The sequence below is a fragment of the Bombina bombina genome, chromosome 4 (assembly GCF_027579735.1).
Source record: "Bombina bombina isolate aBomBom1 chromosome 4, aBomBom1.pri, whole genome shotgun sequence".
Taxonomy (NCBI): Eukaryota; Metazoa; Chordata; class Amphibia; order Anura; family Bombinatoridae; genus Bombina; species Bombina bombina.
The window spans coordinates 325,262,629-325,334,717 of NC_069502.1; the positions used below are offsets into that span (position 1 = coordinate 325,262,629).

General features: G+C 39.2%; 1 long non-coding RNA gene across 1 annotated transcript; it reads left to right on the plus strand.

The window, feature by feature from the left end:
• The first annotated feature begins 20,494 nt into the window (after positions 1 to 20,494).
• On the plus strand, positions 20,495 to 52,139 carry LOC128655367 (uncharacterized). The gene is made up of 3 exons (XR_008401767.1): positions 20,495 to 20,515; positions 20,661 to 20,714; positions 52,049 to 52,139. It is a non-coding gene; the product is annotated as an uncharacterized LOC128655367 (long non-coding RNA).
• The last annotated feature ends 19,950 nt before the right edge of the window (positions 52,140 to 72,089 follow it).

The following is a 72,089-nucleotide window of genomic DNA, read 5'->3' on the forward strand; positions in this document are numbered from 1 at the left end:
ATTTTTGGGTCATTTTAGCCAGAGCTGGAAATCTGTTTATTAACTGCCCAGTACTTCAGGGGTTTGTCTGAACGAGGTACAGTGATCTCTCCTACAATAATACAAATAACAGCAATTTGCATTTTCAGAACAGTAGTAAACCATTTTTAGTTTAGTCTCCACTCCAATTTAAAATGAAATGGGAACATGCAGTTTGAACAAACGCCACAAGATAGCATATGGGTAGGAAGTGGAGGTATCGGTTTAAGTATCGGTGCATTTGCACGAGTACAAGTACTCATGCAAATACTTGGTATCGGTACCGATACCGATACTAGTATCGGTATCGGTGCATCCCTATTACAAAGGGTTTAAAAGGTCTTAGCTGAGACTGGGCCGACACACTACTACAGCAGTAGGGTTGCCATATTGCCGCTTTAAAAGAGGACCCTTATAAAAACACATATGTCAGGGGCCTTTTAAAGAAATTGAGTTTGAACCATGAAAAAATGTACTTTTCATAATGGTCTTGTTTTACATCAGCAATAAGGCAAACTAATACAGGTGGGACAGTGGTGCCTGGGCTCCAGCTAAATCATGCCTGACCCCACCCCCTTCAAGAAACAGGGTGAACAATAACAGCCAGAAAGGGCGCTAATTAAAATGGAGGGCCTATTCCCAGCCTTTGCTCTGAGGCTCAGTGAGATCTAGCTACAACCCTGTATATATCATGCTAGAGTATTAAAGGAGCTTTCATTTTTGCAAGGAGCTTGTAATGAAAGGATGGATTGAAAAGAAAACTGAAAATGTAGTGTTATTTCATACAAAATGCACTAGCGACAGTTCTGGTAACTAGAAGCCTGTAAGTCTAATTTCAGTATTGAAAAATTAATACAAAACAGTTTAACTTTTCTATCAGCCAATCGGAATTAAGGTAGGAAAATTCTGATTGGCTGATGGAATCAGCCAATCAGATTCAAGTTCAATCCAATTGGCTGATCCGATCAGCCAATCAGATTGAGCTTGCATTCTATTGGCTGATCGGAACAGCCAATAGAATGCGAGCTCAATCTGATTGGCTGATTGGATCAGCCAATCGGATTGAACTTGAATCTGATTGGCTGATTCCGTCAGCCAATCAGAATTTTCCTACCTTAATTCCGAATGGCTGATAGAATCCTATCAGCCAATCGGAATTCGAGGGACGCCATCTTGGATGACGTCCCTTAAAGGAACCGTCATTCGTCAGGAAGTCGTCGGTGAAGATGGATGTTCCGCATCGGCGGGATGAACTACATGGATGCGGAAGAAAGAAGATTGAAGATGGCGCTTGATAGAAGACTTCAGTCGGATCATGGACCTCTTCAGCTCCCGCTTGGATGAAGACTTCAGCCGGATCATGGACATCGTCAGCCCCCCGCTTGGGCTTGGATCAAGACATTGGAGGCTCTTCTGGATCGATCGGTGAACCCGGCGTGGTGAAGATAATGTAGGGAGATCTTTAGGGGCTTAGTGTTAGGTTTATTTAAGGGGGGTTTGGGTTAGATTAGGGGTATGTGGGTGGTGGGTTGTAATGTTGGGGGGGGTATTGTATGTTTTTTTTTTACAGGCAAAAGAGTTGAATTCTTTGGGGCATGCCCCGCAAAGGGCCCTTTTCAGGGCTGGTAAGGTAAAAGAGCTTTTCTATTTTAATTTTAGAATAGGGTAGGGCATTTTTTTATTTTGGGGGTCTTTGTTATTTTATTAGGGGGCTTAGAGTAGGTGTAATTAGCTTAAAATTGTTGTAATATTTTTCTAATGTTTGTAAATATTTTTTTTTTTTTGTAACTTAGTTCTTTTTTATTTTTTGTACTTTAGTTAGTTTATTTCATTGTATTTATTTGTAGGTATTTTATTTAATTAATGTATTGATAGTGTAGTGTTAGGTTTAATTGTAGATAATTGTAGGTATTTTATTTAATTAATTTATTGATAGTGTAGTGTTAGGTTTAATTGTAACTAAGGTTAGGATTTATTTTACAGGTAATTTTGTAATTATTTTAACTAGGTAACTATTAAATAGTTATTAACTATTTAATAGCTATTGTACCTGGTTAAAATAATTACAAAGTTGCCTGTAAAATAAATATTAATCCTAAAATAGCTACAATATAATTATAATTTATATTGTAGCTATATTAGGGTTTATTTTACAGGTAAGTATTTAGTTTTAAATAGGAATAATTTATTTAATAAGAGTTAATTTATTTCGTTAGATTTAAATTATATTTAACTTAGGGGGGTGTTAGTGTTAGGGTTAGACTTAGCTTTAGGGGTTAATACATTTATTATAGTAGCAGTGAAGTCCGGTCGGCAGATTAGGGGTTAATAAGTGTAGGTAGGTTGAGGCGACGTTGGGGGCGGCAGATTAGGGGTTAATAAATATTATGTAGGTGTCGGCGGTATTAGGGGCAGCAGATTAGGGGTACATAGGGATAACGTAGGTGGCGGCAGTGTGCGGTCAGCAGGTTAGGGGTTAAAAAGTGTAGGTAGGTAGCGGCGACGTTGGGGGGCAGATTAGGGGTTAATAAATATTATGTAGGTGTCGGCGATGTTAGGGGCAGCAGATTAGGGGTACATAGGGATAACGTAGGTGGCGGTGGTGTGCGGTCAGCAGGTTAGGGGTTAAAAAGTGTAGGTAGGTGGCGGCGACATTGGGGGCGGCAGATTAGGGGTTAATAAATATTATGTAGGTGTCGGCGATGTTAGGGGCAGCAGATTAGGGGTACATAGGGATAATGTAGGTTGCGTCGGTGTGCGGTCTGCAGATTAGGGGTTAAAAAATTTAATAGAGTGGCGGCGATGTGGGGGGACCTCGGTTCAGGGGTACATAGGTAGTTTATGCGTGTTAGTGTACTTTAGAGCACAGTAGTTAAGAGCTTTATAAACCGACGTTAGCCCAGAAAGCTCTTAACTACTGAATTTTTTCTGCGGCTGGAGTTTTGTCGTTAGATTTCTAACGCTCACTTCAGCCACGACTCTAAATACCAGCGTTAGAAAGATCCCATTGAAAAGATAGGATACGCAAATGGCGTAGGGGGATCTGCGATATGGAAAAGTCGCGGCTGCAAAGTGAGCGTTAGACCCTTTCCTGACTGACTCCAAATACCAGCGGTAGCCCAAAACCAGCGTTAGGAGCCTCTAACGCTGGTTTTGACAGCTAACCCCAAACTCTAAATCTAGCCGATAGTGTTTTAAAACTGCATGCTCTTTCTGAAACATAAAACTTTATTTTGACTTGAGTATCCCTTTAACCACCACTTGGTGGCTTAATGCATAGTTAAAGGGACAGTCAACACCAGGATTTTTGTTGTTTAAAAAGATAGATAATCCCTTTATCACCCATTCCCCAATTTTGCATAAATAACACAGTTATAATAATATACATTTTACCTCTGTAATTACCTTGTATCTAAGCCTCTGCAGACTGCCCCCTTATTTCAGTTCCTTTGACATGCATTTTAGTCAATCAGTGCTCACACCTTGGTAAATTCACGTGCGTGAGCTCAATATTATCTATGTGAAACACATTAACTAATGCCCTCTAGTGGTTAAAAACTGTCAAAATGCTTTCAAATTAGAGGCAGCCTTCAAGGAGTCAGCCAGGAAAGGGTCTAACGCTCACTTCCAAGCCACGACTTTTCCATACCGCAGATCCCCTTACGCCAATTGCGTATCCTATCTTTTCAATGGGATCTTCCTAACGTTGGTATTTAGAGTCTTGGCTGAAGTGATCAGTAGACCCTCTACCGACAAGACTACAGCCGCAGAAAAAAGTCAGTAGTTAAGAGCTTTCTGGGCTAACGCTGGTTCATAGAGCTCTTAACTACTGTGCTCTAAAGTACACTAACACCCATAAACAACCTATGTACCCCTAAACCGAGGCCCCCCCACATCGCCGCCACTATAATAAAAATTGTAACCCCTAATCTGCCGACCGCACATCGCCGCCACCTACATTATACCTATGTACCCCTAATATGCTGCCCCCAACATCGCCGACACCTACATAATATTTATTAACCCCTAATCTGCCCCCCCAATGTCGCCTCTACCTTACCTACACTTATTAACCCCTAATCTGCCGACCGGACCTCACCGCCACTCTAATTAATTTATTAACCCCTAAACCGCCGCACTCCCGCCTTGCAAACCCTATAATAAATAGTATTAACCCCTAATCTGCCGACCGAACCTCGCCGATACTATAATAAATGTATTAACCCCTAAAGCTAAGTCTAACCCTAACCCTAACACCCCCCTTAAATTAAATATAAATGAACTCTTATTAAATAAAGTATTCCTATTTAAAGCTAAATACTTACCTGTAAAATAAACCCTAATATAGCTACAATATAACAAATAATTATATTGTAGCTATTTTAGGATTTATTTTTATTTTACAGGCAACTTTGTATTTATTTTAACTAGGTACAATAGCTATTAAATAGTTAATTACTATTTAATAGCTACCTAGTTAAAATAATTACAAAATTACCTGTAACATAAATCCTAATCTAAGTTACAATTAAACCTAACACTACACTATCAATAAATTAATTAAATAAATTAACTACAATTACATACAATTAAATAAACTAAACTAAATTACAAAAACAAACAAACACTAAATTACAAAAAAATAAAAAAAGATTACAAGAATTTTAAGCTAATTACACCTACTCTAAGCCCCCTAATAAAATAACAAAGCCCCCCCAAAATAAAAAAAATTCCCTACCCTAATCTAAATTAAAAAAGTTAACAGCTCTATTACCTTACCAGCCCTTAAAAGGGCTTTTTGCGGGGCATGCCCCAAAGAAATCAGCTCTTTTGCCTGTAAAAAAACACAATACCACCCCCCAACATTACAACCCACCACCCTGCACATACCCCTACTCTAACCCAAGCCCCCCTTAAATAAACCTAACACTACCCCCTTGAAGATCTCCCTACCTTGAGCCGTGTTCACCCAGCGGGGCACCGATGGACCAAAAGAAGTAATCCGGAGCGGCAGAAAGTCTTCATCCTATCCAGGCAGAAGAGGACATCCGGAGCGGCAGACATCTTCATCCAAGCGGCATCTTCTTTCTTCATCCATCCGACGAGGAGCGGCTCCATCTTCAAGACCTCCGGCGCGGAACATCCTTCTTCAACGACAACTACCCTACGAATAAAGGTTCCTTTAAGTGACATCATCCAAGATGGCATCCCTTGAATTCCGATTGGCTAATAGGATTCTATCAGCCAATCAGAATTAAGGTAGGAAAAATCTGATTGGCTGATTGAATCGTCGTTAGTCGTCGGGAAGAAGAGGATGGCTCTTCTGAAGATGGCTCCGCTCCGGTCCGGGTGGATGAAGATTGAAGACGCCGCCTGGATGAAGACTTCTATCGGATTGAAGACTTCTTCAGCCCCGCCTGGATGATGACTTCTGCCGCACCGGATCTCCTCTTCGGTTCCATCGGTGGTCGGCTGGCTGAAGACGACTCAAGGTAGGATGATCTTCAGGGGGGTAGTGTTAGGTTTATTTAAGGGGGGTTTGAGTTAGATTAGGGGTATGAGGGTGGTGGGTTTTAATATTGGGGGGGTTGTATTTTTCTTTTACAGGCAAAAGAGCAGAATTCTTTGGGGCATGCCCCGCAAAAGGCCCTTTTAAGGGCTGGTAAGGTAAAAGAGCTTTGGACTTTTTTAATTTAGAATAGGGTAGGGCATTTTTTATTTTGGGGGGCTTTGTTATTTTATTAGGGGGCTTAGATTAGGTGTAAGTAGCTTAAAATTGTTGCAATATCTTTTAAATGTTTGTAACTTATTTTTTTTATTGTTTGTAACTTAGCTTTTTTTATTTTTTGTACTTTAGTTAGTTTATTTAATTGTATTTAATTGTAGTTATTTGTAGGTAATTTATTTAATTAATTTAATGATAGTGTAGTGTTAGGTTTAATTGTAGAAACATAGAAACATAGATATTGACGGCAGATAAGAGCCATAGGCCCAGCAAGTCTGCCCCACCTTACCTAACAGTATAAACTTATCTAGTTCGTAGGATAGCCTTATGCTTGTCCCATGCATTTTTAAAGTCCCCCACAGTGTTTGTTGCTACTACCTCTTGAGGAAGTTTATTCCATAAATCAATCACTCTTTCTGTAAAGAAGTGCTTCCTCAAATTACTCCTGAATCTACTACCCTTTAGCTTGGGCTCATGACCCCTTGTTCTTGAATTTTCCATTTTATGTAAAATACCCACAGCCTCAGTTTTACTAAACCCTTTAATGTACTTGAAAGTTGCTATCATATCACCTCTTTCCCTTCTCTCCTCTAAGCTGAACATATTTAGGTAATTGAGCCTATCCTGGTAAGTTTTATTTTTTAGACTATGTACCATTTTGGTAGCCCTCCTTTGCACAAATTCAAGTTTGTTAATATCCTTCTGAAGATATGGCCTCCAGAACTGCACACAATACTCAAGATGAGGCCTAACTAATGATCTATAAAGTGGCATAAGAACCTTACTATTTCTGCTGCAAATACCTCTACCAATACATCCAAGCAATCTGCTAGCCTTACTCGCTGCATTACTACATTGTTTACTAAGTTTTAAATAATCTGAAATAATAATTCCCAAGTCCTGTTCCTCATCTGTAACAGTCAGTAAAGTGTCATTGAGTCTGTAATTAACATTTGGATTTTTCTTCCCTAAATGCATTATTTTACACTTTGCTGTGTTAAACTTTAGATCCCAGTCGTTTGTCCAATCCTCCAATTGTTGTATATCACTTCTCATTTTGTCTACCCCCCCTGGAACATCCACTCTGTTACAAATTTTTGTATCATCTGCAAAGAGACATACTTTCCCTGTAGCCCTTTGCTGATATCGCAGATAAATATGTTAAATAAAACAGGCCCCAGAACTGACCCCTGAGGAACACCACTAGTAACAGCCCCCTCTGCTGAATGAACTCCATTTACTAAGACACTTTGTTTTCTGCCCTTAAGCCTGCATTCCACCCAGTTCACAATTTTTGAATCTAGACCAAGGAGATACAGTTTGTGAATTAGTTTATTGTGTGGGACAGTGTCAAATGCTTTGCTGAAATCTAGATATGCTACATCAACTGCTCCACCCTTGTCTAATACTTTTGTTACATAATCAAAGAAGTCAATTAGATTAGTCTGACATGATCTCCCTGAAGTAAAACCATGCTGATTTTGGTCCTCTAAATTGTTTGTCTTTATGTAAGTCATAATTCTTTTTTTTAAGAGGCTTTCCATTAATTTCCCTACTACTGAAGTTAAACTAACTGGCCTGTAGTTGCCAGATTCTTCTCTACTGCCCTTTTTATGAAGAGGTATTACATTTGCTATTCTCCAATCATCTGGGACAGCTCCTTTTAATAGTGACTGATTAAACAGATCAGTTAATGGGACAGTTAGCACTGATCGAAGTTCTTTTAAAACCCTTGGATGAATATTATCAGGACCCACTGCCTTTTTAACATTTATTTTTGATAATGCTAACAAAACCTCATCCTCTGTAAAAAGATTACTGTTAAGCTTGTTTCTATTTTTCATAGCATCCCTTAATGTAGACATTGTATCTTCACAATCTTTTGTGAAAACAGAACAGAAGTAATCATTGAGACAGTCTGCAATCTGCTTATCTCCTTCTATTATTCTACCATCAACTGATTTCAACTTTACTATTCCTACCTTACGCCTAGATTTAGAGTTTGGCGGCCAAAGGGGTGTGTTAGTTACGCATGCTTTTTTTCTCCCGCACCTTTTAAATACCACTGGTATTTAGAGTTCACAGAATGGCTGGGTTTTCAGTGCGTTAGGCTCCAAAAAGGGAGCGTAGAGCATAATTTAACGCCACTGCAGCTCTAGATACCAGCAGTGCTTACGGATGTGGCCAGCTTCAAAAACGTGCTTGTGCACGATATCCCCATAGAAAACAATGGGGCTGTTTGAGCTGAAAAAAAACTAACACCTGCAAAAAAGTAGCGTTCAGCTCCTAACGCAGCCCCATTGTTTTCTATGGGTAAACACTTCCTATGTCTGCACCTAACACTCTAACATGTACCCCGAGTCTAAACATCCCTAACCTTACACTTATTAACCCCTAATCTGCCGCCCCCGCTATCGCTGACACCTGCATATTTTTTTAACCCCTAATCTGCCGCTCCGTAAACCGCCGCTACCTACATTATCCCTGTGTACCCCTAATCTGCTGTCCCTAACACCGCCGACCCCTATATTATATTTATTAAACCCCTAATCTGCCCCCACAACGTCGCCTCCACCTGCCTACACTTATTAACCCCTAATCTGCCGAGCGGACTGCACCGCTACTATAATAAAGTTTATTAACCCCTAATCCGCCTCACTCCCGCCTCAAAAACCCTATAATAAATAGTATTAACCCCTAATCTGCCCTCCCTAACATCGCCGACACCTAACTTCAATTATTAACCCCTAATCTGCCGACCGAATCTCGCCGCTACTGTAATAAATGGATTAACCCCTAAAGCTAAGTCTAACCCTAACACTAACACCCCCTAAGTTAAATATAATTTAAATCTAACGAAATAAATTAACTCTTATTAAATAAATTATTCCTATTTAAAACTAAATACTTACCTGTAAAATAAACCCTAATATAGCTACAATATAAATTATAATTATATTGTAGCTATTTTAGGATTAATATTTATTTTACAAGCAACTTTGTAATTATTTTAACCAGGTACAATAGCTATTAAATAGTTAATAACTATTTAATAGCTAAAATAGTTAAAATAATTACAAAATTACCTGTAAAATAAATCCTAACCTAAGTTACAATTAAACCTAACACTACACTATCAATAAATTAATTAATTAAATAAAATACCTACAATTACCTACAATTAAACCTAACACTACACTATCAATAAATTAATTAAATAAACTACCTACAATTAACTACAATGAAATAAACTAACTAAAGTACAAAAAATAAAAAAGAACTTAGTTACAAAAAATAAAAAAAATATTTACCAACATTAGAAAAATATTACAACAATTTTAAACTAATGACACCTACTCTAAGCCCCCTAATAAAATAACAAAGACCCCCAAAATAAAAAAATGCCCTACCCTATTCTAAATTAAAAAAGTTCAAAGCTCTTTTACATTACCAGCCCTGAAAAGGGCCCTTTGTGGGGCATGCCCCAAAGAATTCAGCTCTTTTGCCTGTAAAAAAAAACATACAATACCCCCCCAACATTACAACCCACCACCCACATACCCCTAATCTAACCCAAACCCCCCTTAAATAAACCTAACACTAAGCCCCTGAAGATCTCCCTACCTTGTCTTCACTATGCCAGGTTCACCGATCGGTCCAGAAGAGGGTCCGAAGTGTTGATCCAAGCCCAAACGGGGGGCTAAAGAGTGACGTCCATCCTCGGGCTGAAGTCTGGATCCAAGCGGCAGCTGAAGAAATCCATCATCGGGCTGAAGTCTGGATCCAAGCGGCGGCTGAAGAAGTCCATCATCGGGATGAAGTCTTCTATGAAGCAGCATCTTCAATCTTCTTTCTTCCGGAGCCATCATCTTCCAGCCGACGCGGAGCCATCCTTCTTCACCGACGGACTAACGACGAATGACGGTTCCTTTAAATGACGTCATCCAAGATGGCGTCCCTCGAATTCCGATTGGCTGATAGGATTCTATCAGCCATTCAGAATTAAGGTAGGAAAATTCTGATTGGCTGATGGAATCAGCCAATCAGAATCAAGTTCAATCCGATTGGCTGATTCAATCAGCCAATCAGATTGAGCTCGCATTCTATTGGCTGTTCCGATCAGCCAATAGAATGCAAGCTCAATCTGATTGGCTGATCGGATCAGCCCATCGGATTGAACTTGATTCTGATTGGCTGATTCCATCAGCCAATCAGAATTTTCCTACCTTAATTCCGATTGGCTGATAGAATCCTATCAGCCAATCGGAATTCGAGGGACGCCATCTTGGATGACGTCCCTTAAAGGAACCGTCATTCGTCAGGAAGTCATCGGAAGAAGAAGATGGGTCTGCGGTGGAGGTCTTCAAGATGGAGCCGGTCGTCATCGGATGAAAATAGAAGATGCCGCTTGGATCAAGATGGTTGCCGGTCCGGATCGCCTCTTCTTCCCGGATAGGATGAAGACTTCGGAGCCTCTTCTGGACCTCTTCAGCCACCGGATTATGGATCGCCAGCCCCCGCTTGGGCTTGAATGAAGATTTTGGATCCTGGAACGATCGGTGATACCTGGCATGGTGAAGACAAGGTAGGAAGATCTTCAGGGGCTTAGTGTTTTGTTTATTTAAGGGGGGTTTGGGTTAGATTAGGGGTATGTGGGTGGTGGGTTGTAATGTTGGGGGGGTATTGTATGTTTTTTTTTACAGGCAAAAGAGCTGAATTCTTTGGGGCATGCCCCGCAAAGGGCCCTTTTAAGGGCTGGTAAGGTAAAAGAGCTTTGAACTTTTGTAATTTAGAATAGGGTAGGGCATTTTTTTATTTTGGGTGTCTTTGTTATTTTATTAGGGGGCTTAGAGTAGGTGTAATTAGTTAAAATTGTTGTAATTTTTTTCTAATGTTTGTAAATATTTTTTTATTTTTTGTAACTTAGTTCTTTTTTATTTTTTGTACTTTAGTTAGTTTATTTAATTGTATTTATTTGTAGGAATTTTATTTAATTTATTTATTGATAGTGTAGTGTTAGGTTTAATTGTAGATAATTGTAGGTAGTTTATTTAATTTATTGATAGTGTAGTGTTAGGTTTAATTGTAACTTAGGCTAGGATTTATTTTACAGGTAATTTTGTAATTATTTTAACTAGGTAACTATTAAATAGTTATTAACTATTTAATAGCTATTGTACCTGGTTAAAATAATTACAAAGTTACCTGTAAAATAAATATTAATCCTAAAATAGCTACAATATAATTATAATTTATATTGTAGCTATATTAGGGTTTATTTTACAGGTAAGTATTTAGCTTTAAATAGGAATAATTTATTTAATAATAGTTAATTTATTTCGTTAGATTTAAATTATATTTAATTTAGGGGGGTGTTAGGGTTAGGGTTAGACTTAGCTTTAGGGGTTAAAAAATTTATTAGAATAGCGGTGAGCTCCGATCGGCAGATTAGGGGTTAATACTTGAAGTTAGGTGTCGGCGATGTTAGGGAGGGCAGATTAGGGGTTAATACTATTTATTATAGGGTTATTGATGCGGGAGTGAGGCGGATTAGGGGTTAATAACTTTATTATAGTAGCGGTGCGGTCCGCTTGGCAGATTAGGGGTTAATAAGTGTAGGCAGGTGGAGGCGACAGTGAGGGGGGCATATTAGGGGTTAATAAATATAATATAGGGGTCGGCGGTGTTAGGGGCAGCAGATTAGGGGTTCATAGGGATAATGTAGGTGGCAGCGGCGTGCGTTTGGAGATTAGGGGTTAAAAATTTTTAATAGAGTGGCTGCGATGTGGGGGGACCTCAGTTTAGGGGTACATAGGTAGTTTATGGGTGTTAGTGTACTTTAGAGCACAGTAGTTAAGAGCTTTATGAACTGGCGTTAGCCCAGAAAGCTCTTAACTACTGACTTTTTTCTGCGGCTAGAGTTTTGTCGTTAGATTTCTAACGCTCACTTCAGCCACGACTCTAAATACCGGCGTTAGAAAGATCCCATTGAAAAGATAGGATACGCAATTGACGTAAGTGGATCTGCGGTATGGAAAAGTCGCGGCTGGAAAGTGAGCGTTAGACCCTTTAATGACTGACTCTAAATACCAGCGGTAGCCCAAAACCAGCGTTAGGAGCCTCTAACGCTGGTTTTGACGGCTACCGCCCAACTCTAAATCTAGGCCTTATTTTTTCTTCTTTCACTGAGATATCTAAAGAATGTTTTGTCCCCATGTTTTACTGACTGTGCTATTTTCTCTTCTGCATGAGCTTTAACCTTCCTAATTAACTGCTTAGTCTTTTTTTGTTGAAGTCTCCATATTTTCATATCATTATCTGCTTGTGTGTGTCTGTAATTTTTATAAGCTATCTTTTATGTCTTTACAGCATGTGCTACTTCTTTGGAAAACCAAATTGGTTTCCGCTTTCTTTTACTTTTACAGCCATGTCTAACATAGTGTGTGGTTGCATCTAAAATGGCATCTTTCACAAATTCCCACTGTTCTTGAATCCCTGTAATAAGAGTTTTCCCTTTTAAATAGTTTTTTAGGTATTCTCCCATTAATAAAAAATCTGCCGTCCTAAAGTCTAAAACTTTTGTTTTAGTCTGGTTGGACAATTCCTGCACATGAACACTAAACCAAACAGATTGACGATCACTGGATCCTAAGTTCTCACCTACAGACACATCTGAAACTGTATCACTGTTTGTAAGTATTAGATCTAATATAGCTTCCTTACGAGTTGGTTCCTTGACTAATTGCTCAAGTGATTCCCCTAGCAGAGATTCAAGAATATACCTGCTTCTAGCTGATCTAGAAGAAGGAATCTTCCAGTCTATATCTGGCAAGTTAAAGTCCCCCAGTATTATAACCTTACCCTTCATGGTCATTTTGGTTAATTCTTCTAATAACAGATTGTCCAGTTTTTCATCCTGCAATGGAGGCCTATATGCAACCCCTATTATAAAAACATTTTTATCTCCAATTTCATCTCCACTTTATCTCCAATTGTAACTTAGGTTAGGATTTATTTTACAGGTAATTTTGTATTTCTTTTAGCTAGGTAGTTATTAAATAGTTAATAACTATTTAATAACTATTCTAACTAGCTAAAATAAATACCAAGTTACCTGTAAAATAAATATAAATCCTAAAATAGCTACAATGTAATTATTAATTATATTATAGCTATCTTAGGGTTTATTTTACAGGTAAGTATTTAGTTTTAAATAGGATTAATTTATTTAAGTATAGTGTAGTGTTAGGTGTAATTGTAACTTAGGTTAGTTTTTATTTTACAGGTTAATTTCTCTTTATTTTAACTAGGTAGCTATTAAATAGTTAATAACTATTTAATAGCTATTGTACCTAGTTAAAATAAATTGAAAGTTGCCTGTAAAATAAAAATAAATCCTAAGATAGCTACAATATAATTATTATTTATATTGTAGCTATATTAGGGTTTATTTTAAAGGTAAGTATTTAGTTTTAAATTGGATTAAGTTAGTTAATAAGAGAAATATTATTTAGATTTATTTAATTAATATTTAAGTTAGGGGGGGTGTTAGGGTTAGTGTTAGACTTAGGTTTAGGGGTTAATAATTTAATTACAGTGGCGGCAGTGTAGGGGGGGCAGGATAGGGGTTAATAAATTTATTATAGGTGGCGATGGTGTAGGGGGGCAGATTAGGGGTTAATAAATTTAATATAGGTTGCGGCGGGGTCCGGGAGCGGCGGTTTAGGGGTTAAACTATTTATTTAGTTGTGGCGAGGTCCGGGATCGGCAGGATAGGGGTTAATAACTTTATTAGGTTGCGACGGTATAGGGGGGGACAGGATAGGGGTTAATAAACTTATTATAGGTGGCGACGGTGTAGGGGGGGCAGATTAGGGGTTAATAAGTTTAATATAGGTTGCGGCAGGGTCCGGGAGCGGCGGTTTAAGGGTTAAACTATTTAGTTGCGGCGAGGTCCGGGATTGGCAGGATAGGGGCAGATTAGGGGTTAATAAGTTTAATATAGGTTGCGGTGTGGTCCGGGAGCGGCAGTTTAGGGGTTAAACTATTTAGTTGCGGCGAGGTCCGGGATCGGCAGGATAGGGGTTAATAACTTTATTATAGGTGGCAACGGTATAGGGGGGCAGGATAGGGGTTAATAGGTATAATGTAGGTGGCGGCAGGGTCTGGGAGCGGCGGTTTAGGGGTTACTACATATATTATAGTTGCGGCGGGGACCGGGAGCGGCGGTTTAGGGGTTAACATATTTAGTATAGCTTGCGGCGGTTTAGGGGGTAAACACTTTATTTAGTTGCAGCGGTGTAGGTGGGGACAGATTAGGGGTGTTTAGACTTGGGGTACATGTTAGGGTGTTAGATGCAGACATCTCCCATAGGAATCAATGGGATGTCTGGCAGCAGCGAACACGAGCTTTTGCTATGGTCAGACTCCCATTGATTCCTATGGGATCCACCGCCTCCAGGGAGGCGGTTTGAAAACCAGATACGCTGGGCCGGAAAAGTGACGAGCGTACCTGCTAGTTATTTGATAACTAGCAAAAGTAGTCAGATTGTGCCGAACTTGTGTGCGGAACATCTGGAGTGACGTAAGAATCGATCTGTGTCGGACTGAGTCCGGCAGATCGAAGTTTACGTCACAAAATTCTACTTTTGCCGGTATCTAGGGCTTGATAACTAAGGCAAATCAGCCTCGCCTCAAATACGCTGCGGAATTCCAACGTATTTGATGTAGACACGTTGATAACAAACAAACAAAAAAAACGTGATTCTACAAATAACCCCCCCCCCAAAAAAAAAGCTATCTAAAAATCATTCTGAAAATGGCATTTGGCTGTGCATTGCTCTAAGAAATGCATTAGCTTATTTGCTGCCAAAAAAATATAAAAATAAATAAAGAACCCTCTAAAAAAAAAACACCCCAAAAAATCCTATCACTAAACCCAAAGATGGTACTCACCAAAATTTAACCCGGGCGTTGGCGCTCAATCTTCATCCCGGCCGTGGTCTTCTATCTTCATCCCAGTGGCGGTTTTATATCCTCATCCATCTTCTTATCTTTGTTCGCCAACGTACTCTTCATGCAGTCACCCGCCACACACTGAATTTTGAATGCAAGTTACCCCCTTTATATATAGATTCCTATTGGCTGATTTTCAAATTAAAATTCAAATCAGCCAATAGAAAAAGCTTTCATTCTATTGGTTGATTTGCATTTGAAAATGGTGGTTTAGGGGTTCGCTTAAGGTTTAGCGTGTAAGAAACATTTACTTTCATTTACTACTCAACTCGCACTACCCGATAAGCAAAGAAAGAGCAGAATTCGAGTGGAGTTAGTGAGCGAGCGAGAGCGGTAATTATTGCTCAACTCTTAATCTAGCCCTGAGTGAAAACAAATACATTACTGCTCCTTTAAGCTTTGAAACTTATACAAATGCAAGTCTTGTGATCTTTAAACCTGAATGCAATTATATTTTCATTGTGACATAAATTAATCACAATGCATGAAAACAGAACTACAGTATATATCTGAACATTATCATTTCTCTTTGTCCACAAACTTGTTAGCTAGCTACAGTATTATTTTGCAATGTTTGTAATAAAAATTCTTGCAGCCTCTGGTTGTAACATGCATCCACCCTTTCTTGGAAGTTATGTTTACACAATCTTTCCATATCTTTCATTTAAGTGACTGGGATCAACAGTTAATAAAATCTGCTGACATTTGTCTCCAGCTCTTCACCAACAGGTTTGGGCTTCAAAAGCAAAACAAAATAGCTTATATTTAACTCTTTCACTACCGGGACTTTAGTGTCTGCCAGTACCTATAAACTGCTTAATCTTTTAAAAAATAATAATAATAATATTTTTTTACATATTTTCTGTAGCGTAGTGTCTTTCTACCTTCCCGCTACCCATTATCTTTAGCTAGGGACCCCCACATCCCCAGATCCCCTTTTCTGGAGTGTAGCTGCCCCATCCCTCCCTGTCCCTTTCTTTTTTTATTTTCTGTAGCATAGGACCCTCCCACTCCCTCCCTTTCCATCCCGCCTCCCCTGCTGGGCCGCCCAACTGCCACCCGCCTCCCGCCCACACCTCCCGCTGGCACCAGCAGACAATCGCTACAGACGATGACACACACAGTGTCGCCTTCTGTAACGATCACACATCTGCCCTCATATAGAGTTGTAGCACCAATTGTGCGCCGGCTCCAAATGTAACTTAACAGTCAAAAGTGCTGGAGCTTCTTGAAGCGAAGATCTATATATACATCTTGCAGTACGATAGGCAAAGTACTGCAAGACGTGTATATATACGTCTTTTTGGGTGAAGGAGTTAAAGGACCATTAAATACTGTAGAATTACTTAATCGACAAATGTATAAAAAGACAATGCAAAAATACTTAGTCTGAAATTCAAATGAGTAGAATTGTTTTCTGATAAAATTAATTTAGTTTCAATTTTTCTTCCCTCTGCATCATGTGACACCCATAAGCCACTCACAAATATACATGCATGTATGCATATACATATATAGGAGCCGATTTATCAAAGCGTCAATCTCTGTGCATTCGCTGGTGACAATACGCTCGCCAGACATTGCTAGACATCGCTGCTGCGAATCTACATTCAACACCTTTATTTATCAAAATATCTGTCAGAAACACGCTTGTCAAGTACGACGCGATGAGCATCGGACTGTTGATAAATAAGAGTCATCGATTTCGCGAATATCCTTATGTTTTAAATTATTTACCCTGAATGTCTATCATGAAACATTTTAGTGTTCTTATTGCAACTTTATCTATACCATTGAACATATATCTTTGAATATACATTATACATATATAAATATATATATATATATATATATATATATATATATATATATATATATATATATATAAATATATATATATATAAACAACAATGGATAGGTATATGCACCACCGTCCTGCAGCTGCCAGGGTGCTCTTGGAAAGTATACAGCAGAGAATCAGGAAGAAGCACTCACTGGACTTTAGACATCAATGTGAAGTTTATTTGTGACATTTCGGGACTTCAAACATCCCTTCTTCTGACAACCAGAGTGTACAAATAATCAAACTTTAAAATTAAATAGGCCTGTAGGCCCCTCTCTAGAACAGGTCACCAATCATTGGAGACCGTGTGCAAAACACAGGGCTGTACCACTTGGGTAGCCCACAAATAGTGATATAGTCTAGCAATATGTGCAACATATTAACATGTATCTGTGTAAAACAATGTAGTGTAAATACAAACTGCAGTGTAATAACAGTAAATATTGGTGATCTACAATCCCACAATTCCCTCAATCCCACACAGGTCTGTGCCCCGGATCCGGTTCTCATGGAATAAACTCTATACAAAATCCGCAATCTGATTGGGTCAAATGCAGCACCACCCACACTGTGGATTGTGTGCTGTTGTCAAGTGTCATCATGTAAACAATAATAACCACTGCGAGAGCACTAAGATGATCAATAGGAGGTATAATCACTGACAGTCCCCCTGCTACGAGCCCACATCAGGGCATCACGGTGCACCACCATACAGGGTGCATAGTATCCAATCTATGAGTCTCTATCCAGTTAAATGTTAGATGGACCATACCTCATCTAACTGCCTCCCGTGTAGACTGACAGCAAACAAACTGTATGCACCCAGCAACAAATGAGTCCATTGGAGCCGAGCACTATACCTAAGCTACCTGTATATCAAAACAACATGATCGAAACCATGCAGCCACTCCCCCTGCTCGGCATAGGTGCACAGTGTTGACACCCCCTCCGCAATAGGCTGGGAACACCCAGTGTCTATCTGAATCAGATGTCAACATCATATCCAACGCAAACCACACATCGTATTGAGACCAAACTTATTGGCAACCAAGTAAAACTTATACTAACTCGCACACCTAATCAACAACCTACAAGGTGGTAGACAAGGGATCCAGAATATCGCTCCACCCGTCTGTCAAGCACACAACACAAAACTGACAGCCAAGCTTGGCACATCAGCTACATTAGCAAATGGGTCAATCGTTGTGAGAGTGCTGTGATACACCGGACCTAAACTGCAACCCCTATACCGGGTGAACACAGCTAAATTCAAGAATGTACTAAACGGGTACATCTCCTAACTCCAAGAGAGGTAAATAGTGACATGCACCAAACCAACCACTGAGCAGGTACACCTCATAATCAGAACCCCACATACAAAGCCGGAGGTGTATCCCTGGCAACTCCATTGTCTATCTTCCAATCACTCTGCACCTCTATCAAAACCACAAGAAACCATCACAATCTTGTGTTTAAAAAACACACAGGCAGTATAGTCATATGTCTATAAACCTCCACTGGTCTGCGCCCTAACTACTGGCTGCTGTCCTGCCAAACAGACTCAGCAGGTATATATATACGTAAAGCAAATCAACCTGCAACACCACACTCCCTATCCACCATGGCATATGTCAAAAGGAAAGAAAAAAAAGGGAGAAAAGAGGGGGGCATACACACAAACTCTGAGTTATACCTCCATTGTCATCGCCCTAAAGCACACATTCTCAACCCCACCTAATTAAGGACACATCTGTGTCAACCTGACCTATATGGAATACCACCGGCCTCCCATAAATAAACAAACAATGACCAGAGAGTGAAATCCCCTCACATGTCCGGTACAGGACCAGAGTCGTGGGATCAAGATCAGCAAGTGACATAAGTGAAAGTGTGGCAATCTATATAACATGTAGGACATACAAACAGATAAGATTAACACAATAAAAAAAAGAGAGATAAATCTCATACTTAAAAAACAGATACCTCTATCCAAACAAGGCAATAAGATACTGGGTCACTCAATCATGGGACCTCTCAGTAATATAACATAGAATGGAAAACGTCCAACAGGCAAATCTCGCTGAAATACAGCCAGATAGGGGCAAAAGCCTGCCCAGGAGGATAAGCCACACATAAGACAATACATAGTATTGTGGACCCTCATAACCGGCTACATAATTTTTATTATTAAATCGATTAACAAATGATGAATAATGTATACTTCACAAAATAGTAAATATTAAGATATATTTTTCTTCAGGTTTGTCACGAATACCAAATTCACAGATACATAATATCAACGTAAAATAATAAACATAATAAATTACACTTACATATCCTAATAAGTGAACAAATTGCTCTGTAGTGCTCCTGCTCTCGCCGCCTCAGGTCACTGAACTGATGAAGACATTGTCGGCGCGTTCGTCTGATACTGGACATGCGCCTCATTCGGCACATCATCTCATAGATGATATGGTCCCTTTCTTCTTGAGCTATTCCTCTGACTCCTCCATTCCTCCTGGGGAAGTAACGTTCATACCGTACACCAGGCACACTAATTCCCCATCAGTAAAAAAAGTTGGATGCACCATCATTGAAAATCAAAATCACTGTAAAATAAGTATTAAGTGCAACACAACTATCCCAAGTATAGAGCAATGTGATTGGTTATTGACAGTAGAAAATTAATTGAATCTTAATATTTAATTGGCAAATTTTATTCATCATGTGTTCATGTCCATATATATAGCATCCATACAGTCAATTTTTTAGCATATAATATTAGAATATAAGAATAAGCTCTGCGTCACCAATGACACAAGTATATAACAATCTGATTGTAGATTAAGTAAAACATTTATATTAAATGAATGTTGGCTAATTGGATTGATCATGTGATTGATTATATATCACTAATAAGTAAATTAAAAAACACAAGATTTTGGTTATTTTTTTTTTACAATTATTTGAACATTTAATATTATATGCGTCACCAATGACGGTCTTATTAATAGGATAACCTTTGAGAATTGAATAACTGCGTAAACAAAGATTAGAGTATAAAACAATTTAATTGTTCATGGTATTTTAAATTGCTAATGGCTAATTGATAACGTCATGAGTAGTTAAATATAAAAGGTGCATGAAAATGGAGTCCAATGTGTGTTATTTACTATGCTTATATTTGTGTGAGCAAAATAGTATTAATTTCTGGATTTGTTGTTGCAACATTTTTGTTTCTTTGATTGTATATGGCGTCTGCGGAGACTGGTAAGACAACATCCGGGCCCAATATACAATTCAATTTTGACAAGGACAGGGTTCTTGTAACCAAGTTTCTGGAGCACTATGATTTTATTTATGGTTCCAGAGTCCAGCAGACCTCTCTCTCCAGAAAAAAAAATCAAATCTGGAGAGGTATAGCTGACAGTGTCGGTGGAGCATTGTAAAAAAAGATTCTCTGCATTAAGAGAATCTTGAAGGCCAAGCAGGCCAGGGAGATAAAGTGTGCACGTACTACAGGTGGTGGTGCGTATGTGGCAGAGCTCTTTTCATACGAGAATCTGCTAATGGAGAAGTTGGGTGCTAATATGGCGCAAGGACTGGATGAGGTCGGGCTTGATACTGACGAGTTGGCAGGTAATTACACTTTTATTACATGTGCCATCCATGTTGCAAATGATGTTGTTTAAAATAGTATTTAGGCCTTTTGTTTTATTTACATTATTATATGCACTAATCTTTTTTTCTATCTATTTTATAATTATATGTTTTCCAGCATCTACTAGTGCTGCTGCTGCTGATGCCACAGTACTATTGGCCGTCAGTATCCAGACACAGCTTCTCCTCTGCTGCAACACTGCCTGACATAATGTGCAACATCCCTGAAGAAGCAGGTCTTGGCCAAACAACAGGTATGTTTTTTAATGTTTTATTTTGTGTAATTCAAATGCTCTTATCTGTATGATTTAAACTTGATTTATAACTATATATATATATATATATATATATATATATATATATATATATATATATATATATATACATTTTTTATTTCAGCTGAGGTACGAAGGGCTCTGGAACAACCTTCGACCTCTTCAATCTCCTCCACAGGTAACAAAAACAAGAAAAAACGTTAACGTTATAAGGGTGCTCACTTAAAAGGGACAGCCAATGCCATAATGTTTAAATAGTCTTACTCCACAATATCACAGTATTAAACATCACTTTTAAATTACATTGATCTGTTAAATAATCTGTGATTAAATAGTAGCTTAAAGAATAGTCTTTTCCAAATAAAACATTCAGGATTTAGATAGACCATGCATTTTTTTTTTAATCAAAATTCAAATTTACTCATATTAAAAAATCATATTCTTTCTCTTGTTTTCTTTATTTGAAAAATCAAAAATGTAAGCTAAGAAGGAAGTACATGTTTGGATCATCACCTGTGTAGTGCTTGATAATTGATTGGCGACATTTAAACAATAATCAGCAAGTTCTACCTATGTGCTTGACAAAAAATAGAAAGTCTCCTAAGCGTACATTTAAAATAATATATCAAGAGAACAAAGCACTATAGAAAATACATGATTTTTCAAAAGTGTATTAAGACATTTTATTTTAATATGCATGATTCAGATAGGTAATGTTATCTTAAAGGGACAGTCAAGTCCAAATAAAATTTCATGTTTCAAATAGGGGATGTAATTTTAAACAACTTTCAAATTTACTTTTATTGCCATTTTTGCTTTGTTCTTTTAGTATTCTTAGTTGAAAGATAAACCTAGGAAGGCTCATATGATAATTTCTAAGCCCTTGAAGGCCGCCCCTTGTCACATGCTTTTTTATTTGCTTTTCACAACAGGGGAGAGCTAGTTCATGTAGGCCATATAGATAACACTGTGATCACGCCCGTGGCTTGTGGAAGACACTACACTAATTGGCTAAAATGAAAGTCAATAGATAATAAATAGAATGTCATGTGATCAGGGGGATGTCAGAAGATGCTTAGATACAAGTTAATCGCAGAGGTAATAAGTGTATTATTATAACTGTGTTGGTTATGCAAAACTGGGGAATGGATAATAAAGGGATTATCTATCTTTTTAAACAACAGATATTCTGGTGTAGACTGTCCATTTGAAATTCAAAATCTATATCAATCATGATATTTGCATTTTGAATTTCAGATGCCATGAATAGTTCAATTTAAATTACGTGTGATTTTAATATAATCATTTTACCTTTTCTTTAAATACCGGTCGGTAACATAATATTGAAGAGGAGCTTTCTGTTTGTCTTCGGGCAATAAGAGCAACTATCGATGATGATGAGGAGGAGTTCCTGGGAGAGATTCTGTCTCAGGAATCACAGGAGCAGGAAATCTCCCAGGGAACATATGATCCAGTTGCTCTTGTCCCTGCTGCCCCTTCTGCCTCAGGTGCCCCAACTGCTCTGGGTCCTGGTGCCCTTGCTGCTTTTGCCCGAGCAGCTCCTGGCTATGCTGATCCGGCCCCAGAACAGCTGCTTCTTAATGAGGATGCTGCCATTAGAGAAATGTTGATTCTGGGGAGGCAGTACAGGGTTGATCACTAGGAGCTGCATGGGGCATTAAGATTATCTATTGAGCAACAGGGGCAGGTACTGGAGAGGGGCATTCATTTAGATAGGGACAGATTAGAGTTAGATAGGACGAGATTGGCAATAGACAAGGAAAGATTAGCTTTAAAAATGGAAAGAGTGGTAATAGATAGGGACAGATTACATTCAGACAGAGAAAGGGATAGGGAGAGGTTAGATTTTGATAGGGAAAGGTTAATAGTAGAGAGGACCCGGGTAGCTATTGAGAAATTTTAATAGAAATGTATTTATGTTGCTCCATGGGAAGTCCTCCGCAAGGAAGAGATCACCTCCACAATCTCCCCCTGCCTCTAAGCAGACCAAACCCTAGCGCATTATTTTCTTTGATTTATTTTTTTATCTTTGTCCCCCCAATCTATATTTGTTTGTTTTTTTGTGTTTTTTTGTTATATTGCATTAAAAATAAGCTTGTATTTATTTATTCTTATTATTTTAAGAATTTCATAGAATAAATTATTTTCTAAATTCATGTATTTGTTTTTATTTGATTTACATAATCCTTTTTTTAAAAAAACAAACAAATTTGTTGATAAAAATCAATGCATGGGCAAGATATACTTGGCTCCGTTTAGTAAAGGGATAGTCTAGTCCAAAATAAAATTTTATGATTCAGATAGGGCCTGTAATTTTTTATTAAGAATCTAAAAACAACCTAAATCAAATTCTAAATTTAAACCGTTGGGTTATAGTGTGTTCAATTAAAAAAAAAAAATAGAATTTGATTTAGGTTGTTTTTTTAGATTCTTAATAAAATATCCTGTCCCTATCTAAAATATAGCTCTTTTTTCAAGTGTATAGACCCCAAAATTATTTCTATATTAACTCTTTAATTATACTAGTATTAGGTAGATAGGTGTAGTATTATAACGAAATTGAATAAACTCAACTTATAAATTTTAAATAGGTATTGTATTCTTACCATTTTATTTCCAAAAGTATATAAAAAATAAAATTTATATACATATATATATATATATATATATATATATATATATATATATATATATATATATATATATATATATATATGATATTTATGATATTATATTATTTTGATATATCTTCCATATAGTCTTCCAGTCCAAGATCAGATTGGCTGTATGTAAATATTTGGAAGAGTTTGTATATGTATCCTCCTATGTAGATGTTATAAGAATAATAAATTAATAGAGTTTTTATAAGTTGTTTTGATATGTTTTAAAAAGTCTAGGCTTTATTCCATTTCACTAAATGTCAGTTTTGATCAAATTCATACATTTACTATCATTAATATCTATATGTTAAAGATGTAATTAACATACGGTAATTATAACATTTAATTATTATGATAGTATAAAGAATAGCTCAAATATATTTAATTAATGCTTAATATGTCCCTTTAATTGAATGGTCTCCCATTAACAGACATTGCTTATAAGGAGTGTAACTGCAACAAACCCTGAGCTTGAAAAAGAAATTTGAAACGTATTACTCAGTGTATTTTCAGCTGCCGTTTGGAAGCACACACCTGCTGTGATCAGTACACCTGCTACGAGCAGTTGGTTGTGTTTGGTGTGGCTCAAATCCTTGTTCTGTTTTTGTTATTAACGGTCAGACCACAGGTAGCGCCCCCCAGCCAACGTATTGGAGTCACAAGCAGAGAGATATATTTGTAGTTTTAAGATTTCATTCTATATCCTATAGAGAAGAAAATAACATCTAAGACTACATCCATATCACGGACCCACGCCGGATAACGTAAACCTGAATGTGAGTATGGATATACTCTTAAGCGTCACTGCTGTAGGTACTGCATTAAGGAGTTCCTCTCTCCTATTAACAGAACCCGGTGGCGGTATTCTGAGGGATTTCACTACATCAAGAGACCCCGGATTTGGCCACTCCATTTACTGGAACTTTCCTTCACCTACGATCAGTTTTGTATACTGAACATTTTTTTTTTCCAAATACATTTTTATTGAGAATATAGCAAATCAAATTGACAACACTATAATTAAAGACTGTTTTGGTGTGTCAGGAACAGTTGTGTAATATAAGTACTTGTCATCTAACCTGTTATATGAGATCTTTTGTGGAATCCCTTTAAAAACAACCACTTTTCTTATAGTGTGATATGGATCTCTCAGGTTAATTCAAAATAAACTACATGCACACATTTGAGGAGACATAAATACTGTGATAAATATGAAAGTCAATTTATACATTGTAACGAAAAGTATGTAAACCTCTAATAATGACCTCAGATTCAAACGGGTTGTCCAGGCGGGATAAGGAGTGACAGGGTGGGGGGGGGAGGCTACATCTTTATATGAAAGATTGAAGGGGGGTTGAAAAGAAGCAGAGTGAGGGTAGACTGAAACCCAAACTAGGTATGAGGTGGAGAAGAAGGGGGTGAGGTATAACCAAGGTTCCCATATAGTCCAATACAGATCCTCTTTGTCCAGTCTCAAATAGAAACTTCTTTCCATTTTAGCAAAAAATTTAATTGTAGTAATTACATCAGAGATGTCTGGGGGTAATGTTTGTTTCCAGGCTCTTGCTATGGTAAGTTTCATAGCAGCAAAAATGAAGATGACCAGTTTACTTCACAAGGTAGGTAGGGTAGTTGGAAAGATATGAAAGAGGGCTGTCTCCATGTATTCCAGCATGATCTCAGTGCTGGGCAACCCCACCAAATATGTAGATCAGTCCCTCTCTCACTGCAGTTGCACCAGTAGAGGTGAAGATGATGGGAACATCTGTAAGAGTCTAACAGGTGTATAGTACCACCTGAGAAGGATTTTCATATGTGACTCAATGGTGTTTGCACAATGTAGAGTTTTCTTAGTCAGTGTTATAGCGTGGTGTAGGTCATTATCAGTAATGGTCCTAGATAAGTCATATTCCCAGGCTTTAAGTTGCCAGATGCTGTCGGAGTTGGTAGATTTCTGAATCAAATTGTAATGGTTTAATAGGGTTTTGGGGATCCTATTTTTCAATTTCCATAATTTTTTCCCATGTGGTCAAGGGTCTGTTGTCAGCTTTTGGAAAACCCCATGACATTAAAAAGTTGTGTAGTCTGGTGTATTCAAACAGGGCCCAAGGTGGTGGATTCTGTATTAAGGAGCCTATTCTCTGTGGTGGGGTAAGTGTTTCAGAAGAGTAAAGCTGAGTGACATGCTGGATGTTCCAGCCTTTCCATTGTGAAGAATGCATGTCTGGAAGCACTGCTAGTAAGCTAGGGATAGAATGTAGTGGAGATGGATGTGGTGCAATATCGGAGAGGTGTCTAATAGCATGCCAAACTTTTAAGCTATCCCTTATGATGGGATTATTGATCTCTAAATAGTCTAAGCGATAGGTTGGGATCCAAAGGAGATCCTCTAATCCCAGTCTGGAAGGTAGATCCGAGGACTCTATGTCTCTCCACCTCTGCGGTTCACCTTTATCCGCCCAAGCGGATATGTGAGTCAATCTGGCAGCCTCATAGTATCCCTGTATACTGGGCATGGCAACACCACCTTGTCCAAACTGTTTCTGTAGTATTTTTGAGGCTATACGGGATCTGGAACGTCCCCATACATATCTTTGGCAGAGAGATTAGAGTTTACAGAGCAGTATCTTAGGGACGTTTAGGGGCAGGCATCTAAAGTAATAGAGGATCTTGGGAAGGATATTCATTTTAAGAGATGCAATGCGTCCCAGCCATGAGACTTCCTTAAAGACCAGGATTTCAGAAGTGTGGAGATCTCATTCAGTGCATGATTATAGTTTTTATGAACTAGTTTGGGGTCAGGGCCTAATTGAACTCCCAGGTGTCGGATAGTTTCTAGTGACCACTGAAAGGAGTAGGCTGATCGCATAACCTCCAATTCAAATGTAGGAATATGGATAGGCAATGCTTCAGTTTTTAGGAGGTTGATTTTATAGTAGCTATATTTTCCGAATTCGGCTACAATGTCAAACAGTATGGGCAGTGAACCCAGTGGGTTAGTTAGAAAGAGAGGGACATTGTCGGTGAAGAGAGCAATCTTCTCTCCCCTCACTCCCAGTGGCACTCCTCGGACCATCAGAGAATTACGCATGGATTGCGCCAGAGGCTCAATTGCCAAAACAAAGATCAGGGGTGACAGAGGACACCACTGCCTAGTGCCATTGGTGATGGGGAATTCCGGGAAGGAAAATACGAGCCCTTTAACCACAGCCAAAGGATCTGCATAAAGCGTCTTGATTGCTGTGACAACCTCACATGGAAAACCAAACTGCGCAAGGACCTGCCACAGATACTCCCATCTGACCCAGTCAAACACCTTCTCTGCATCTAGAGACAGGGCCAGCATGGGACAGCGAAGCCTAATGACCTCTGAAGAAATATTAAGAGCTCTTCGGGTATTGTCAGGTCCTTCCCTACCAAAAGTGAACCCTAGCTGATCATGGTGAACGATTTTTGGAAGCAGTAGCTTAAGGCAGTTTGCCCAGAGTTTAGCATATAATTTGGCGTCAGCATTAATCACTGAGATTGGCCTGTAGCTAGTGCATTTGGATGGATCCTTGTTAGATTTTGGGATAGCTAGGATAGTTGCCTGTAGAAACTCTTTTCTCCATATACCTGTTACGCGTGTCTCGGTGAAAACTTTTAAGAGAATGTTACTTATATATGTCTTAAAGAGTTTATAGAAATTGGATGGAAAGCCATCCGGACCTGGGGCTTTATTGTTCTGGGTGTGTTTTATGGCTAATAAGAGTTCGGCAAACGTGAACGGGGCATTGAGTGTATCTCTGTCTGCGTCAGAGAGTGAAGGCAAGTTTAGTTTATTTAAGAAAAGGGTTATAGATTGGACCGAGGCTTCAGTATGCGCTATAGAGGATTTAAGGTTATAGAGTTCGGAGTAGTATTCTGCGAACATCTCCCCTATTTCTTTAGGGGAGTTAGCTACCTTTTTGTCCCTCCTCAATGTCAGGATTCTGGCTGCAGCAGTTCTGTCATGAAGTTTGTGGGCTAGTAGAGCAGAGGCTTTATTTTCCTGGTAATATATTATTTGTTTAAAACAAGAGTATGCCTCCCTGACTCTTTCCCTCTCTCTGTCAGCTATTTGAGTTCTCAACGTTTTGATTTCATCAGCTAACTGTGGGGAAGGTGAGGATTTATTAATCAATTCTTTAGCTCTCAGGGAGGCTACTAGTAACCCCAGCGGAGAACCCTTCTGGGTCCGAGTGGAGGCTTGTTTCCTAATGCACATACCTCTAATAAATGCCTTGAGCGAGGCCCAGATTATTTGATGTGGCATTTGGGGGTTTCATTTATAGCTAGGAATGCCCTGAATTCTTTACTATGTAGCAGTTGTCTAGGGAATTTCCAGGTTGGTCTGGATGTTTTAGACAAGTCTGTGGAAAGGGTGAATAATAGGATGTCATGGTCTGACCAGAAGCAAATTCGTATGTGTGAGGCTACTACTTTGTTAAGCATCCAAGAGTCAGTAAACAAATAATCCAGTCTAAAGTATGTGTTGTGCGGTCTGGAGAAGTATGTGTAATCTTTATCATTAAGATGTAGGACCCGCCACATGTCATACAGATTATATTGCGTTATAAGCTGTCTAAACTTAGTGGCGGTATTTATGGTGTAAGTATCAATTTATTTGTCTGTCCGGACCTTGTTATCCATCAATGGATCCCATATCATATTACAGTCTCCTTCCAGGACCATAGTTCCTGTCTTGATCGGTTCTACTCTAGTTAGTACTTCCCTCAAGAATTTAGGTTGGGACTGGTTAGGGACATATATGTTAACCAGGGTGAATAATAAACCGTTTAGTTTAAAAATAAGTATTACGTATCTTCCCTGGTCATCTGTTTCCTTGTATATAAGTTCAAGATTTACAGTCTTATAAACAACTATTGCAACTCCCCTCGACTTTTCCGTATAGGATGAAAAAAATACAGTAGGATAGTAAGAGGATCTGTATGGATCTTGATGTGAAGCCAGCCTATGGGTTTCTTGTAGGAATATAACTTGAGCTTTCAGGAATTTCATAGAATTAGTTAGTAGACTTCTCTTAGTGGATGAATTGAGGCCCTTAGTGTTTAGGGTAGCGAAGGTGATAAGGTCAGGGGATTCTTCCATGACTGCTATTCTAATGTGTGTGGGAAAATGGGCAGAGATGGGATAGGAGACAACAGAGAATATTAGACTTAGGTACTAAGGGGGGGGGAGTGGTTCAAAAGCACCTACCTCGCCTGGACCATCTCCAAGTTCTGCTGATTATAGGCGATATGCAGTTTTATGGTCTACTAGCAGGTTATACTGAGAAAAAAGGAAGGAATTTGTTAGGTACTTACAACAGTATAGGGTTGATGACAGTATTGAAAAACCTTTACAATTTGGTTGAACACAATGCAAATATCAATACGTGAAATAAAGAACAGTCAGTTGTCAACGTAGGAGTCTGTTATCTATCTATAACAGATAAGGTGGTCTGATTCAACACCAGTGGAAGAGGTTTGCCTAGGAAGAAAATGGCTGACCTCTTTGGTCCCCGAATTAGAGGATAATACAAACAGTATTTATGTGAAGGGGGGAATGTTACAAACACGTAACTATATAAGTGGATCGACACTTTAAAGGGGGGGAATTAACTGTGTGGTAGAATTTTTGTATCATATGTGTTAATATGAGGTGATGGGTCGTACATTAATTGCAAGCTTCTTCATATATATAACTTAGTGGATGTAAGTTCAGGAAATCAGGTGTGTATATCATATTAGCTATATTTCAATAGGATATGTTGATGTTGTCTAGAGCATATACATTATCCCGTTACTGGGATTAGGGGATGATATGCCTGATCAGGGTCAGGCTTTGTTGTATATAACTCCCAGGTAGAGTGACTATAAGCCAGTATGAGGTCACCAGGGTAACAGTGTTTTAATTATTAGTATAACAGCCAAGACCCTCCAAAAATAGAGCCCAGCAATGAGACATATCTCAGGTCCCCCCAACCCCAGACCAGGAGGGATCATGGACAACAAAGTGTATGTCTTCCAACCTAAGTAGATAGCTACCCCTTGAGTCAGGAACCGAAGGCACCCTCTACCACAGAATAAAGTATACATTCAAAACAATTAAACATTTTACTTGCAGTATTGATAGGTTTTACAACATGATACTGTGTACTTGGTTAGTTCTTAGTATTAAGTAGATGACTCTCTGAGGTGAGGGATTCCATTCAGGGGCCCCAGGTTGGAGTTTAGAGGCTGAGGGATTCTTTGCTGAGAATTCCGTAGAGGGAGTAATCCCCCATTCTTTGAGCAGTCTGAACCCCTCTTGTAGGGCAATGATAGTGTGGGTATCCCTGTTTCTTGTGACTATTAACTTGGTGGGATAACCCCAGCAATATCTAATGTTCTCTGCTCTCAGGGTTTGGGTAATGGATCTGAATGTTCGCTTCTTTGGAGAGTATAGCTGGAGATCTCCGGGAAGATAGCAACTTGTTGAAATTTAGCTGGAAGTTGTTGTTTGTTAGCCAGCTCTCTAAGTATGCGTTCTTTGTGGGTGAAGAAGTGAATCCTAGCCAATACATCTCTGGGCTTATCCTGAGACACAATCCTAGGTCTTGCCACTCAATGTACTCTGTCTAGAATAAGACCAGGAGGATCCAAGGAAGGTAGCAGATGTTTACAAAGTTCCAGTACATAGGCTTCCAGCTCTGCGGGGCTAATGTCTTCTGAGATCCCACAAAATCTCAGATTATTTCACCTGGATCTGTCCTCCATATCTGTCAGTTTCAGTTCCAGGTCTGAAATTTGTGTAGAGAGATTCTGGGAGTAAGATAGAAGGTTTGCATGGTCTATAGCTAAGTCCTCATGTTTACGTTCAAGGGTTTCAGTGCATTCACCCAGAGCAAATATATATCTGCATAATTCAGCCGTAGATCCCTTGATCTCCTTGGTCAGGGTGTCCTGTAATATATTCATGCGTTTTGTCAAAACCTCAACAATATTGGAGGACAGGTTATCTCCCGTGGGCTATTGGGAGTCCATACTTCTTTCTGAGTAACTCAGGTCCAGCGTCTGATTTGACTCTCTGGTTGATTGGCCCTTTGAAGAGGGATGATCCTTGAAATGATCTGCTAATATTTTTTTAAGAGGTTGGGTTAGTTTAGATTTTTGCCTAGTAGATTAAGACATAATATAGGAACAGGACCGTTGAAGCTAATGGCAGAGGATAAAGTAAAGCAAAGACTTATAGTAACCTCTCAGTGTAAGAACATATGTAAACACAAAAATATTGGTAAGGTAGAACAGAGTCCCCCTGGTGTTGATCTTAGACTAGCCACTCATCCTTAGTGGAATATTGGCACAGGCAGGTAAATGTACCCCAGCTGGGTATATCAGAAGGAGCTCCTGATTTGTATCTGGGAGGGCCTTGGCGGATGTTGAGCCTCAAATATTAGAAAGGGCATGTGTAGTAGTCAATAGAGTTGTTTGTATTAGAGGTAGAGAAGAGGGGCAAGCTCTTAATAGTGTTTTGTAGGAATTGTAGCCCCTGTTAGGCAGTCCAATAGCTTATAGGGTTAAGTGTTTAACAATGCCCCTTATGTGTGTGACTCCCCAGGCCTGTTAGGATCTCTGGAGTTAGGCCTGTGTAGTGAGGAGTTGAAAGCCAGATACACTATCTCAGGGGAGGATGCCAGGCAGAAACCATGTATAACCAGGTCTTCTCCTTTAATTGTCTGTGTGCAGCATAGTGTAAGCGTAGGGAACGGCACTTACTATTGACAGGCCTCAGGGCAGGTTAAGGTGGCCACCATTTGCGCCTTTACACCAATCCTTCCAGGTTCTAGGCCCAGAATCAGGGAAACCTTGATCTGTGGTCCCAGCACAGCGTCCACTTCGGGAGGTTATCACAGGCTGTGGTCGCACAACGTCGGAATCGCTGGTGATTTGAGTCGGATCGGGGAGCAGCGTGTTTTCAGCCTATGTCCCCAAGATCTTAGCTGGTAAGTACTGCAGGGTAGTTTTCTTGTCGTGAGAGGATCCCCTCTCTATTAGAAGATAGGTGACGGACCCGGAGTGGAGCCCCAACCCTCCAGTGTCTGATGTAGAAGTCACTTGCCCTGATAGTTAGCCAGATGTGATAGACTGTAGCGTGCTGCTGGGCGGATATGCTGCTGTATGTTAACGGTACAAAATACCTATAATATCTTTAATTTTCTCTCTATCCACCACCGGTCAATAAAAGCAGGTGTTGGGGCTTAAGTTAACACTAGCTCGGTGTCCAGTTAAGGCTAGTTTTGAAGAAATAAACTACTTTTTAAAGCTAAAAATGCTGGAGCTCCTAAAGACTGTGACCGTCTCAGTCAGATGTTGGCTCCACCCCCCTTTTATTTTTATTATAAGATCTATTCTAGGAGACTTTTGAGCTCTCTGTTTGTTACCAAATGTTAATCTATCGCCTAGATTTAGAGTTCTGCAGCCAAAGGGGTGCGTTAGCTACTCTGGCTTTTTTCTGGCCGCACCGTTTAAATACCGCTGGTATTTAGAGTTCACAGAATGGCTACGTTAGGCTCCAAAAAAGGAGCGTAGAGCATATTTACCGCAACTTCAACTCTCGATACCAGCGGTGCTTACGGATGCGGCCAGCTTCGAAAACGTGCTCGTGAAGGATTCCCCCATAGAAAACAATGGGGCTGTTTGAGCTGAAAAAAAACCTAACACCTGCAAAAAAGCCGCGTTCAGCTCCTAACGCAGCCCCATTGTTTGCTATGGGGAAACACTTCCTACGTCTGCACCTAACACTCTAACATGTACCCCGAGTCTAAACACCCCTAACCTTACACTTATTAACCCCTATTCTGCCGCCCCCGCTATCGCTGACACCTGCATATTTTTTTTAACCCCTAATCTGCCACTCAGTAAACCGCTGCTACTTACATTATCCCTATGTACCCCTAATCTGCTGCCCCTAACACCGCCGACCCCTATATTATATTTATTAACCCCTAATCTGCCCCCCACAATGTCGCCTCCACCTGCCTACACTTATTAACCCCTAATCTGCCGAGCGGACCGCACCACTATTATAATAAAGTTATTAACCCCTAATCCGCCTCACTCCCGCCTCAATAACCCTATAATAAATAGTATTAACCCTTAATCTGCCCTCCCTAACATCGCCGACACCAAACTTCAAACATTAACCCCTAATCTGCCGACTGGAGCTCACCGCTATTCTAAGAAATGTATTAACCCCTAAAGCTAAGTCTAACCTTAACACTAACACCCCCCGAAGTTAAATATAATTTAAATCTAACAAAATAAATTAACTCTTATTAAATAAATTATTCCTATTTAAAGCTAAATACTTACCTGTAAAATAAATCCTAATATAGCTACAATATAAATTATAATTATATTATAGCTATTTTAGGATTTATATTTATTTTACAGGTAACTTTGTATTTATTTTAACCAGGTACAATAGCTATTAAATAGTTAAGAACTATTTAATAGCTAAAATAGTTAAAATAATTACAAAATTACCTGTAAAATAAATCCTAACCTAAGTTACAATTAAACCTAACACTACACTATCAATAAATTAATTAAATAAAATACCTACAATTACCTACAATTAAACCTAACACTACACTATCAATACATTAATTAAATACAATATCTACAAATAAATACAATGAAATAAACTAACTAAAGTACGAAAAATAAAAAAGAACTAAGTTACAAAAAATAAAAAAAAATTACAAACATCAGAAAAATATTACAAGAATTTTAAACTAATTACACCTACTCTAAGCCCCCTAATAAAAAAACAAAGACCCCCAAAATAAAAAAATGCCCTACCCTATTCTAAATTACAAAAGTTCAAAGCTCTTTTACCTTACCAGCCCTGAACAGGGCCCTTTGCGGGGCATGCCCCAAAGAATTCAACTCTTTTGCCTGTAAAAAAAACACATACAATACCCCCCCCAACATTACAACCCACCACCCACATCCATCTTCACCGACGACTTCCCAACGAATGACGGTTCCTTTAAGGGACGCCATCCAAGATGGCGTCCCTTGAATTCCGATTGGCTGATAGGATTCTTTCAGCCAATCGGAATTAAGGTAGGAAAATTCTGATTGGCTGATGGAATCAGCCAATCAGAATCAAGTTCAATCCGATTGGCTGATTCAATCAGCCAATCAGATTGAGCTTGCATTCTATTGGCTGTTCCGATCAGCCAATAGAATGCAAGCTTAATCTGATTGGCTGATCGGATCAGCCAATCGGATTGAACTTGATTCTGATTGGCTGATTCCATCAGCCACTCATAATTTTCCTACCTTAATTCCGATTGGCTGATAGAATCCTATCAGCCAATCGGAATTCGAGGGACGCCATCTTGGATGACGTCCCTTAAAGGAACAGTCATTCATTGGGAAGTCGTCGGTGAAGATGGATGTTCCGCGTCGGCGGAATGAACATGGATCCGGAAGAAAGAAGATTGAAGATGCCGTTGATAGAAGACTTCAGCCGGATCATGGACCTCTTCAGCTCCGGCTTGGATGAAGACTTCAGCCGGATCATGGACATCTTCAGCCCCCCACTTGGGCTTGGATCAAGACATCGGAGGAGCTCTTCTGGATCGATCGGTGAACCTGGTATGGTGAAGTTAAGGTAGGAAGATCTTCAGGGGCTTAGTGTTAGGTTTATTTAAGGGGGGTTTGGGTTAGATTAGGGGTATGTGGGTGGTGGGTTGTAATGTTGGGGGGGGTATTGTATGTGTTTTTTTTACAGGCAAAAGAGCTGAATTCTTTGGGGCATGCCCCGCAAAGGGCCCTGTTCAGGGCTGGTAAGGTAAAAGAGCTTTGAACTTTTGTAATTTAGAATAGGGTAGGGCATTTTTTTATTTTGGGGGTCTTTGTTATTTTATTAGGGGGCTTAGAGTAGGTGTAATTAGTTTAAAATTGTTGTAATATTTTTCTGATGTTTGTAAATATTTTTTTATTTTTTGTAACTTAGTTCTTTTTTATTTTTTGTACATTAGTTAGTTTATTTCATTGTATTTATTTGTAGATATTGTATTTAATTAATGTATTGATAGTGTAGTGTTAGGTTTAATTGTAGGTAATTGTAGGTATTTTATTTAATTAATTTATTGATAGTGTAGTGTTAGGTTTAATTGTAACTTAGGTTAGGATTTATTTTACAGGTAATTTTGTAATTATTTTAACTATTTTAGCTATTAAATAGTTCTTAACTATTTAATAGCTATTGGACCTGGTTAAAATAAATACAAAGTTACCTGTAAAATAAATATAAATCCTAAAATAGCTATAATATAATTATAATTTATATTTTAGCTATATTAGGGTTTATTTTACAAGTAAGTATTTAGCTTTAAATAGGAACAATTTATTTAATAATTGTTAATTTATTTTGTTAGATTTAAATTATATTTAACTTAGGGGGGTGTTAGGGTTAGGGTTAGACTTAGCTTTAGGGGTTAATCCATTTATTACAGTAGCGGCGAGATTCGGTCAGCAGATTAGGGGTTAATAATTGAAGTTAGGTGTCGGCGATGTTAGGGAGGGCAGATTAGGGGTTAATACTATTTATTATAGGGTTATTGAGGCGGGAGTGAGGCGGATTAGGGGTTAATAACTTTATTATAGTAGCGGTGAGATCCGCTCGGCAGATTAGGGGTTAATAAGTGTAGGCGACGTTGAGGGGGGCAGATTAGGGGCTAATAAATATAATATGGGGTCGGCGGTGTTAGGGGCAGCAGATTAGGGGTACATAAGGATAACGTAGGTGGCGGTCGGCAGATTAGGGGTTAATTATTGTGGGTAGCTGTCGGCGACGTTGTGGGGGGCAGGTTAGGGGTTAATAAATATAATATAGGGGTCGGCGGTGTTAGGAGCAGCAGATTAGGGGTACATAAGGATAACGTAAGTAGCGGCGCTTTGCGGTCGGCAGATTAGGGGTTAATTATTGTAGGTAGCTGGCGGCGACGTTGTGGGGGCAGGTTAGGGTTTAATAAATATAATATAGGGGTCAGCGGTGTTAGGGGCAGCAGATTAGGGGTACATAAGTATAACGTAGGTGGCGGTCGGCAGATTAGGGGTTAAAAAAATGTAATCAAGTGGCGGCGATGTGGGGGGACCTCGGTTTAGGGGTACATAGGTAGTTTATGGGTGTTAGTGTACTTTAGAGCACAGTAGTTAAGAGCTTTATAAACCGGCGTTAGCACAGAAAGCTCTTAACTACTGACTTTTTTCTGCGGCTGGAGTTTTGTCGATTTCTAACGCTCACTTCAGCCACGACTCTAAATACCGGAGTTAGAAAGCTCCCATTGAAAAGATAGGATACGCAATTGACGTAAGGGGATCTGCGGTATGGAAAAGTCGCGGCTGAAAAGTGAGCGTTAGACCCTTTAATGACTGACTCCAAATACCAGAGGGCGGTAAAAACCAGCGTTAGTAGCCTCTAACGCTGGTTTTGACGGCTACCGCCCAACTCTAAATCTAGGCCCTTGTGTTTTAAGCAAGCATTGTTTTAATAATTTTTATTATTATATTGTATTATTGTTTTTATAGATATGTATCTATATTGTGAATTAAATTACATTTCCACCTAATGTGAATCAAATTACATTTTAACCTATTTGGGAGGATACATGTATTGGCTGTCCGGAGTTTTATAGATTTCTACAGCTGAAATTTTGTTTTTATTTATTTGGAGTTAGTATCATTATTGTCACTATTTTTCACCAAAGTTCACTTTTGAATACCTCATTTGGTCTTTCTAATAAGACATTATTTAACACTATATGCAGTCAAACAACACGAAAAAATTGAGTATTTTTCACCAAATAATTTTTTTTTTCAAAGATCCTTACTTAAGGACTTCAATCACTACTTATATATTTTTTATAAATCACTAGTAACTTACACTTATATTCCCAATCCATCTTTGGCATTTTTTTGCGCAATCAATTACTATTTCCAAGATTTCTTCATTTGAGGATGGCTTTTGGGAGATCCTCTTAAATTGATTGTTTGCATAGTTTTCTGCGCTGAATTTACCACTTTTTTCTAAAAATGATGATAAACCTTGGAGTGCTTTTATTGCAGAGGAATATGCACGTCATACACACTAGTTAGAGAGCTAGTTTTTTTTTCCCTCACTCCCTAACTAGTGTCCTTATAGCCAGCCCCCATGCTAGGGCTGTCTGTATAATGTGGAAATATAAGAAAATCTGCTGATATACACAAGCAACACTCCCTCGTGGTTCCACTGTGCAGGAAACCAACTCCACCTCTCTCCTCACCGTTACTATAGCATTCTGCAGACACTGAGCTGAACATTTCACACACAGCTCTGTAAAATCATCTCAGGATCATATTTTACAGAGTTGTGTATGAAATGTTCAGCTCACTCTGCTGAATAGCATTGACAGTCCATTGAAACCAACTAGTGAGCCTTTTGTGATTGGATGCCATATGCAGCCCAGATTGTGATGTTATCAGTGGGTGAAGCTTGGCATCCATTTCAAAGTGGCCAGAAACAATATTCATTTTAAAATAACTTTTGTACCATTCCTTCTGCATGATATAGAAAAGGTGCAGGAGGCAATAATTTAAGATAACCAAGGTGTAGACTATCTCTTAATGAAAAAAAGGCAAAACAAAGTATGTGCACACCATCATCACATATATAATTATAGTAGTACATATCTTACACAGTGAGTGAGTGCCATGCAGGCAGTACACGCAGTCGGGGAGACATGGGTGGAAGGAAATTAGGTGCCTGAGAGGAACCACTAGGATAAGGTGACTAGCTGTTTGGGGAGGCATGGAACTTGTGATGGCTACTAAAGTAAACAAGAACAGCAGAAGGCTGTGAATCTCATTGGATTTTAAAAGACAGGAAACCCAGAAATGTTCTTTCATGATTCAGATAGAGCATACAAATTTAAACATCTTTCTAATTTACTTATATTAAATAATTATATTTGTTCCTTTCATACCCTTTGATGAAAGGGATACCTAGGTGGGCTCAGGAGCTGGGAGCTAGCTGCTGAATGGTGGCACATACAGTATTCCAAAAACGTGAGTACACCCCTCACATTTTTGTAAATATTTTATTATATCTATTTATGTAACAACACTGAAGAAGCGACACTTTGCTACAAAGTAAAGTACTGAGTATACAGCCTGTATAAATAAATTTGCTTTCCCCTCAAAATAACTCAAAACACAGCCATTAATGTCTAAACCGTTGGCAACAAAAGTGAGTACACCCCTAAGTGGAAATGAAAAAATTGGGCCCAATTAGTCATTTTTCCTTTCCCGGTGTCATGTGATTTGTTAGTGTTACAAGGTATCAGGTGTGAATGGGGAGCAGGTGTGTTAAATTTGGTGTTATCGCTCTCACACTCTCTTATACTGGTCACTGAAAGTTCAACATGGCACCTCAAGTCAAAGAACTCTATGAGGATCTGAAAAAAAAGAATTGTTCCTCTACATAAAGATGGCCTAGGCTATAAGAAGATTGCCAAGATCCTGAAACTGAGCTTCAGCACGGTGGGGAAGACCATACAGTGGTTTCACAGGACAGGTTCCACTCAGAACAGGCCTCGCTAAGGTCAACCAAAGAAGTTGAGTGCACGTGCTCAGTGTCATATCCAGAGGTTGTTTTTGGGAAATATATGTATGAGTGCTGCCAGCATTGCTGCAGAGGTTGAAGGGGTGGGGGTCAGCCTGTCAGTACTAAGACTATACACCGCACACTGCATCAAATTGGTCTGCATGGCTGTCAACCCAGAACAAAGCCTCTTCTAAAGATGATGCACAAGAAAGCCTGCAAACAGTTTGCTGAAGACAAAGGACATGGATTACTGGAACCATGTCCTGTGGTCCGATGAGACCAAGATAACCTTATTTGGTTTAGATGGTGTTAAGCGTTTGTGGCAGCAACCAGGTGAGGAGTACAAAGACAAGTGTGTCTTGCCTACAGTCAAGTATGGTGGTGGGAGTGTCATGGTTTGGGCCTTCATGAGTGCTGTTGGCACTGGGGAGCTACAGTCTATTGAGGGAACTATGAATGCCAACATGTACTGTGACATACTGAAGCAGAGCATGATCCCCTCCCTTCAGAGACTGGGCCGCAGGGCAGTATTCCAACATGATAATTACCCCAAGCACACCTACAAGACGACCACTACCTTGCTAAAGAAGCTGAGGGTAAAAGTGATGGATTGGCCAAGCATGTCTCCAGACCTAAACCCTATTGAGCATCTGTGGGGCATCCTCAAACAGAAGGTGGGGGAGCGCAAGGTCTCTAACATCCACCAGCTCCGTGATGTTGTCATGGAGGAGTGGAAAAGGACACCAGTGGCAACCTGTAAAGCTCTGGTGAACTTCATGCCCAAGAGGTTTAAAGCAATTCTGGATAATAATGGTGGCCACACAAAATAATGACACTTTGTGCCCAATTTGGACATTTCCACTTAGGGGTGTATTCACTTTTGTTGCCAACGGTTTAGACATTAATGGCTGTGTCTTGAATTATTTTGAGGGGACAGCAAATTTAAACTGCTATACAGGCTGTACACTCACTACTTTACATGTTAGCAAAGTGTAATTTCTTAATTGTTATCACATGAAAAGATATAATAAAATATTTACAAAAATGTGAGGGGTGTACTCACTTTTGTGGGATACTGTATATGCCTCTTGTCATTGGCTTACAAATGTGTACAGCTAGCTTCCAGTAGTGCATTGCTGCTCATTCAATAAAGGATACCAAGAGAATGAAGCAAAATTCATAATATAATGAAATTGGAAAGTTGTTGAAAATGTGATGCTCTTAATAATGAAAGTAAAATTTAGGTTTCATGTCCCTTTAAGTCAGCAGCTACTAGGGGTTGTTTCAGTGCCATACATGGATACCAGCTCTCGAGGGGTATATCCCCCTGTTTTTAAGGGGGGGAGTGGAGATCATCACTAAGGACTGCAGGAAGAAATAAATATTTAATTGCAAACCTCAAGGTACTGTGCCTCACTCATACTTGGGAAAGTCCATAACTCTTGCTTTTTGTTCATTTATATATTTGCACAAGGAGTGTGCTTCCAGTGATATACCGATTATTTCAAGAGAAGCTTTATCCACTGTAAATCATTATGTTTTGAGCAGTGTCTGGCATATTTTAAAAGGCCCCTCTACTATACAAATACCTGGGTTAAAATAGTTTTTTTCTCTGGAAACAAGAATATTTAAATGTTGTTTAAACTTTATCTTTTGTTGATGAGCCAATGTCTGAGTTAATTTTGCCTATAGGTTAAAACCTGATTATTTTTTGCAAGGATAAGTTTGTGAAACCCAACAGAACACCCAAAGTTAAAATGCCCTCTAAAACTAAAATTGCAGAAAAAAGGCTAAAAATCAGGCAGATACCAGCTATTTGAATTTTTAGCTTAATTCTGAAACACATGATGCCTAAAATGGATTCCATATAGCAGCAAGTTGTTAATTATGTTAAGGAAGAACTAAGATAGCTAAACACTCAGTTAAACCATTTGATACAGAGAACACCAGATTTGGAGGATTTACAGAATAATTGCAATAAGGATCTGCAAGACCTTTTAATTAAACAATCATGGTTGCAAAAAAATTTCTAGAGTAAATTGCACTTATACGATCGCGTTTACACTCAACTAGTAATACGAGTACAATTTAACATGCGTGCAAATAATTGTGATAACCTAATATGGCTTGAGTGCAAACGTTTGCGCTCCACTAATAATCTGGCCCTGTATGTATATATAACTTTAATAGTTGTAACTCTCTGACATGTAATCGTGACTTTCCTTTTGAGAAACCTGTTGTTGAAGAGTCAATTACAAAAATGACTCATAGAGCACAGAGCTTTATCAATCCAAATTCTTTACCACACCTGTATGACCTGTTTCAGGAAACATAATGTACGTCACAGCAAGACTGTAAAACTAAGAACATATTACTCAGAATAGATGGGATATGTAAAGAGATGAATGTTACATAACTATAGCTAAATGATATATACTGAAATTATACTGAAATTATATGAAAGAATCAGTTTTTTTAACATATTTTGTCAAAGTTTTTAAGTGCACTGATTACAATCAAGTGCAAAATATGTATCAGTATTTAAGTATTGGATTCCATCATGTCTGAATACTAAATATATGCATTCAAAGCTATTAAAAAATGTAACTTTATTAATGTTATGCTCTACACAACATTAATAAATGTCTAGCATATGTGAGCTTACTTATTCATATTTCCTAACAAATAGAGATCTCACAATACCCAGGTAAATGCTCCTAATTGTATTACATTTTCACAGTTAATAAGCTCTGTTCCACTTTCCTGTATACTGCTTTTCTCCAACATAGGTGTGTCCAGTCCACGGCGTCATCCTTACTTGTGGGATATTCTCTTCCCCAACAGGAAATGGCAAAGAGCCCAGCAAAGCTGGTCATATGATCCCTCCTAGGCTCCGCCTACCCCAGTCATTCTCTTTGCCGTTGCACAGGCAACATCTCCACGGAGATGGCTAAGAGTTTTTTGGTGTTTTTTTTTTTTTTTTTTGTTTGTTTATTCTGGTAAAAGGAGAGGTCAAAAAGCAACTTCTACCTCTCTTTCTTTTTGGCTTAAAAGCATTATCCGATTGGCTTATGAGACTGCCGGACGGCAGCCTCCTGAAAGAATCACAGCTCACTCCACTAGGGCTGTGGCTTCCACATGGGCCTTCAAGAACGAGGCTTCTGTTGACCAGATATGTAAGGCAGCGACTTGGTCTTCACTGCACACTTTTGCCAAATTTTACAAATTTGATACTTTTGCTTCTTCAGAGGCTATTTTTGGGAGAAAGGTTTTGCAAGCCGTGGTGCCTTCCATTTAGGTGACCTGATTTGCTCCCTCCCTTCATCCGTGTCCTAAAGCTTTGGTATTGGTTCCCACAAGTAAGGATGACGCCGTGGACCGGACACACCTATGTTGGAGAAAACAGAATTTATGCTTACCTGATAAATTACTTTCTCCAACGGTGTGTCCGGTCCACGGCCCGCCCTGGTTTTTTTAATCAGGTCTGATGAATTATTTTCTCTAACTACAGTCACCACGGTATCATGTGATTTCTCCTATGCATATTTCCTCCTGTACGTCGGTCGAATGACTGGGGTAGGCGGTGTCATGAATTCACCGTTCATCGCCGTGTCGCCGCGGCTCCCGGATCTCTTCTGGGGTTCTACGTCACGTTGCTAGGCAACGTGACGCATTCTCTGACAACCCCTATGACGTGGCGGCCTCTCTCTGCCTTTAAAATCTCGGCGGGAGATTTACTCGGTGCCCGTTTGTTTTCTCTCTCTCTCTTCTGCCGGTCCCTGTCTGAGTGAGTACAATTTTGAAACCTGACCCTATCCTCCTCGACTTTGTTTTGCCAATGCCTCTTGTTTGCTTTAATCCTGCTAACCTGCCTAAAAGGACATTATCATTTGTTTGCTGACACCTACTTAAAGGGACATTATCTTTGTTTGCTTTAATCCTGCTAATAAGGACCTTATCATTTGTTTGCTTACAATCTTGCTTAAAAGGACATTATCATTTGTTTGCTGACACCTGCTTAAAGGGACATTATCTTGTTTGCTTTAATCCTGCTAATAAGGACCTTATCATTTGTTTGCTTACAATCTTGCTTAAAAGGACATTATCATTTGTTTGCTGACACCTGCTTAAAGGGACATTATCTTGTTTGCTTTAATCCTGCTAATAAGGACATTATCATTTGTTTGCTTACAATCTTGCTTAAAAGGACATTATCACTTGTTTGCGGACACCTGCTTAAAGGGACATTATCTTTGTTTGCTTTAACCCTGCTAATAAGGACCTTATCATTTGTTTGCTTACAATCTTGCTTAAAAGGACATTATCATTTGTTTGCTGACACCTGCTTAAAGGGACATTATCTTTGTTTGCTTTAATCCTGCTAATAAGGACATTATCATTTCTTTGCTGACAATCCTGCTTTAAAGGACATTAACATTTGTTTGCGGACACCTGCTTAAAGGGACTTTATTTTTGTTTGCTTTATTTCTGCTAAAAGGACATTATTATTTTGTTTGCTATCAACCTGCTTAAAGGGACATTCTTAGTTTGTTGCAAACCTGCAAGAAAGAAGCATATTCATTTATCCACTATCAACCTGCTTAAAGGGACATAAGCTTTGTTTGTTTCTATTTTTCTGAGAAAGGAACGCTATCTCCAGTAAAATAATTCTATCCTCAAGAAGATATTTTGAATTAATATTCTTTTGGGAAGTTCTGATACCCTGCTTATTTTGTTTCCTGAGTGGGTCACGTCCTGGATATTTCTCAGTGTGCTAGCGTGTGTTTTAATATCCACGCTAGCAGTTGGGTTAAATCCTGAACTGACTAAATATGGCTGACATTACAAACGGGCCATAAATGGACCCCACTGAATTATCCATGGCCGTGACTCACCAGGGACAGTTACTGGGATCTCATGCTACCCACTTGCAATCCTTGGATACTAAGCTGGATCAAATCACTACATTATTACAGAGCTTGGTTGCTCCTATCCCTCCCAATCCTAACATTGAGGCATCTAATCCTCCTATTCCCAACAACCAATCACAAGGACATTTGAGTCCTAGGATTCCTCTTCCAGATAAATATGATGGGAATCCTGAAGATTGTAGGGGTTTTTTGAATCAATGTCGACTTCACTTTCGTAACAGTCCTACCCTTTTTGCTACTCCCTCATCTCGGATTACATTCCTTATTTCCTTAATGAAAGGAAGAGCTTTGGCCTGGGTATCACCTCTGTTAGAAAAAGATGATCTTATACTTCAGGATGTGGATGCTTTTCTTTCTGTTTTTTCTAACGTGTTTGACAAACCTGGAAGGACTTCCGCTGCTGAAGCTTCTCTATTAGACCTACGTCAGGGTGGTCAATCAGTGTCTCAATATGCCATTGAGTTCCGCACTCTTGCATCTGAAACTAATTGGAATCAGGGAGCTCTTAGAGCAGCTTTTCGCAAAGGACTTTCAGAACGTCTCAAAGATGAATTGGTGTATCGGGAACTTCCAGACTCCCTAGAAGCCTTAATAAATCTTTGCATCAGTCTTGATTCTAGATACCGTGAACGCCAACAAGAAAGAGAAAGAAATCAGAGGTCCTCAACTCGAACTCCTTTTCGTCTGGCTCCTCGTTTTTCTAACCCGGTAACAACTGCCTCTCCTTCTCCTGATCAAGCTGAACCTATGGAAGTAGGAACCATAAAATTAACCGAAACTGAGCGTTTGAGAAGACGTTCTCTTGGCCTGTGTCTATACTGTGGCCTTAAAGGGCATTTATTAAGGGATTGTCCTACCAGGCCAGTAAAAGCCAGGGCTTAACTTCTGTCCAGGGAACTAAGTTAAGCCAAAAACAAGTTCATTCCCTCTTTAATAAACTCTTTGTTCCTGTAACCCTTCAATTGGGTGATAACAAGATTCATACCCAAGCTCTTATTGATTCTGGTGCTGGAGGAGTGTTCATTGACTCCACTTTTGTGTCTACTCACACTATTCCCTTACTAAGAAAGAAGTTTTCAGTTTCCGTCTCTACTGTTAGTGGAGATCCTTTGGGTTCCGGACTCATCCAGTTTACTACTATACCCATACTTTTTTCTGTCGGAGTACTTCATTGTGAGAGGATATGTTTTGATGTGATTACTACTCCTCAATTTCCCATAATCCTGGGTCTTCCTTGGCTTCAGTTACATAATCCTACCTTTTCTTGGACCCATGGTGAACTCACCTCCTGGGGATTATCTTGCCATACTAACTGTCTTCAACCACTTACTAAAATACCACTCACTATTGCTCTTACTACCGATACTTCTGGTCCTCTACCCACGCAGTATCAAGATTTTGTCGATGTCTTTTCTAAAAAAGAAGCAGAACGTCTTCCTCCTCACCGTTCATTTGATTGCCCTATTGATCTTCTCCCTGGAGCTCCTTATCCTCGAGGCAAAACTTACCCACTTTCTAGGCCTGAAAATGTAGCCTTGGAAGAATATATCAAAGATAATTTGGCCAGAGGATTCATTCGACCCTCCTCTTCTCCTGTAGGGGCTGGGTTCTTCTTTGTGGGAAAGAAGGATGGCGGACTGTGACCTTGTATCGATTACAGAGGGTTAAATCAAATCACCATCAAGAACAGTTATCCTTTACCCCTAATACCTGAATTATTCACATATCTTCAAGGTTCCACCATTTTTACCAAGCTCGATCTCCGTGGAGCATACAATCTTATCCGTATGCGCAAGGGTGATGAGTGGAAGACAGCCTTTAACACTCGATTTGGGCATTATGAGTATCTTGTCATGCCGTTTGGGCTGTGTAATGCCCCTGCTGTTTTTCAACACTTCGTGAATGAGATTTTTCGGGATTTCTTGAATATTTTTGTTATCATTTACCTTGACGATATATTAATTTTTTCTCAGAACTACCAAGATCATATACATCACGTCAGGAAAGTACTTCAACGTTTAAGAGATAACCATCTATTTGCCAAACTGGAGAAATGTTCTTTTCATCAAAGGTCCATTCCCTTTTTGGGATATGTAATCTCTGAATCAGGATTTGAAATGGATCCAACTAAACTCTCTGCCATTTTGGAGTGGCCTAAACCTGATTCTCTTAAAGCTCTGCAACGTTTCCTGGGATTTGCCAGTTATTACAGGAAATTCATCAAAGGTTTTGCTACTATAACGTCACCTCTTTCGTCTCTCACCAGGAAAGGACAAAACTGTAAAGATTGGCCTCCTGAAGCTGTTGAAGCTTTTGATTCTCTCAAAAAAGCTTTCTCTTCTGCACCTATCCTGCGTCACCCAAATCCGGATTTTCAATTTATTCTTGAAGTGGATGCTTCATCAGTTGCTGCTGGGGCTGTTCTTTCCCAACGTATACCTGACACAGGAAAGATCCACCCTGTGGGATTCTTCTCCAAGAAATTTTCTCCTTCTGAATTAAATTATGATGTAGGTAATAAGGAGTTACTTGCTATTAAAATGGCACTGGATGAATGGAGGCATTGGTTGGAAGGCACTTCTTTGCCGTTTACTATATTCACAGATCATAAAAACCTTCTCTATCTTCAAACGGCCAAACGACTGAACTCCAGACAAGCACGTTGGTCTTTGTTCTTCTCACGTTTTCATTACAATCTGTCTTATATTCCCGGTTCTAAGAACATCAAGGCTGACGCCCTTTCCAGACAATTTCAAGACACTTCAACTCCTGAAACTGGTACCATACTTCAACCTCATAAAGTCTTAGCCCAGTTATCAACCTCGTGGTTACATGACTTACAATCTGCTCAAAAGGATCTTCCTTTGTCTTGCAAACCTCCTGATGGCCTACTCTTTGTTCCTAAACGTCTTCGTTCCAAGATTCTATATTGGGCTCATGACAGTCCTCTCTCTGGACATCCTGGCATCAGTAACACCGCTCGAAAGCTCAAGCAACATGTCTGGTGGCCTACTCTGTCTCAAGATGTTACAGATTATGTCTCAGTATGTACACAGTGTGCCAGCAATAAGACTCCTCGTCAACTTCCCTCCGGTTTGCTTCAACCGTTACCCATTCCTCATCAGCCTTGGACCCATTTATCCATGGATTTTATTACCGATCTTCCTCTTTCAGCTGGAAACAACACTATCTGGGTGGTTGTTGACAGGTTCTCTAAGACAGCTCACTTCATTCCTTTACCTGGTTTACCATCTGCCAAAAGACTTTCCGAACTTTTTCTCTTACACATTGTGAGATTACATGGCTTCCCTCTGAACATTGTTTCGGATAGAGGAGTACAATTTGTTTCTCGGTTTTGGAGATCACTCTGCAAACACTTTGGAACAACTATCTCTTTGTCTACGTCACATCATCCGGAGTCTAATGGCCAAACCGAAAGGGTTAACCAGTGCCTTGAAACTTATTTGAGGCATTATGTGGATCATCATCATTCTAATTGGACTGGTTACCTTCCACTAGCAGAATTGGCTCATAACACACGTTACAACTCCTCTCTTCGAACCTCTCCTTTTCATGCAGCCTATGGATTTCAACCCAGAACGTTTCCTCTACACACCTCTTCCACTGAAAATCCTGCTTCTGATCTATCCGCCAGGAGGTTAACTCGTCATTGGAAGAAAATACGCCTTCTTCTTTCCAAGGCTTCTGAACGTTATAAGTTCTATTCTGATCTTCGGCGACGGAGGGCTCCCAAATATCGGCCTGGCGATAAGGTTTGGGTTTCTTCACGTCATCTTCGCCTCAAACAGCCTTCCACCAAATTGGGGCCAAGATATGTGGGTCCTTTCCGAATACTGGGTCAAGTATGTCCTACTGCTTACCGAATTGCTCTGCCCAAGACCCTCAAAGCCCATCCGGTATTTCACGTATCTCTTTTGAAACCTGTATTATCTAATGGGTATTCTAAACCTCTGCTCAAACCTCCACCTCTTTTGATTCAAGGCCTACCTGAATTTGAGGTCAGTCACATCCTGGATTCCAAACTTCGTGGGAAGAAACTGTATTATCTCATTCATTGGAAAGGTTATCCTGTTACTGAACGATCCTTGGAACCTGCCCGGCAGGTGCATGCCCCTGCCTTAATTAAGGCCTTTCACAAGTTCCACCCTACTAGGCCTGGTCCTGTCCCCCGGAGGGGTCCTTGAGGGGGGGGGTGATGTCATGAATTCACCGTTCATCGCCGTGTCGCCGCGGCTCCCGGATCTCTTCTGGGGTTCTACGTCACGTTGCTAGGCAACGTGACGCATTCTCTGACAACCCCTATGACGTGGCGGCCTCTCTCTGCCTTTAAAATCTCGGCGGGAGATTTAATCGGTGCCCGTTTGTTTTCGCTTTCTCTCTTCTGCCGGTCCCTGTCTGAGTGAGTACAATTTTGAAACCTGACCCTATCCTCCTCGACTTTGTTTTGCCAATGCCTCTTGTTTGCTTTAATCCTGCTAACCTGCCTAAAAGGACATTATCATTTGTTTGCTGACACCTACTTAAAGGGACATTATCTTTGTTTGCTTTAATCCTGCTAATAAGGACCTTATCATTTGTTTGCTTACAATCTTGCTTAAAAGGACATTATCATTTGTTTGCTGACACCTGCTTAAAGGGACATTATCTTGTTTGCTTTAATCCTGCTAATAAGGACATTATCATTTGTTTGCTTACAATCTTGCTTAAAAGGACATTATCACTTGTTTGCGGACACCTGCTTAAAGGGACATTATCTTTGTTTGCTTTAACCCTGCTAATAAGGACCTTATCATTTGTTTGCTTACAATCTTGCTTAAAAGGACATTATCATTTGTTTGCTGACACCTGCTTAAAGGGACATTATCTTTGTTTGCTTTAATCCTGCTAATAAGGACATTATCATTTGTTTGCTTACAATCTTGCTTTAAAGGACATTAACATTTGTTTGCGGACACCTGCTTAAAGGGACTTTATTTTTGTTTGCTTTATTTCTGCTAAAAGGACATTATTATTTTGTTTGCTATCAACCTGCTTAAAGGGACATTCTTAGTTTGTTGCAAACCTGCAAGAAAGAAGCATATTCATTTATCCACTATCAACCTGCTTAAAGGGACATAAGCTTTGTTTGTTTCTATTTTTCTGAGAAAGGAATGCTATCTCCTGTAAAATAATTCTATCCTCAAGAAGATATTTTGAATTAATATTCTTTTGGGAAGTTCTGATACCCTGCTTATTTTGTTTCCTGAGTGGGTCACGTCCTGGATATTTCTCAGTGTGCTAGCGTGTGTTTTAATATCCACGCTAGCAGTTGGGTTAAATCCTGAACTGACTAAATACGGCTGACAGGCGGAGCCTAGGAGGGATCATATGACCAGCTTTGCTGGGCTCTTTGCCATTTCCTGTTGGGGAAGAGAATATCCCACAAGTAAGGATGACGCCGTGGACCGGACACACCGTTGGAGAAAGTAATTTATCAGGTAAGCATAAATTCTGTTTTTGTAGCCTATTAATATTCAGATTTCACAAACTGGGGACATTGAGAAACTGTGCCTCTAAACCACTATCTCCATGATTCATCCCCATTACTGCTTCAGGCTGACGTTGCCAAACTACACAAAGTGAGCAGAGCCTTGTGCTCAAACAAACCCAAGCCTATTTACCTTTGTACCACCCAGATTAATGCCTAGACCTCTCTGCTTCCTGTTAATAGTTTTTAATCTTATATTTTTAATCTTGTCCATTAAAGGGATAGTCTAGTCAAAAATAAACTTTCATGATTCAGATAGAGCATGCCATTTTAAGCATCTTTCTAATTTACCCCTATGATCAATTTTTATTGGTTCTCTTGGTATCTTTATTTAAAAAAAGCTGGAAAGTAAGCTTAGGATCCGGACCATATTTGGTTCAGCAAGCGCAACTCAGGTGCTGAACCAAAAATGTGCCGGCTTCTAAGCTTACATTCCAGCTTTTTAAATAAAGATACCAAGGGAACGAAGAAAAATTGATAATAGGGGTAAATTAGAAAGATGCTTAAAAAATCATGCTCTATCTGAATCATGAAAGTTTAATTTTGACTATACTATCCCTTTAATATTGTATACCCAAAGACAACAGCTGTACTATTCTCACAAACAAAAGATACAGCGCTACATTCTGAAAAGTTCCATGGATAAAGCCCAAATCAATGGTTTTGACCTATCAAACTTTCTCTTTTTTTGTCTCTGCCCTTGGTGTCACCATATTCTACAAAGTTTAAGATCAGGTAAAAATAGTGGAATCCTGTTGCAGTTTTATACCATGTAATTTCACAAATAAATAAATATACAGTTATACACAAAATCACATCCAAGTATAATATTATCTAGTTCTAAAGCCCGTGTACACGGGCCATTTTTTGCAGTACAATGGTTCCACCCCTTGCTCTCTCCCCTCTCTCTCTTGCTCTCTCCCCACTCTCTCTTGCTCTCTCCCCCCTCTCTTGCTCTCTCTCCCCCCCTTTCTTTTGCTCTCTCTCCCCTTTCTTTTGCTCTCTCTTTCTCCCCCTTTCTTTTGTTCTCTTTCTCTCCCCACTTTCTTTTGCTCTCTCTCCCCACTTTCTTTTGCTCTCTCTCTCTCCCCCACTTTCTTTTGCTCTCTCTCTCTCCCCTTTCTTTTGCTCTCGCTCTTTCCCCTTTATTTTGCTCTCACACTCTCCCCTTTCTTTTGCTCTCTTTCTCTCTCCCCCCTTTCTTTTGCGCTCTCTCTCTCCTTTCTTTTGCTATCTCCCTCCCCTATATTTTGCTGTCTCCCTCCCCTCTCTTTTGCTCTCCCTCCCTCCTCTCTTTTGCTGTCTCCCCCACTCTTTTGCCGTCTCCCGCCCCCTCTCTTTTGCTGTCTCCCTCCCCCCTCTCTTTTGCCGTCTCTCTCCCCCCCCTCTCTTTTGCCGTCTCCCTCCACCCCTCTCTTTTGCTCTCCCCCTCTTTTGCTTCCCCCCCCTCTTTTGAACTATCTCTCCCCCCTCCCCCTCCTCTTTTGCGCTATCTCTCCCCCTCCCCCTCCTCTTTTGAGCTATCTCTCCCCCTCCTCTTTTGAGCTATCTCTCCCCCTCCCCCTCCTCTTTTGAGCTATCTCTCCCCCTCCTCTTTTGAGCTATCTCTCACCCTCCTCTTCTGAGCTATCTCTCCCCCTCTCCCCCTCCTCTTTTGAGCTATCTCTCCCCCTCCCCCTCCTCTTTTGAGCTATCTCTCCCCCTCCTCTTTTGAGCTATCTCTCCCCCTCCCCCCTCCTCTTTTGAGCTATCTCTCCCCCTCCTCTTTTGAGCTATCTCTCACCCTCCTCTTCTGAGCTATCTCTCCCCCTCTCCCCCTCCTCTTTTGAGCTATCTCTCCCCCCTCCCCCCTCCTCTTCTGAGCTATCTCTCCCCCTCCTCTTTTGAGCTATCTCTCCCCCCTCCTCTTTTGAGCTCTCTCTCTCCCCTCTAACCTCCTCTTTTGAGCTCTCTCTCCTCCCTCCCCCCTCCTCTTTTGAGCTCTCTCTCCCCCCTCCCCCTCCTATTTTGAGCTATCTCTCCCCCCTCCCCCCTCCTCTTTTGAGCTATCTCTCCCCCCTCCCCCTTTGAGCTATCTCTCCCCCCTCCCTTCCTCTTTTGAGCTATCTCTCCCCCCTCCCCGCCTCCTCTTTTGAGCTATCTCTCCCCCCTCCCCCTTTGAGCTATCTCTCCCCCTCCCCCTCTCCGCTGTTGAGCTATCTCTCCCCCTTCCTCTTTTGAGCTATCTCTCCCCCCTCCTCTTTTGAGCTATCTCTCCCCCTCCCCCACTCCTCTTTTGAGATATGTCTCCCCCCTCCCCTTTTGAGTTATCTCTCCCCCCTCCTCTTTTGAGCTATCTCTCCCCCTCCCCCCACCTCTTTTGAGCTATCTCTCCCCCCCTCCTCTTTTGAGCTCTCTCTCCCCCTCCCCCTCCTCTTTTGAGCAATCTCTCCCCCCTTCCCCCTCCTCTTTTGAGCAATCTCTCCCCCCTTCCCCCTCCTCTTTTGAGCTATCTCTCCCCCCTTCACCCTCCTCTTTTGAGCTATCTCTCCCCCCTTCCCCCCTCCTCTTTTGAGCTATCTCTCCCCCCCTTCCCCCCTCCTCTTTTGAGCTATCTCTCCCCCCTTCCCCCTCCTCTTTTGAGCTATCTCTCCCCCCCTCCTCTTTTGAGCTATCTCTCCCCCCCTCCTCTTTTGAGCTATCTCTCCCCCCTCCTCTTTTGAGCTATCTCTCCTGTACACACGGCCGCGCGTGGCCCGACACGCATGGCCCCGCACCCGATACGCCCACATCATCCCCGGCAAACCCTGTTCTCTGTGGACACACAGTTGATGCTTCTAACTGATCCTCACGCACCACTTTAAGGGTCCAGGTCTGGTGCCAGCTGTCAATATAACTCACGTGCTGCTGCCTAAACTACGGAGCCACATGTGAATGTAAGCTGATCTTCACACGCCACTAACTATGCCTCACTACTGGCGCGCAGGATCAGCTTACATTCACATCTGGCTCCGTAGTTTAGGCAGCAGCACGTGAGTTATATTGACAGCTGGCACCAGACCTGGACCCTTACAGTTGTGCGTGAGTAGTTTGTGGCGCGCGAGGATCAGTTAGAAGCATCTCTCTGCATCAACTGTGTCCACCGCGAGAACAGGGTTTGCCATGCGCCACTGTAAGGGTCCAGGTCTGGTGCCAGCTGTCAATCTAAGGTCAGGTGTGTTTGTCCTACTGCGCATGACAGCTTTGGACAAACACACTTGGAATTTTATAATATAGGATAATTTTAATAATAATAATAATAATAATAATAATAATAATAATAATAATAATAATATTAACAGTGGTCGTATGGAACAATTAAAACAATGCCCAGACATACTTTGGGCAAAATTTATCAAGGGCTAGGAGAATTCTCCTTTGTATTATCCTCCAAGTTCTCTGCAGCTTGACCTTAAAGAGTGCGCACAAATTTATTAAGGAAATGCTGTGCAAGTGGGTGTGTAATTCATAGATGCTTTTGATTGGTTGTATGAAATCTACAAATAGAGCAAGGTATCAGTAGGTAGTATATAGCTTGATAAAACGGCGTATTGTGCCGAGAAACGCATTGCTATGCAACACTTTTTATATGTTTTAATAAATCCATCCTTTTACTTGATCCTTGCTCTTCAATTTATTACTTAACATACTTCTTGGAGTTTGTATTTGGTAGACACCGTCACAGCGCTACCCCTTCATTGGCCGCAATCTTTTGCCGAAACCGGAAACTGTAACGTCAACAGGAGACGAGCCCCCACTGTGGCCCAATCACCTCGTTGGATCCTTCTGAGACAGCCGAGCGGCTCCGAAGCTTCGGCATGTGAATTATTGCACTGGATGTGCAATTCTGTTTGTGAGTACCTGACTTTCACTGTACATCATTGCTTCACCTGTATTTCTTAAGATATTGCACCAAGGGTGCCTCTTTTTTTTTCTTGTCTCCTAGGACTTGATATCAATTTATCAAAAAGTTGCACATAATAATTTGCGCTGTTTGGAAGGCGAACTGGGGCAGATTATGAAGAACTTCTCCAAGCGAAAAAAGGAATTTCTCTTGATTTATCATTTCAAACCCATGTTTTTTTTAGGTAGTATTTTTTGCCCTCTTTAAGTAAGCTAATAATTTTAATGAAGAACCGTTTGAGTTTCAGACCCTATTTTCCCCCTTAGTGATTGATTCCCAACTTTCACATCTCATCCCAAAACAATCTTGAAATCTCAAGAACATTTTTGCATCTAAAATTCATGCGTTTGCAAAGCATTTCTTATTAACTAGACATGTGCACGGCTAAAAAATTCGGTTCGTTTTCGGTTCGGATCGATTCGGACTTTTCGAATTTCGTTTCGGATCGAATCGGATTCGGCAAAATTTGAATAAATTCGTTTCGGATTTATTCAGATCCGAATAAATTCGTTTCGGATTTATTCGGATTCGGCTGAATTCGGTTTTATTCGGTTCCGAAATTCGGTATGTTTTAGTACACTAAGTCACTAACACCCATAAACTACCTATGAACCACTAAACCGAGGCCCCCCCACATCGCAAACCCTATAATAACATTATTTAACCCCTAATCTGCCGATCGGATATCGCCGCAACCTACATTATAGCTATTAACCCCTAATCTGCTGTCCCTAACACCGCCGACCCCTACATTATAGTTATTAACCCCTAATCTGCCCCCCCCCAACGTCGCCGCAATCTAACTACAAATATTAACCCCTAATCTGCCGACCCGATATCGCCGCCGCCTACATTATAGCTATTAACCCCTAATCTGGTGTCCCTAACACCAACGACCCCTACATTATAGTTATTAACCCCTAATCTGCCCCCCCAACGTCGCCGCAATCTAACTACAAGTATTAACCCCTAATCTGCCGACCCGATATCGCCGCCGCCTACATTATAGCTATTAACCCCTAATCTGGTGTCCCTAACACCAACGACCCCTACATTATAGTTATTAACCCCTAATCTGCCCCCCCAACGTCGCCGCAATCTAACTACAAGTATTAACCCCTAATCTGCCGACCGCAAATCGCCGCCACTATAATAAATGTATTAACCCCTAAACCGCCGCACTCCCGCCTCGCAAACACTATAATACATTTTATTAACCCCTAATCTGCCCTCCCTAACATCGCCGCCACCTACCTACAATTATTAACCCCTAATCTCCTGCCCCCAACGTCACCGCTACTATAATAAGGTTATTAACCCCTAAACCTAAGTCTAACCCTAACACTAACACCCCCTAACTTAAATATAATTTAAATAAAACGAAATAAGTTTACTATAGTTAAATAAATGAATCCTATTTAAAACTAAAGACTTACCTGTAAAATAAACCCTAATATAGCTGCAATATAACTAATAGTTACATTGTAGCTATCTTAGGTTTTATTTTTATTTTACAGGCAACTTTGTATTTATTTTAACTAGGTACAATATTTATTAAATAGTTAATAACTATTTAATAACTACCTAGCTAAAATAAATACAAATTTACCTGTAAAATAAATCCTAACCTAAGTTACAATTACACCTAACACTACACTATCATTAAATTAATTAAATAAATGAATCCTATTTAAAACTAAATACTTACCTGTAAAATAAACCCTAATATAGCTGCAATATAACTAATAGTTACATTGTAGCTATTTTAGCATTTATATTTATTTTACAGGCAACTTTGTATTTATTTTAACTAGGTACAAAAGCTATTAAATAGTTATTGACTAATTAATAGCTACCTAGTTAAAATAATTACAAAATTACCTGTAAAATAAATCCTAACCTAAGTTACAATTAAACCTAACACTACACTATCATTAAATAAATTAACTACAAGTACCTACAATTATCTACAATTAAATAAACTAAAGTACAAAAACCCCCCACTAAATTACAAAAAAAAACAAACACTAAATTACAAAAAATAAAAAAATATTACAAGAATTTAAACTAATTACACCTAATCTAAGCCCCCTAATAAAATAACAAAGCCCCCCAAAATAAAAAAAATGCCCTAACCTATACTAAATTACAAAAGTTAACAACTCTATTACCTTACCAGCCCTGAACAGGGCCCTTTGCGGGGCATGCCCCAAAGAAAACAGCTCTTTTGCCTGTAAAAAAAAAACACAATCCCCCCCCCACATTACAACCCACCACCCACATACCCCTACTCTAACCCAAACCCCCCTTAAATAAACCTAACACTACCCCACTGAAGATCTCCCTACCTTGAGTCGTGTTCACCCAGCCGGGCCGAAGTCTTCATCCGATGGGGCAGAAGAGGACATCCAGACCGGCAGAAGTCTTCATCCAAGCGGGGCAAGAAGAGGTCTTCCATCCATCATACAAGTACCAAAATACAAACAAACACTAAATTACCAAAAATAATAAAATATTACAATAATTTTAAACTAATTACACCTAATCTAAGCCCCCTACTAGCTATTAATATAGCTACAATATAACTAATAGTTACATTGTAGCTATTTTAGGATTTATATTTATTTTACAGGCAACTTTGTATTTATTTTAACTAGGTACAATAGTTATTAAATAGTTAATAACTATTTAATAACTACCTAGCTAAAATAAATACAATTTTACCTGTAAAATAAATCATAACCTAAGTTACAATTACACCTAACACTACACTATCATTAAATTAACTAAATAAATGAATCCTATATAAAACTAAAGACTTACCTGTAAAATAAACCCTAATATAGCTGCAATATAACTAATAGTTACATTGTAGCTATTTTAGCATTTATATTTATTGTACAGGCAACTTTGTATTTATTTTAACTAGGTTCAATAGCTATTAAATAGATATTGACTATTTAATAGCTACCTAGTTAAAATAATTACAAAATTACCTGTAAAATAAATCCTAATCTAAGTTACAATTAAACCTAACACTACACTATCATTAAATAAATTAACTACAAGTACCTACAATTAAATACAATTAAAAAACTAAACTAAAGTACAAAAACCCCCCCACTAAATTACAAAAAATAAAAAAATATTACAAGAATTTTAAACTAATTACACCTAATCTAAGCCCCCTAATAAAATAACAAAGCCCCCCAAAATAAAAAAAATGCCCTACCCTATACTAAATTACAAAAGTTAACAGCTCTATTACCTTACCAGCCCTTAAAAGGGCCTTTTGCGGGGGCATGCCCCAAAGAAAACAGCTCTTTTGCCTGTAAAAAAAAAACACAATACCCCCCCCACATTACAACCCAACACCCACATACCCCTACTCTAACCCAAACCCCCCTTAAATAAACCTAACACTACCCCCCTGAAGATCTCCCTACCTTGAGTCGTGTTCACCAAGCCGGGCAGAAGTCTTCATCCAAGCGGGGCAAGAAGAGGTCTTCCATCCATCAGAAAAGTACAAAAAAACAAACAAACACTAAATTACCAAAAATAATAAAATATTACAATAATTTTAAACTAATTACACCAAATCTAAGCCCCCTACTAGCTATTAATATAGCTACAATATAACTAATAGTTACATTGTAGCTATTTTAGGATTTATATTTATTTTACAGGCAACTTTGTATTTACTTTAACTAGGTACAATAGCTATTAAATAGTTAATAACTATTTAATAACTACCTAGCTAAAATAAATACAAATTTACCTGTAAAATAAAAACTAACCTAAGTTACAATTACACCTAACACTACACTGTCATTAAATTAACTAAATAAATGAATCCTATATAAAACTAAAGACTTACCTGTAAAATAAACCCTAATATAGCTACAATATAACTAATGGTTATATTGTAGCTATTTTAGCATTTATATTTATTTTACAGGCAACTTTGTATTTATTTTAACTAGGTACAATAGCTATTAAATAGATATTTACTGTTTAATAGCTACCTAGTTAAAATAATTACAAAATTACCTGTAAAATAAATCCTAACCTTAGTTACAATTAAACCTAAAACTACACTATCATTAAATAAATTAACTACAAGTACCTACAATTAAATACAATGAAATAAACTAAACTAAAGTACAAAAAAACAAACACTAAATTACAAAAAATAAAAAAAATTACAAGAATTTTAAACTAATTACACCTAATCTAAGCCCCCTAATAAAATAACAAAGCCCACCAAAATCAAAAAATGCCCTACCCTATACTAAATTACAAAAGTAATCAGCTCTATTACCTTACCAGCCCTTAAAAGGGCCTTTTGCGGGGGCATGCCCCATAGAAAACAGCTCTTTTGCCTGTAAAAAAAAACACAATACCCCCCCCACATTACAACCCACCACCCACATACCCCTACTCTAACCCAAACCCCCCTTAAATAAACCTAACACTACCCCCTGAAGATCTCTCTACCGTGTCTTCACCCAGCGGGCCAAAGTCTTCATCCGATCGGGCAGAAGAGGACATCCAGACCGGCAGAAGTCTTCATCCAAGCGGGGCAAGAAGAGGTCTTCCATCCATCAGAAGTCTTGATCCAGGCGGCATCTTCTCTGTTCATCCATCCGGAGCGGAGCGGCGCGGCAGCATCCTGAAGACATCCCACGCAGAGCATCCTCTTCTTTCTTGATCCGACGACTAAGTGACTGTACCTTTAAGTGACGTCATCCAAGATGGCGTCCCTTGAATTCCGATTGGCTGATAGGATTCTATCAGCCAATCGGAATTAAGGTAGGAAAAATATGATTGGCTGATTCAATCAGCCAATCAGATTCAAGTTCAATCCGATTGGCTGATCCAATCAGATTGACCTCGCATTCTATTGGCTGATCGGAACAGCCAATAGAATGCGAGGTCAATCTGATTGGCTGATTGGATCAGCCAATCGGATTGAACTTGAATCTGATTGGCTGATTGAATCAGCCAATCAGATTTTTCCTACCTTAATTCCGATTGGCTGATAGAATCCTATCAGCCAATCGGAATTCAAGGGACGCCATCTTGGATGACGTCACTTAAAGGTACAGTCACTTAGTCGTCGGATCAAGAAAGAAGAGGATGCTCTGCGTGGGATGTCTTCAGGATCCTGCCGCTCCGCTCCGGATGGATGAACAGAGAAGATGCCGCCTGGATCAAGACTTCTGATGGATGGAAGACCTCTTCTTGCCCCGCTTGGATGAAGACTTCTGCCGGTCTGGATGTCCTCTTCTGCCCGATCGGATGAAGACTTTGGCCCGCTGGGTGAAGACACGGTAGAGAGATCTTCAGGGGGTAGTGTTAGATTTATTTAAGGGGGGTTTGGGTTAGAGTAGGGGTATGTGGGTGGTGGGTTGTAATGTGGGCGGGGTATTGTGGTTTTTTTTACAGGCAAAAGAGCTGTTTTCTTTGGGGCATGTCCCGCAAAGGGCCCTGTTCAGGGCTGGTAAGGTAATAGAGCTGTTAACTTTTGTAATTTAGTATAGGGTAGGGCATTTTTTTTTATTTTGGGGGGCTTTGTTATTTTATTAGGGGGCTTAGATTAGGTGTAATTAGTTTAAAATTCTTGTAATATTTTTTTATTTTTTGTAATTTAGTGGGGGGGTTTTTGTACTTTAGTTTAGTTTATTTAATTGTATTTAATTGTAGGTACTTGTAGTTAATTTATTTAATGATAGTGTAGTGTTAGGTTTAATTGTAACTTAGGTTAGGATTTATTTTACAGGTAATTTTGTAATTATTTTAACTAGGTAGCTATTAAACAGTAATTATCTATTTAATAGCTATTGTACCTAGTTAAAATAAATACAAAGTTGCCTGTAAAATAAATATAAATGCTAAAATAGCTACAATGTAACTATTAGTTATATTGTAGCTATATTAGGGTTTATTTTACAGGTAAGTCTTTAGTTTTATATAGGATTAATTTATTTAGTTAATTTAATGACAGTGTAGTGTTAGGTGTAATTGTAACTTAGGTTAGGGTTTATTTTACAGGTAAATTTGTATTTATTTTAGCTAGGTAGTTATTAAATAGTTATTAACTATTTAATATCTATTGTACCTAGTTAAAATAAATACAAAGTTGCCTGTAAAATAAATATAAATCCTAAAATAGCTACAATGTAACTATTAGTTATATTGTAGCTATATTAATAGCTAGTAGGGGGCTTAGATTAGGTGTAATTAGTTTAAAATTATTGTAATATTTTATTATTTTTGGTAATTTAGTGTTTGTTTGTATTTTGGTACTTTTCTGATAGATGGAAGACCTCTTCTTGCCCCGCTTGGATGAAGACTTCTGCCAGTCTGGATGTCCTCTTCTGCCCCATCGGAAGAAGACTTTGGCCCGGCTTGGTGAACACGACTCAAGGTAGGGAAATCTTCAGTGGGGTAGTGTTAGGTTTATTTAAGGGGGGTTTGGGTTAGAGTAGGGGTATGTGGGTGTTGGGTTGTAATGTGGGGGGGGTATTGTGTTTTTTTTTTACAGGCAAAAGAGCTGTTTTCTTTGGGGCATGCCCCAGCAAAAGGCCCTTTTAAGGGCTGGTAAGGTAATAGAGCTGTTAACTTTTGTAATTTAGTATAGGATAGGGCATTTTTTTATTTTGGGGGGCTTTGTTATTTTATTAGGGGGCTTAGATTAGGTGTAATTAGTTTAAAATTCTTGTAATATTTTTTTATTTTTTGTAATTTAGTGGGGGGGTTTTTGTACTTTAGTTTAGTTTTTTTAATTGTATTTAATTGTAGGTACTTGTAGTTAATTTATTTAATGATAGTGTAGTGTTAGGTTTAATTGTAACTTAGGTTAGGATTTATTTTACAGGTAATTTTGTAATTATTTTAACTAGGTAGCTATTAAATAGTCAATATCTATTTAATAGCTATTGAACCTAGTTAAAATAAATACAAAGTTGCCTGTACAATAAATATAAATGCTAAATTAGCTACAATGTAACTATTAGTTATATTGCAGCTATATTAGGGTTTATTTTACAGGTAAGTCTTTAGTTTTATATAGGATTCATTTATTTAGTTAATTTAATGATAGTGTAGTGTTAGGTGTAATTGTAACTTAGGTTATGATTTATTTTTAGCTAGGTAGTTATTAAATAGTTATTAACTATTTAATAACTATTGTACCTAGTTAAAATAAATACAAAGTTGCCTGTAAAATAAATATAAATCCTAAAATAGCTACAATGTAACTATTAGTTATATTGAAGCTATATTAATAGCTAGTAGGGGGCTTAGATTAGGTGTAATTAGTTTAAAATTATTGTAATATTTTATTATTTTTGGTAATTTAGTGTTTGTTTGTATTTTGGTACTTGTATGATGGATGGAAGACCTCTTCTTGCCCCGCTTGGATGAAGACTTCTGCCGGTCTGGATGTCCTCTTCTGCCCCATCGGATGAAGACTTCGGCCCGGCTGGGTGAACACGACTCAAGGTAGGGAGATCTTTAGGGGGGTAGTGTTAGGTTTATTTAAGGGGGGTTTGGGTTAGAGTAGGGGTATGTGGGTGGTGGGTTGTAATGTGGGGGGGGATTGTGTTTTTTTTTTTACAGGCAAAAGAGCTGTTTTCTTTGGGGCATGCCCCGCAAAGGGCCCTGTTCAGGGCTGGTAAGGTAATAGAGCTGTTAACTTTTGTAATTTAGTATAGGGTAGGGCATTTTTTTTTATTTTGGGGGGCTTTGTTATTTTATTAGGGGGCTTAGATTAGGTGTAATTAGTTTAAAATTCTTGTAATATTTTTTTATTTTTTGTAATTTAGTGGGGGTTTTTTTTTGTAATTTAGTGGGGGTTTTTTGTACTTTAGTTTATTTAATTGTAGGTACTTGTAGTTAATTTATTTAATGATAGTGTAGTGTTAGGTTTAATTGTAACTTAGGTTAGGATTTATTTTACAGGTAATTTTGTAATTATTTTAACTAGGTAGCTATTAATTAGTCAATAACTATTTAATAGCTATTGTACCTAGTTAAAATAAATACAAAGTTGCCTGTAAAATAAATATAAATGCTAAAATAGCTACAATGTAACTATTAGTTATATTGCAGCTATATTAGGGTTTATTTTACAGGTAAGTATTTAGTTTTAAATAGGATTCATTTATTTAATTAATTTAATGATAGTGTAGTGTTAGGTGTAATTGTAACTTAGGTTAGGATTTATTTTACAGGTAAATTTGTATTTATTTTAGCTAGGTAGTTATTAAATAGTTATTAACTATTTAATAACTATTGTACCTAGTTAAAATAAATACAAAGTTGCCTGTAAAATAAAAATAAAACCTAAGATAGCTACAGTGTAACTATTAGTTATATTGCAGCTATATTAGGGTTTATTTTACAGGTAAGTCTTTAGTTTTAAATAGGATTCATTTATTTAACTATAGTAAACTTATTTCGTTTTATTTAAATTATATTTAAGTTAGGGGGTGTTAGTGTTAGGGTTAGACTTAGGTTTAGGGGTTAAAAACATTATAGTAGCGGCGACGTTGGGGGCAGGAGATTAGGGGTTAATAATTGTAGGTAGGTGGCGGCGATGTTAGGGAGGGCAGATTAGGGGTTAATAAAATGTATTATAGTGTTTGCGAGGCGAGAGTGCGGCGGTTTAGGGGTTAATACATTTATTATAGTTGTGGCGATTTGCGGTCGGCAGATTAGGGGTTAATACTTGTAGTTAGATTGCGGCGACGTTGGGGGGGGGCAGATTAGGGGTTAATAACTATAATGTAGGGGTCGGCGGTGTTAGGGACACCAGATTAGGGGTTAATAGCTATAATGTAGGCGGCGGTGATATCGGGTCGGCAGATTAGGTGTTAATACTTGTAGTTAGATTGCGGCGACGTTGGGGGGGGCAGATTAGGGGTTAATAACTATAATGTAGGGGTCGGCGGTGTTAGGGACAGCAGATTAGGGGTTAATAGCTATAATGTAGGTGGCGGCGATATTCGGTCGGCAAATTAGGGGTTAATAAAATAATGCAGGTGTCAGCGATAGCGGGGGCGGCAGATTAGGGGTTAATAAGTGTTAGATTAGGGGTGTTTAGAGACTCGGGGTACATGTTAGGGTGTTAGGTGCAGACTTAGTGTTTCCCCATAGGAAACAATGGGGCTGCGGTGTTAGGTTTTTTTCAGCCGAAACTCCCATTGTTTCCTATGGGGAAATGCCGAATTTTACCGAGCTAATTCGGATTTATTCGGAGATACGGCAGCTATTTCGGATTCATTCGGTAGATTCAGAAGTATTTTAATTCGGAAATCCGAATCGATCCGAATCTCCGAATTTTCCGAATTTCCGAATTAATCCGAAACGAACCGCACATCTCTATTATTAACCACAGACTTTCTGCAAAATTAAATCAATGTATTAAAGCAATTTTCAAAAATGAAGAAAATGGACATTTGACCCCTAAAAAGATTTTGTAATATTACAGATTCTATTTCCAACAGAACAAGCTTAAACGTCTATATCCTTTATCTAGCCCTAGATCACTGAGGTTAAAAAAACACAGATCAACATAAGCTCACTTTTTCTTACTCATATTAAACAGCCTATTGTACGAGTTCATTCTCTGAGACACTTTTAACATCTTTCACAATAGTTTCAACTGAAAGTATTTTCTCCCCTGGGCAAATTCCTGTTTCTACACTAACCTGTAAAAGCAACAGTATTTATCTTCTGTCATTTCTTTTTCAGGGTGGAAATCTGCCCAGACATGGTCATAATTTGTATATGTCTTGTACTGTGAAAGGTTTACAAACTGTAGAAAATGTTAGTGTTTTTTGGGCTAACACACACACTCTCATAAACATATAATAATGTAACTATTCCACTGCGGAATATGATGGTTAGTTACAAATAAATTAAGATACTATGTATAATGTGTCTTATTTCTGCTTTCTTCTTCAGCACATATAATAAAATTGTGATGATAAAAAGGTTAGCATGAGCACTAATATTTTTTCTTCTAGTGCATTGATAACAGAAGTATGCAACAATACAGAACCAAAACTAATAATTCCAAGGAGCTTAAAGTCACATGGGAAATTATGTAAATACTAGTCCTAAAGCCCGTTCACACGGGCCGTGTTGTGTTATATTTAACACAACAATATAACACAACACGGTCTCTCTCTCTCTCTTCTCTCTCTTCTCTCTCTTCTCTCTCTTCTCTCTCTTCTCTCTCTTCTCTCTCTTCTCTCTCTTCTCTCTCTTCTCTCTCTTCTTTCTCTCTCTTCTCTCTCTCTTCTTTCTCTCTCTTCTCTCTCTTCTTTCTCTTCTTTCTCTTCTTTCTCTCTCTTCTCTCTCTCTTCTCTCTCTCTTTCTCTCTCTCTTTCTCTCTCTTCTCTCTCTCTTCTCTCTCTCTTTCTCTCTCTTCTCTCTCTCTTTCTCTCTTTCTTTCTCTCTCTTCTCTCTCTTCTCTCTCTCTTTCTCTCTCTCTTTTCTCTCTCTTTCTCTCTCTTTCTCTCTCTTTCTCTCTCTTTCTCTCTCTTTCTCTCTCTTTCTCTCTCTTTCTCTCTCTTTCTCTCTCTCTCTCTCTCTCTTTCTCTCTCTTTCTCTCTCTCTCTCTCTTCTCTCTCTCTTCTTGCCGGTCCTCGCGCTGCTTTGTTTCACTGATCAGCTGTGCTGCCGGGTCCTCGCGCTGCTGCCGGGTGGGTGCGCGTGCGATCAGCTGCAAGAGTTTGTCTGAACTGCGCATGACGGCTTCAGACAAACTCTTGTCTTTTATAATATAGGATTGCTATATATTTGCAAATGTTTCATGAATTTAACTGATTATAATTAACTAGTCCTAAAGCTTGTGTACACGGGCCATTTTTTGCAGTACAGTGGTTCCACCCCTTGCTCTCTCCCCTCTCTCTCTTGCTCTCTCCCCTCTCTCTCTTGCTCTCTCCCCCCTCTCTTGCTCTCTCTCCCCCCCTTTCTTTTGCTCTCTCTCTCCCCCCCTTTCTTTTGCTCTCTCTTTCTCCCCCTTTCTTTTGCTCTCTCTTTCTCCCCCCTCCTCTTTTGAGCTCTCTCTCCCCACTCCTATTTTGAGCTCTCTCTCCCCCCTCCCCCTCCTCTTTTGAGCTATCTCTCCCCCTCCTCTTTTGAACTCTCTCCCCCCTTCCCCCTCCTCTTTTGAGCTATCTCTCCCCCCTTCCCCCCTCCTCTTTTGAGCTTTCTCTCCCCCCTTCCCCCTCCTCTTTTGAGCTATCTCTCCCCCCTTCCCCCCTCCTCTTTTGAGCTATCTCTCCCCCCTTCCCCCCTCCTCTTTTGAGCTATCTCTCCCCCCTTCCCCCTCCTCTTTTGAGCTATCTCTCCCCCCTCCTCTTTTGAGCTATCTCTCCCCCCTCCTCTTTTGAGCTATCTCTCCTGTACACACGGCTGCGCACGGCCCGCCCAGCCCTGCCCCTGACACGCCTGGCCCCGTCCCTGACACGCCCACATCATCCCCGGCAAACCCTGTTCTCTGTGGACACAGTTGATGCAGAGAGATGCTTCTAACTGATCCTCACGCACCACTGTAAGGGCCCAGGTCTGGTGCCAGCTGTCAATATAACTCACGTGCTGCTGCCTAAACTACGGAGCCACATGTGAATGTAAGCTGATCCTCACACGCCACTAACTATGCTACTAAGCTGATCCTCACTACTGGCGTGCAGGATCAGCTTACATTCACATCTGGCTCCGTAGTTTAGGCAGCAGCACGTGAGTTATATTGACAGCTGGCACCAGACCTGAACCCTTACAGTGGTGCGTGAGTAGTTTGTGGTGTGTGAGGATCAGTTAGAAGCATCTCTCTGCATCAACTGTGTCCACCGCGAGAACAGGGTTTGCCACGCGCCACTGTAAGGGTCCAGGTTTGGTGCCAGCTGTCAATCTAAGGCCAGGTGTGTTTGTCCTACTGCGCATGACAGCTTCAGAGAAACACACTTGGCCTTTTATAATATAGGATGTTAAATGATTATCTTTGAAACAAACATACTAATATGTTTGATTGGTTTTATTTACTGCATTATTAATTACATTATACAACACAACACAATAGAACAGTAATGTAAAGAAAGGGAATATTAACTAAAAAATTAATTTAAAAAAAAGTTGTATCAAGGGTCTTATGTAAAAACTCAGTGGTAAATTATGTGTAAATATTATGTATTTATAAATATTTTGTAAATGTAACTGCTGTAAATAGTATTAAATTAATAACTAGTCCTAAAGCCTGTGTACACGGGCCATTTTTTGCAGTACAGTGGTTCCACCCCTTGCTCTCTCCCCTCTCTCTCTTGCTCTCTCCCCTCTCTCTCCCCTCTCTCTCTTGATCTCTCCCCCCACTCTCTCTTGATCTCTCCCCCTCTCTTGCTCTCTCTCCCCCCCTTTCTTTTGCTCTCTATCTCCCCCATTTCTTTTGCTCTCTCTTTCTCCCCCTTTCTTTTGTTCTCTTTCTCTCCCCCCTCCTCTTTTGAGCTCTCTCTCCCCACTCCTCTTTTGAGTTCTCTCTCCCCCCTCCCCCTCCTCTTTGGAGCTATCTCTCCCCCTCCTCTTTTGAGCTCTCTCTCCCCCTCCCTTCCTCTTTTGAGCTATCCCTCCCCCTTTGAGCTATCTCTCCCCCTCCCCCTCCTCTTTTGAGCTATCTCTCCCCCCTCCCCCTTTGAGCTATCTCTCCCCCCTTCCCTCCTCTTTTCAGCTATCTCTCCCCCCTCCTCCTTTGAGCTATCTCTCCCCCCTCCCCGCCTCCTCTTTTCAGCTATCTCTCCCCCTCCTCTCCCCCCTCCCCTCCTCTTTTGAGCTATCTCTCCCCCCTCCCCCTTTGAGCTATCTCTCCCCTTCCCCCTCTCCTCTTTTGAGCTATCTCTCCCCCTTCCTCTTTTGAGCTATCTCTCCCCCTCCTCTTTTGAGCTATCTCTCCTCCTCCCCCACTCCTCTTTTGAGCTATATCTCCCCCTCCCCTTTTGAGTTATCTCTCCCCCCTCCTCTTTTGAGCTATCTCTCCCCCTCCCCCACTCCTCTTTTGAGATATATATCCCCCTCCCCTTTTGAGTTATCTCTCCCCCCTCCTCTTTTGAGCTATCTCTCCCCCCTTCCCCCCTCCTCTTTTGAGCTATCTCTCCCCCCCTCTCTTTTGAGCTCTCTCTCCCCCCTCCCCCTCCTCTTTTAAGCAATCTCTCCCCCTTTCCCCCTCCTCTTTTGAGCTATCTCTCCCCCCTTCCCCCTCCTCTTTTGAGCTATCTCTCCCCCCTTCCCCCTCCTCTTTTGAGCTATCTCTCCCCCCTTCCCCCCTCCTCTTTTGAGCTATCTCTCCCCCCTTCCCCCCCCCTCCTCTTTTGAGCTATCTCTCCCCCCTTCCCCCTCCTCTTTTGAGCTATCTCTCCCCCCTCCTCTTTTGAGCTATCTCTCCTGTACACACGGCTGCGCGCGGCCCGCCCAGCTCTGCCCCTGACACGCTGGTCCCGCCCCCGACACGCCTGGCCCCGTCCCTGACACGCCCACATCATCCCCGGCAAACCCTGTTCTCTGTTGACACAGTTGATGCAGAGAGATGCTTCTAACTGATCCTCACGCACCACTGTAAGGGTCCAGGTTTGGTGCCAGCTGTCAATATAACTCACGTGCTGCTGCCTAAACTACGGAGCCAAATGTGAATGTAAGCTGATCCTCACACGCCACTAACTATGCTACTAAGCTGATCCTCACTACTGGCGTGCAGGATCAGCTTACATTCACATCTGGCTCCGTAGTTTAGGCAGCAGCACGTGAGTTATATTGACAGCTGGCACCAAACCTGGACCCTTACAGTGGTGCGTGAGGATCAGTTAGAAGCATCTCTCTGCATCAACTGTGTCCACCGCGAGAACAGGGTTTGCCACGCGCCACTGTAAGGGTCCAGGTTTGGTGCCAGCTGTCAATCTAAGGCCAGGTGTGTTTGTCCTACTGCGCATGACAGCTTCGGACAAACACACTTGGCCTTTTATAATATAGGATGTTAAATGATTATCTTTGAAACAAACATACTAATATGTTTGATTGGTTTTATTTACTGCATTATTAATTACATTATACAACACAACACAATAGAACAGTAATGTAAAGAAAGGGAATATTAACTAAAAAATTAATTTAAAAAAAAGTTGTATCAAGGGTCTTATGTAAAAACTCAGTGGTAAATTATGTGTAAATATGATGTATTTATAAATATTTTGTAAATGTAACTGCTGTAAATAGTATTAAATTAATATGTTGTGAAACTCACAAAAATATAAATTTACATTTTTAGTCTGAAACAGGCGGAAAATCTGTCTAGTGCAAATAAAAAGATAAGCTAAAGAATAGCAATGGTGGCTCAGTTCCAAATGTAAAACTTTGTTTATAATACAAAGCTTACATATTTGAATACAATTATATTGCCAGCTTGCTGAATCTTACATTTTTGAAGTAGTGTACACTGTACATGTTTTGATAGGCAGGATATGTGTGAGAATGCAGTAATCATTTGTTATTCAAAGTATCTGGCACAAAGTGGAACTTTTCCTGTCAAGCAGAAGCCAACATACACACAGCGGAGATCTCAAATTACATGCAGTTGCCTCATCTTGTCAGGGAATGTCTATGAACTCTTCTAATTGGCTTAGCTCTTTCACTTGTTCACTGGTCGCAATTTACTTGTATGCTGGCTTGCCAGTTCACCTACTAGATATTTGCATAAATGTAAATCACTGTTGAAACAAACCAAATACAAGTACACAAAGTGTATATAATACAAACTATATTTACACTATTTTCATAGGATTTATTTTGCTATTGGATCAATTTTAAATCTTTATATACATTAAAGGCTTATGTAGAACTCTTCATATAATGAGCTAGAGTATGAGTGGAGTGGTAGTTTGCACTTGTGCGTTATGAATAGTTCACTTTCCAATGTTCTTCACATAGAGGAATGTGTTCTATGTATACCTAAATAAATATGTATGTATATATATATATATATATGTGTGTGTGTGTTTTTGTAAAATATATATCTATATATCTATATCTATATATATATATATATATATATATATATATATATATATATATATATATATGCATTATATCCCATTATGCATTGTATTCCCACACATAAAAAGGTGTCATTGATAGAATAATATTGTTTACTATAATCTAATACAATTGTATGGCAAAAATTCCTCCTGCCAAGATTGAGCTATAGACGAGAAATTAAATTTTGACTAAAATGTGCAGACACAGACAGTACATTTGACCTTCACCTTCATATCTAGAGGCAATCTGAACTATACCCTGTTAGTTATACTAGACATTATACGGCATGGTACAAACTTCAATAAACAGATTTAGTCTAATTTCATAACCATATATAAACTAATTATTAGACATGTAACATGAGCTAGCTAGATTACATATATATCTGTATATACCTATACCTGTATATCTATTCCTATAGATAGAAAGGTGTGTATATATATATATATATATATATATATATATATATATATATATATATATATATATTTATATATATATATATATATATATATATATATATATATACCTGTATATATAATAAATAATAAAAAATATATTTTTTTCTATGTGAAGAACACAGGAATGCAAAATATGCGTAATAGGATTCATGTTTTTGTGCTTTAAATTAGACATATTACATTTTCTGCTATAAAAATTACTCATGGATTCATGTTAGAGGCCAGATGGTTTTGAGGTATTTTGAGTATGTATTACTACAAGTATTTTGAGGAATTATTACTTTAATTAAAGTATAAAATAAAATTAGTATAATTAATTTGATACTTATTGAAGCATGTAGACAGCTAGGAAAATTCTGAAAAATAAACTGGTAGAACTGAGGATTGTTAACAAATATTCTTTTTCCTGGGGCATTTTATATATCGGCATCAAGAAATACAACAAATGCATAATCTTTTATCTGCAACACAGTTGATCATCAAAATGCTGCCATATATTAAAATTAAATTAATGTACAGCTTTTAGCTATGATTTTTATGCCACAATAAATTATTACAATCACAAGTTATTGTCACTTTACTTTAGCATTTGTTACTTGAATCAAATAATTTATAAATGCATTTTTTTTATATTTGTTTTAGCAGCTTAGGTACATATACCACTGTGCATTGATGTTTTTTTTATTTCATGTTTCCTTATTCTATAATATGTCATTGTTCCTTGACTTCCATCTGTGTATCTTGGCATTATTACTGCTGATGTTTGTCTATCATTCCTATTATTCTGCAGTTCTATTAATGTGAAGCCAGCTTTACCATTCACTAAGCTGCCAAGGATACAAATGCCAAAAGCAGATTCATCCAGTGTTACCATGGTTACAGCAGATGCTTTTAAACCAAACCAATCTTCTAGAGTGTTTGAGTTTATTATTTTTATGTTATAAGAAAAAAATGAACTTTGAAATGGGTGTAGAAAGCTCTTATAATCTTAGTTTAGCTATTTTATTGTCACCGGTAATAACGTATTAATAAATAACTAAAGAATGTGCAACAGTGAAAGCAGATGTGCATTGATTTCTGGGGTTTGTCACTGTCATTTCCCTTATCAGAAATCAGACCAGGATTGGCTTGAGTGAGTCTTGGCTTTAGATATGATTGTCTGGGCTATTACAACTTTAAAGTGAGGTATTGTTCTACTTCTCATACCAGATAAGAGGGAACTTAATAAGTCTGCATCTGTATGACCTTTTTAAGGGATAGGTCACAACTTTCCAAAGCTGGCTGTATATGTGATTAAATGATGATAAAACAGAAGACATATGTATTAGAGGGATAATATACACCAATTTTCAACTGCATTTAATAGACACTTCTATAATGAAAAATATGCACAGATACTGATATAAAAATCCAGTATAATTTTTTTTTAAACTTAATTAGAAGCTCCAAATTTAGTACTGTTGATGGGTTAGGTTGGGAAACCCACTTAAAGGGGCTGAGAGCAGAACCCCCCCCCCCTCTCCTGCTTATAAAAAGACCCATTATTATAAAAAGAAGCAATCTGAAGTCTGTATGCATCAGCATACATCTAAAACTTTGGGGCTTGGTTAGGAGTCTGAAAATAAGCACAATGTTATTTAAAAATAGGCAAAACTATACATTTTTTTTAAAAAACACCCCCAGATTGGCTATATAAATGGATCACCTACAAAACATGTATGCAAAGAAAAATCTAGTGTACAATGTCCCTTTAAGCTATGGTATCAAATGTTATAATCTTGTATATTTGTTGTTAACCAACATATTGATTTCAAATTAAAGGTTTAATGAGATTCTAAAAGACAATCGCCTAGATTATGAGTTTTGAGTGCTATAGGGAAATTAACGAACGCAACGAAAGTGGCATTATTTAATCCCGTATAGCGCTGGCATTACAAGTTTAAAAATAACTGGCTTGTGCTGGTGATATGGGGTTTTTAGGCTCCATACCGAACCAAAAACAAGTGCTGATTTGACGTGCTCGTGCACGCTTTCCCCATAGACATAAATAGGGAGATCGGGTCAGAAAAAAACCTAACATCTGCGATAGCGGAAATAAAAGCTCTGTAACGCAGTCCCATTGATATCTATGGGGAAAAAGAAAATACAGTTTAAACCTAACAACCTAACATAAACCCAGAGTCTTAACACCCCTAATCTGCTGCCCCCGACATCACCGACGCCTGCCTACAGTTATTAACCCCTAATCTGCCGCTCCCGATATCGCCACCACCTAAATAAAGCTATTAACCCCTAAACCTCTGGCCTCCCACATCACTACCACTAAATAAACCTATTAACCCCTAAACTGCCAGCCTTCCACATCACAACAACCTAAATTAAACTATGAAACCCTAACCCTAACGTAACCCTAATTAAAATAGAGCTAAATTAAACTTACAATTATTAACTAAATAAACCTATTAACCCTTAAACTCCCAGCCCCCAACATCGCAACAACCTAAATTAAACTATTAACCCCTACACCTACTCCTAAACCTAACCCTAAACCTAGCCATAACCCTACCCCTTAACCTAACCCTAAACCTAACACCCCCTAGCTTTAACATAATTAAAATAGATCTAAATTAAACTTACAATTATTAACTAAATAATACCTATTTAAAACTAAATACATTCTTACCTGTGAAATAAAACCTAAGCTAGCTACAATATAACTAATAGTTATATTGTAGCTAGCTTAGGTTTTATTTTTATTTCACAGGTAAGTTTGTATTTATTTTAACTAGGTAGACTAGTTAGTTAATGGTTATTAACTATTTACTAACTAGATAGTTAAAATAAATACAATCTTACCTGTGAAATAAAACCTAAGCTACCTTACACTAAAACCTAAAATTACAAAAAATAAAAAAACTACCATTACAAAAAATAAAAATTCACCATTACAAAAAACCCCGAAATTATCCAAAATAATAAAAATGATTCCTATTCTAATAACCTTTAAGAAAAAACACCCCAGCCAAAATAAAAAATCCTAGTCTAAAATAAACTACCAAGCTCTTTTGCTACAAAAACAAACAAACACCCCCTAACAGTATACAAACCTTCACCCAATCAAACTACCAAGGGCCTTTAAAAGGGCCTTTGGGGGGCCTTAAAAGGGTCTTTTGTAGGGCATTGCCCTAAGTTAAACAGCTCCTTTGCACCCCCCTAAGAGTATACAAACCTTTACCCCCCCCCCCAAACTACCAAGGGCCCTTAAAAGGGTCTTTTGGGGCATTGTCCTAAAGATAATAGCTATTTTCCTACAAAAGAAAAACAAACACCCTCTAAAAAAATACATTACACAAAATAACAAACACATTATCAAAAATAATAAAAAATATTCCTATTCTAATACCCATTAATAAACTACCAATGGCCCTTAAAAGGGCCTTTTGTAGGGCATTGCCCTAAATATAGCAGCTCTTTTTCTGAAAGAAAAAGAAAAAATACAAATACACACTAACATTACAACCCCCCCCAACCCACAAAATAAAAAAGAAACTATCTAAAAAACCTGAGCTACCCATTGCCCTGAAAAGAGCATTTGTATGGGCATTGCCCTTAAAAGGGCATTTAGCTCTTTTACTGCCCAAACCCTAATCTAAAAATAAAACTCACCCAAAAAAACCTTAAAAAACCTAACACTAACCCCAAGACTTAAGATTTAAATGATAAATCAGTCAATAGAATTAGAGCTGCTTTAATCCTATTGGCTGGTTTTGAACAGCCAATAGGATTTTAGCAGCTCTCATTCTATTGGCTGATTCAAATCTTTCAGCCAATAGGAATGCAAGGGACGGCATTTTGAATCATGTACCTCGCATTGAAGATTCAGTATACGGCGGTGACCGTATAAAGAGGATGCTCCATGCCTGATGTCTTCAGGATGGACCCGCTCCGCGCCATCTGGATCAAGATAGAAGATGCCGCCTGGATGAAGATTGAAGAGGCCGCCTGGATGAAGACTTCTCGCCGCTCGGATGAGGACTTCTCCGTCGGGATGAAGATTGAAGAGGCCGCTTGGATGAAGACGTCTTGCCGCCTGGATGAAGACTTATTCGCCGAGATGAAGATCGTTCAAGTGGGACTTCAAAAACTGTAAGTGGATCGTCTTGGGATTAGTGTTAGGTTTTTTTAAGGTTTTTTGGGTGGGTTTTATTTTTAGATTAGGGCTTGGGCAGTAAAAGAGCTAAATGCCCTTTTAAGGGCAATAC